General features: G+C 42.9%; 1 protein-coding gene across 1 annotated transcript; it reads left to right on the forward strand.

Annotated features, from left to right (window-relative positions):
- The first annotated feature begins 28,663 nt into the window (after positions 1 to 28,663).
- IPMK (inositol polyphosphate multikinase) lies at positions 28,664 to 57,778 on the forward strand. Its single transcript, XM_072131428.1, has 6 exons — positions 28,664 to 29,014; positions 35,916 to 36,001; positions 36,997 to 37,093; positions 40,194 to 40,366; positions 48,947 to 49,028; positions 50,539 to 57,778. The coding sequence occupies exons 1-6, from the start codon at positions 28,888 to 28,890 to the stop codon at positions 51,168 to 51,170; spliced, it is 1,197 nt and encodes a 398-aa protein (XP_071987529.1). The 5' UTR covers positions 28,664 to 28,887; the 3' UTR covers positions 51,171 to 57,778.
- Positions 57,779 to 63,263: the final 5,485 nt, after the last annotated feature.

Here is a 63,263-nt window from a genome sequence, read left to right on the forward strand (position 1 = left end):
ACAGAGACATCGGGCAGTGGCACGGAGACATCGGGCAGCGACACGGAGCGGCACGGAGACATCGGGGCACGGAGACATCCGGGCACGGAGACATCGGGGCACGGAGACATAGGGGCACAGAGACATAGGGGCACGGAGACATAGGGGCACGGAGACATCGGGGCACGGAGACATCGGGGCACGGAGACATCGGGGCACGGAGACATAGGGGCACGGAGACATAGGGGCACGGAGACATCGGGGCACGGAGACATCGAGGCACGGAGACATCGGGCAGCGGCACGGAGACATCAGGCAGCGGCACGGAGACATCGGGGCACGGAGACATAGGGGCACGGAGACATCGGGGCACGGAGACATAGGGGCACGGAGACATCGGGGCACGGAGACATCGGGGCACGGAGACATCGGGGCACGGAGACATCGGGGCACGGAGACATAGGGGCACGGAGACATAGGGGCACGGAGACATCGGGGCACGGTGACATCGGGGCACGGTGACATTGGGCAGCGGCACGGAGACATCGGGCAGCGGCACGGAGACATCGGGGAGACTTCAGTGGAAGAAGAGCAGCGGATCCCGGGACAGCGTATCTCCCGACAAGTAAGCAGATGTGCTGAACATCTGCAATCTATTCTTCACTGTGTTTTTCACTTAAATGATCTTGTGTTCACTGTTTTTATTCTATTCTTCACTGTTCTTCACATCTGCTAACTTGTCGGGAGATAATATACGCGCGGAACAGTGAAGAATAGATTGCAGATGTTTGCATACATCTGCTAACTTATCAGAAGACATTCTTTTTCAATTAATTAACACATTTTATTCCCGAACCATGGTCCCTTTGAAAAATGCTCGGGTCTCCCATTGACTTCAATGGGGCTCGTTATTCGAGACGAGCACTCGAGCATCAGGAAAAGTTCGTCTCGAATAACGAGCACCCGAGCATTTTAGTGCTCGCTCATCTCTAGTAAATATGTTTTCAAGGATGGGATAAGGAAAAATTGCCTCTTAGCCTTACCTTGTAAGGCAGCCCCCTTAGCATCAAGTATTACTTTCAAGGAGTCTAATAACATGATGTGGTATTAAAGACAAACCAGTATATCTATTCCAGAAGGAACAGACTCCCAACTGTAGACAGAACTGTTCTGATGTCTTTGCATCTCATCAGTACAGTGTAGGGAACTGGTTTGGCTGAGTGAGAAGCTTTTGACTAGGGTCAAGAAGTAAGAGCTTTCCTTACAAAGACTTTGCCAATTAAGTCCACCTTGCAGGTGTGTGGAGAGTTACAGCCGTTCACGCACCACTAGAGGATTCACATCTGCAAGGCTTTAATTGGCAAAGTCTCCATTAGGAGAGCTGTTCCTTCCAACCCTCATCTTTACCAAAATATACTGAAGATAGTGTTATAGCCCCAGAATAGGAAGAGATTATTGTCTAGTAGAAAATTGTTATATAAAATTGTAGAGTTTCATTAAACTTTAGCCTTTGGAACTTTACCACAGTTAGATATATGGATGGAAAATAGGTTCAGCAAATGGGAATTCAATGTGCTCCTTCATGCTGGACCCTCCCATTCCATTCTGGAAAACCTGGTTGGTCAGAGGATTTGATTTGCTGAATAAATTGGGGCTTATTTTCTAAGGGTCGCGGAACGCATTTTCGTCGGACTGTTCAGCGGTTTCAGGATTTGCACAGCTTTGAGAGGTATTAAACGGGTTTGCGCTGGGATTGTGCCGCATGCAATTGGATTTTGGCGCAGCTGCACAAGCTGAGACATAAATCGGGGGGCGGGCCATTGGATGATCCGACTGATTCGGACAGAGCGCGGGATTTAAGATTCAAATTGTGTCGCACAAGACAATGCACTTACCTACACCGGGAAGAAGAAGGTGAACTCCAGTGGACCTGAGCGGGGAAGCGACACATGCAGGATATCGGGCGCACAATCTCAGTGAATCGCGGCACAGTGCTTGATCTCCGCACAATGCACTTTCTGTGAACTCCACGGAACGGGTAAGTAAATTTGCCCCATTGTCTTTCCGGTTTCGATTTCGCATCAGTATTTATGAGTGGAGCAAAGTTAGCAGCTCATGACATAACCAAGATCTGCCTGCATAAGCAATGAGAAGAGCAAAACAAATAGCAAGTGACAAAGGAGATGTGTAGAATAATAATTCCCAACACATAACTACTTATAGGGGTTATACCAAGTGTGATTGTTATCCCCTATCAACAGTATAGAAGATAACAATCTGATATATGGGGGTGCAACTTAAAAAGAAAGGACTATGACCAATCACGAGAATGGACCCCCAACGATCAAGACAAAGGGGGGTCCATATTACTACATCAAAGTTTTCCGGTATGGGTGGTACCAATTTACATTTTTATGTCCAATCTATAGGATCTATTCTCCCCTAAATGATTTAAAGGTCAAGCATCCGTTCTGTGTTATGGGAGCAGCTTTATCTGATACTCTCATAGAGGATCATATACAGGCGGTCCCCTACTTAAGGACACTCGACTTACAGACGACCCCTAGTTACAGACAGACCTCTCTGACCTCTGGTGAAGCTCTCTGAATGCTTTACTAGAGTCCCAGGCTGCAATGATCAGCTGTAAGGTGTCTGTAATGAAGCTTTATTGATAATCCTCGGGTCTATTGCAGCAAAAACTTTTGAAACTCCAATTGTCACTGGGGAAAAAAAAAAATTGCCTCGAACTACAGTTATAAAATATACAGTATCGACTTACATACAAATTCAACTTAAAAACAAACTTATGGAATCTGTCTTGCACGTAACCCGGGTACCACCTGTAATCGGCATGTAAGTCTGATTACCTAAAACCTACCTAGGCCAGCGGTAATTTCCTTTACATACCTGTTTGTGTTCTGAACGCTCATCAGGCAATGCCACCGCTGTTCTAAAATAGTTATTCCTTTATTTTCTCACCACATCTCCTCTGTATACAGCTGCCTGCAGGACCTTCTATGACAAGGTTACATGGCTACGGAGAAAATGGTCTGCAGCCCAGCATCTTCCAAGACCGGAATGGGGAATATCTAGGGAATGGTAGAAAAATTTGATATCTGATGTTGCATGTCTAGGGCAAGACACCCAAAACGTGTTAAATTGGTATACATTAAATTTTAGTGTAAGTTTTTTATGCAAATAAACTAATAAAAGTTCTTAATACAGGCAGTTCCCCGGGTTACGTACAAGATAGGTTTCGGAGGTTTGTTCTAAAGTTGAATTTGTATGTAAGTCGAATTTTTTATAATTGTAGATCCAGACCAATTTTTTTTTTCAAATATTTTGCTGTATTGGGACCAAGGATTATCAATAAATCTTCATTACAGACTCCTTACAGCTGATCATTGCAGTCTGGGACTATAATAAAGCATCCAGAGAGCTTCACCAGAGGTCATAGTGGGCAGAGGGGTCTGTCTGTAACTATGGGTCGTCTGTAAGTCGGGTGTCCTTAAGTAGGGGACCACCTGTATTTGGGCTATGATCTTTTTGTATTCTTCTTGGTTTTATATAGGGAAGAAAGGAAGGAAAGAAAAATAGGTATCCAGGGAATGTGATGTCACAAAAATCCCTGTAAATTAAGTCCTAGTGTAAAAAAGACCTATGGAGTAACTAAATCAAAAAAGAATAAGCAGATAATATTAGTAGCAATTGTAAAATACTGCATTAAAGGGGTATACCCATTTCAACAAGTACCTGATATTGTTTGGAAAGTTAATGGAAAGTTATACAAATTTCCAATATACTTTATGGGGCACATTTTCTTACCCATCCTGAAGTGTTCCCCGAAATTGTGTTGTCCGACCAGAATGCACTCTGCCGCGATTCACTAAGATCGTGCACCGATATCCTGCATGTGTCGCTTCGATGGAGTTCACCATCTTCTTCCCGGTGCATGTAAGTGCTTGTTATTGCGATACAATTTGAAAGTGAAATCCCGCGCTCAGTCCGAATCACGCCCCACCCCCAATTTCTGTAGCATGAAAGCCAGCGCAGCTGCACCACAATCCGATTGCGTGCAATACAATCCCCAGTTAAATACCTGTGACAGCGGTGCAGATTACGAAAACATCGAAAACTCTGATGTTGCGGACCCTTAGTAAATAAGCCCCTATGCATCAATTCTTGACGGGTTTCTAGATCTCTGCTTGCGGTCATTCTATAGAAAGCTTCATTGTTTATTTCTAGTGGAGAGAGCCGTGGTCACACAGATGCACAGCTTGTTGTAACACACAGCTCTGATTACTCCCTATGATATTTAAGAGCTGTGCACCTGTGTGACATCACATGACCAAGGACAGATTTCTGGCCATTGGAAGTAAACATAGCAGCTTTCTATAGAATGACAGCAAGCAGAGATCTAGAAAATGTTGATGAATTAATACAAAAACTATATTGAAAAATTGTATTATTTTTCATCACATGAACAATAACATTCATTTGCCAAAGCGGGAATACCCCTTTAAGGAAAAGCAGCTTATCTGAGCCTTGTTTCTACTTCTTTCTCCTGTAGTGAGCACAGTGTATCCCAAAGCCTAAGGCCAGAGGCTAATGATTAACTTTTTCCATAACCAGAAAATATTTCACTTGGTGATTCAGCTCTGTAAGTAGCTAAGACTATTCTGGGACTGCCTGTAAAGAGTTAAGTCTTTGGACACTTTGGATCAGTGGATACAGGACAGAAAGCTGTAATGGAAAAAAAGAAAGATATATTAAAAACTTTACTATTATCATCTGAACTTTTGATTTATAACATTTTGTTAAAAGTTTAGTTATACGTTCATTAAAAACATTGGGGCACAATAACTTACCCGTCCTGTGCGATCTCTGATCCGGAATGTCCGACTGCAATACACATCTGCTGCGATTCAAGAAGATTGTGCGCCTGATATCCTGCATGTGTCACTTCTCCGATCAGGTCCGTCGGAGTTCACCTTCTTCTTCCTGGTGTATGTGAGTGCTTGGCTTGCGACACAAATTTAAATGTTAAATCTCGTGCTTAGTCCGAATCTGTCGAATCTGCCTTCCCCCCCCCCCCCCCGAATTCTGTCACATGAAAGCCACTGCCGCTGCGTCAAAATCTGCACGCGTGCAACACAATCCCCGGTGCGATCCGCGAAAAGTCAGAAAACCTGACGAAAATGCTGCCGCGGGACCCTTAGTAAATAAGCCACACTGTGTTGCTACAATATGTTTCTGGAGTAGTAACTAAACAGTTGCTATAATATATCAGTTTTGATAAGATAACAGACATAAGTGAGAGACATGAGCTTCAAATAGCAAAAGCTTGGAAGAGTGATGAACTTTTCCAGGAGCAGTTATCCTGCCAAAATCTCTCAAGGACCAGACCATCCAGCAGGTCACAAAACATCCCAGAACACACAGTCAGCTTCCCTCAGGTTTATTATACATGACTCCACAACAATCAGAAATCTAAATGGTTTACAAGTGTGTATCCAGAGTCCCTCTAATGTTTAAAGGTCCAAGGAAAATGAAGACGACAAATAATTTACATAAAAACCTCACAATTTAAATTGGCGTTTATGAAATAGTGAGGCTTTGGTTTATTAGAGATGTTTGGAGATGAAAGGAACATGAAACTCTGAGTCATTAATATTAGTCCGTGTTTGGACATGTTATGGCGACAATCCAGTGATAACGTTTTTTACAGCACATAATCGTTATTTCACTCTTGAATGAGCAAAAATTAAAGGGGTTATAGAAACTTTGGAAGTTGTCCCCTAAGCAGAGAATACAGGATAACAAGCTGATCATTGAGGGTCCAACTCCTGGGATTCCCACTAGGGATAAGTGCACCACTTAAAGGGAACCTGCCACCAGGGACCTCATTTTTCACTAAAAACAGATTGTAAAAGCCCATGACACCTGCAATGCAAATCTGCCTCCCTGCCTTTTCTAAGCATTTGTATTACAATATAATTGTGTGTTGTAACTTGCTCTTGCACCCTGACAAAATACTGGGGTAGTCACAGGGGTTGGGCTTTGGTTTGGATGCATTTCAAAAAACAACATGTGACTTGTCTGAGCTGCAGGCTGCCTCCATGTTGTGCTCCTGTACAGCTTGTCCCTCTCCCACTGATGTCAGACTGACCAGGCTGTGACCTCTGAGAAGAAGCAGGAGGAGGAGCTGTACAGGAGCACAAAGCTGGGGGCCAAGTTCTGAGGAGTAACAGAGACAAGTCACATGTTGTTTTTTGAAATGCATCCAAATCAAAGTCCAGCCCCTGTGACTACCCCAGGATTTTGTCTGGGTGCAGGAGTAAGTTATAACACACAATTATATTGTAATGCAAATGCTTAGAAAAGGCAGAGAGCAGATTTGCACTGCAGGTGTGAACGGCTTCTGCAACCTGTCTTGAGGTCCCTGGTGACAGGTTCTCTTTAAGTTTGAACTAAAAAATCCATTTTGGCCCTGAGTGCCCAAACCGAACCTGGACTCAGACCAGGACAATCAAGTAACATCCGCAATGGGTGCTGGAAGCATTTAAATTGATGTTGTATGTGAATGCTGCTACTAATGTGCCAGTGCTGATCACTGCCATTTTGGGGAGGATCAGGGCTCCCCATGACCAATCCTCACCAAAATGGTGATAGGCAGCATGCATGTGCCAGATCAAGATGGCAATTTTGTCGTCAGCATTTAAACAGTTGACGCCCATGATTACTGCCAGCACCCATCACGGGCATTACCAATTAGGTGATGGTTGAAACCTGGACCCAGAATTCTCGGCTAAGGTTTGGGGGACCTGAACTGGCAAAGTTTGGCACTAACTGGAACTTTGTCGTTTGGGTGTGCTCATCCCTAATCCCCACCAATCTTGAGAACGAGACCTCCAGTAATTCAGAGTACAGGAGTCCCATTCTCACTAATAGGTGGATACTACCATACTGTCAGATGGAGCGACAGAACAAATGCACATTTGGACATTGCACCCATTTATCTGGATTGCTGGGGGTCCCATTCTGGTGACATGGTAGGGGTCTCAGCAGTCAGACTCTTACTCATCAATTTGTTACTGTGGATAGAGGATAACTTGCCAAATTGCCAAAGTCCCACGAATAGCGCTCAGCGCAGTACAGCTACTGCGCAGAGACGATGCCGGTTCAGCGCTGCATAGCAGCCGAACCGGCATCGTTAGCCGCGGGGTTTCAACGGTAATCTACCGTTGACATCCCCGGCTAACACCCGCGGTCGGAGTGGACTCGGGGTGCGGGGGGGGGGGGGGGGGGCGGTGTGGGGCTGATCGCTGCTATGGCACCTCTGGGGTCCGATCGGGACCCCAGAGAAGCCCGAAGGCAGTGCCTTTAAGATGGCGTCTGTGACGTCATCTTATAGGCAAAGTGTCAGCCTATGCATCTGCATAGGCTGGCACTGCTAATACCTTGCAATACATCAGTATTGCAGAGTATTATCATGAACAAGCAATCAAATGATTGCTTGTTCATATCCCATGGTGGATCAAGTAAAAAATGTAAAAAAAAAATGTTTTTCAATAAAAAATCACTTTATAAATCACTAAAAATGCCCATAAGCCCCAAAACATATAAAGAGACATATAACGTTCAAAAAAGTCTAAATCATAACACAAACCCCACATATATAGTATCACCGCGTCCGCAACAATCCATAGAATAAAACTAAATAACTATTGAACCCATATGATGAACGCCGTAAAAAAAAACGTTAAAAACCCGCCAAAAATTATGATTTTTACCTATTATATCCCACTAAAAATGCAATAAAAAGTGATCAACAAAACATATGTACTCCAGAATGATATTGTTGCAAAGAACAACATGTCCCGCAAAAAAACCCCATCAGCCAGCTCTGTAACCAAAAACGTAACAATGTTCTGCCACTTGGAAGACGGCGATGCAAAAATGATAGATTTTTCCCCACATTAGGGTTTTATTTGGCAAATTTAGTAAAACATAAGAAAAAATATTCATGTCTGGTATCCCCGTAATCGTATCGACCCATAGAATAAAGATAACAGGATTATTAGTCTATATGGTGAACACGGAAAAAAAAAAGTAAAAAATCCAGTACAGAATTGATGCTTTTCTACTCATGACCTCAAAAAAAGTTCCTAAATTTTCAAAAATAGGTGATACCAACCCCAAAATGGTAACACTGGAAAAAGCATCTCATCCCGCAAAAAAAATGCCGTCACATGGCCCAAATAATGGAAAAGCAAAAATTTTATAGCCTTCAAAAGGGGGCAACGAGAAAACTAAAATCCGGGCAGCTGCAGGGTGCTCCTTCCCTTCTGCGCCTCGCTGTGCCCCCATAACAAAAGTAATGTCCACATGTGGGGGGTCGCTGCACTCAGGAGAAATTGTAGAACAAATTTTATGGTGAGTTTTCTCTTTTTATCTTTTGGAAATGTGTAAATTTTAGGGCTAAATGAGCGTATAACCGACAAAATTTGACCATTCTAAATTTCACCGCCATTTTGATTCAATTACTATGAAGATCTCAAGGGGTTAACAATCTTTGTAAATGCTGTTTCTGATAGTTTGAGGGGTGCAGATTTGAAAATGGGTTGGTTATATAGGGGGTCTTTGATGCTAAATATGTAAAATTTAATTTCAAACAGTATTTATCCCCAAAATAGTAAATTCTGAAAATACGGAAAATCGCTATTCTATTTGTAAGCCGCGTGACGTCAAAATAAATTATCCAAACATTTCAAAAATTATGAAAATGTAAAGTAGACAAATGGTAAATGTTATTCGGCAAGTTATTTAGGTGGTAAATCGATCTGCCTGAAAACGCTGTGATTTTGAATTTCGAAAATGGCAAATTTTTCTAAAAATTCATCATTTTTTTCCTTTTTTTGTGAAAGCCAACATTCACCACTAAAATGAAGTACAACATGTGGGGAAAAAACAATCTCAGAATCGCTTTGATAAGTAAAAGTGTTCAAAAGTTATAACCATATAAAGAGGCGCAAGTCAGAATCCAAAAAATGGGACTGAGCCTTAAGCTGTAAAATGGCTGCGTCCTTAAGGGGTTAAAGGGTTTTCCATTGTTTACTATATATCTGTAGAGTATATCATGTTTGATCCTTTAGGCTTGACTGCTAGGACACTTACCTGTCATGCACTTGCCCTTGTCACCAGAGATTGCGCAAAATTGTTCAAGGAAAGTAAAAATGCTCCTATTAGTATTTTTGAGGAGTACTTTAGCTGAGGATGAGTATGAAAGTTTCAGTAATAAAAATACTCCATGCCGTAGGCCCCCCTAGACCAGGCATGGGCAGTGTGACAGCCCGATCCTGCACATGCAGTGCCAAACAGACAGGTCCTCCCTGTAGCACCTGCAGTAACAGGTGACCGAAGCGAAAAGGTCATGTGACTGGAGCTCTGTAATTCAGTCAGGGCCACTGATGCTCCATCACATGACCTCTAGCACGGCGATTGCTAATGGAAGGACTTGTCTTTTTGGCACTGTTGGATCCTGCACACTGTGCCATCTGCAGGATCGCCCAATTTTGTACTGTCCCACAGTGATGGAGGAGATTTATCTGCTCAGGGCTTTTCTGGAGTAGTAAAATTGCCTCTATGATACTTGTAAAGGCGTTAATGCAACCTCTGCTTGTCTCATATCAATTATGATATTGAATATGTTTACAAAGTTTGATCTATAAGGCCTAAAATTTAGAAACCTGTCACAAAGCATATACTGGGGGATATTTATCAGGACCTCTGCGCACCGCCAGTGGCGCAGAGGCCCTGAAATAATCGCAAATGCTAGCTTATTGCTAGCTTTTGCGATTATTTTCCCCAATCCGCCACCTTCATGCCAGTGGGGCGTCAAGGGGCGTGAAGGGGGGGCGCGGCCGGACGGGAGTGGGCCGGCGCGGGGCGTTACTGTCCCCGCGCCTGCGCACTCGCTGCTGCCGGCGACTTTTCATTCGTGCCTGGCGTAGGAAAAACGCTGCGCAACTGGCAGCCCGATACATGAAGAGGCAGAAGCCTCTTCATGTATCGGGCTGCGAATTTGTAGCGGCAGGGCGATCATACGCTGGCGCTCGTATGTGTCTATGACTGTGTCTATGTCTGTCCATGCATGATCTCTTGTTGTCTACTATGTAACAGTACTGCATGTGCACCCTAGACTAGGCTTGAGTACTGTGCAGCATTATTGACACTACCTAGACATGTATATACCTCTTCTGCCCTCTATAGTTACACACAGTGCACCCATAAGATCCAACCAGAAATAAAACTATTCGCACATTAATGCGCAGAAAAACGAAAAATCAGATTCTAAGTTTGGTGAATAGGTGGCAGAAACTGTCCACACAGGGGTCAATCCTATAAGCTTCTTAGCGGGAAAACATGGTTCCTATTAAAACTATACGGCCTCAGTGCCAATGAATAGTTAATGCGAGATGCCTTCTGAAATGAATCCTTCCTCTTTCCCTTAAACAAGATGTATTGGAAAGAAATGCAGCCTGTTCCAGATGTGTATATAAAATCCAAACACTTCATCATTCCGCTTGTATATGAATGTGTTACGTTGCATTCATCAAGAATATCAACAATTTGGACTTCAAGTAACTTCTTAATAAATGTTTGTGTATCTAAAAATTTCAGTATAAAATGTCCATTACTCACGTTGAAGAATGGGAAGTTTCTCCCAAATATGTCCCTGCAGCAGTTGTTGGGGCGGTAGAGGGGGATCAGGAAGTCTTATTCTCAGGTAGTTGTCCACATACATGAACACAGTGGACCCTGGTGCATCTGGGCAAATATTGGGGGTGGGGGAATTTTTCATAAGCACATAGTGCATTTCATGATTGCATGATGCCTCTGCTGGGCGTGGAAGGGATGAAGGCAGAAATAGTCGCATATCCTGCCCATGGAATTTGGAATTATGACTATTTTAGATCCCTGAAAAATCTGGCCCATTAGCTTTATACATCCTGCACCATCTCTGCCCCAATAAATAATTTTGGAGGAAAGAAGCACGTGATGTTTAAAAATGACAAATCATCTTATTCTGAACATCTTCCCCTTCTGGTGACCTGAGATTGCCTGCACATTCTGTATCTACAGGGAACAGCTTTAGGGTGCACAAAAGGTGGGTACATAATTATTTAATGTGTATGAGCACCTTAAAAACCAAATGTTCTGTCGTCATCTAGAGATGAAATCTTCTTTTCTTAGTCACAGTCAGTCATTTCGGTGTGGCTTTACCATTTCTAACCTTGATCAATGGGGCACATTTACTAAGGGTCTGTCGGACGCATTTTCGCCGGGTTTCCAGACTTTTTAATGTTTTGCCCTGAATTGCCACAGGTTTTTGGCGCACCCCAGCGGATTGTGGCGCATCGGCGCCGGCTTTCATGTGACACAAATCAGGTGGTGTGGACGTCGGACAACCTGACTGATTCGGACAAACTGCGGAATTTAAAAACAGAATTGTGTCAAAAGATCAGCACTCACAGGCACCGGGAAGATGATGGTGAACTCCGGCGGACCTCAGCGGGGAAGTGACACATGCAGGAAATTGGACGCACGATCTTAGTGAATCCCGCAGCTCCGAATCTGATCGGACAACGCACCTCGGGGATCGCGACAGGACGGGTAAGTAAATGTGCCCCATTATCTAAGGGTATTCCACAGCAAATCTCATACCTACATGAGGGAGCATAGAGTGGGCACCAGGGTACTTTAATCAATGCATTCCAGCTTAGCAAGTAATGGCCTCCTTCAAATTTGAGTCCTGTCATTCACTTTCTGTCTAAAGTGTCCTCCAGAATTTGAAAATCATGGCTGCTTCCCTCCCAAAATGGCAGCACACCTGACTATGGCCTGTGCTGGTACTGCAGCCGAGCTATATAGAGATGAACAGAGCTAACTGCAATACTAAGCCCTACCCATGGACAGGCGTCCCCCTAGGGCGCATGCGCGCCGGTGTTCAGAGATTTAAAGTTGGATTTCTATTTTTCTTTATAGGAAGATAAAAACAGAAATCCTGATCTGATAAATGATAAAAAAAAACAAGGGTCTCCCTATTGACTTTATGACAGAAGCTTCTTAATTATCAGTTCTGAACTGTAAGGACTAGAAAAGCTATAGGAGTGAAGGGATTTATTCCCAATTGTGGGGCTACATGGTTCTATCCAGACAAGAATGAAGTTAGCTTTGTTCACTCATTTCAGTGGGACCAGCACAATGGGGCAGATTTACTTACCTGGTCCATTCGCAATCCAGCGGCACGTTCTCTGCGGTGGATTCGGGTCTTCCGGCGATTCACTAAGGCAGTTCCTCCGACGTCCACCAGGTGTCGCTGCTGCGCTGAAGTTCCCCGAGGTCTGCCGGAGTGCACGATCCTATACTTGGTGAAGGTAAGCGCGTGTCCAGCGGCACTTTTTTTTTTTTTTAAATGCAGCGGTTTTTCCGAATCAGTCGGGTTTTCGTTCGGCCACGCCCCCCCGAATTTCCATTGCGTGCATGCCGGCGCCGATGCGGCACAATCCGATCGCGTGCGCCAAAATCCCGGGGCAATACAGGGAAAATCGCCACAAAATGGAAAAATTTGCCTAACCCGCCGATAAAACGCGATTCGGGCCCTTAGTAAATGACCCCCAATATCTTAGCCAAATGGTGTGTGCTGGTCCTCTGGTCTCAAACAACAGTGTTCTGGACTGACCTGATGAGTTCTGCTCATGTACCAATGACAGTAGAAAAAGACTGTGGCTCAGGCATATGGCTCATGCACTTGGACACAAAGGGGCACATTTACTTACCCGTCCTGTTGCTGCCACCGATCCGGAATGTCCAACGAGGATTCGGGTCTGCCGCCATTCACTAAGATCGTGCGTCCAATTTCCTGCATGTGTCGAGTCCCCGCTGAGGTCCACCGGAGTTCACCTTCTTCTTCCCGGTGCCTGTGAGTGCTGATCTTAAGACAAACTTGGGTTTTTAAATTCCGCTATTTGTCCGATTCAGTCGGGTTGTCCGGCGTCCACGCCCCCCGATTTGTGTCCCATGCAGCTGGCGCCGATGCGCCACAATCCGATCGCGTGCGCCAAAAACCTGGGGCAATTAAGGGCAAATCGTAAAAATTTGAGAAACCCGATGGAAATGCATCCGACAGACCCTTAGTAAATGTGCCCCAAAGACTTGGACATTGAGAGTTGGTGGAGATAGTTAGAGATTTCAGCCAAACAGGGTTGGATTAAGACAATCATGGGCCCTGGGCTGTATGAATATTATAACCCCTACAAGTCTGGACTCACTTCCTACATATGTACTAGTATGAACCTTTTTGGGGGAATGGAGAATCCTTCTGTCTGCTTTCAAACTGCAGTTTCAGGAACTTTAGAGGCCCTTCAAAGGTCCTGAAATGGCTCTTGTCTACTTTTGTATTGAAAGCAGGAACAGATGTATGAGGAATCGGTGAAGGACCTTCTCGGTATGAAATTTGGTGGGTGGTTTGGGTGGCCATAGGCCCCCCTAGAAGGCTTGAGTCCTGGGCTACCGCCCAAACCGCCTACATTATAATCCAATATAGCAGCCAACAACGAACATGCATGTGGCCAGTTGGAGATTGGCTCTTCAAAGACACAAGAAAAACTTCTGTAACCTCCTTCCTTGCTAAGTCATATTCACCAAGGATTCTGTGATTTATAGAGCCATGGGGGATATTTATCAGGGTTTCTGCGCCCTATAACTAGCACTTGCGATTATTTTCTCCTATCCGGGTGGGCATAGAGGGGTGTGAAGAGCAGCATGGCCAGCCAGGTGGGGAGGGGGGCATTTCCGGTGAGGATTGGACAGGGGCATTCCTGTCCCCGCGCCTGTACACTCGCTGCAGCCTGGCATAGAGATAAACATAGAGATTTTCTTACTATGACCTTAAAAGGACTTTTTATGATTCATTAACCATATAGAACTATATAAACTAGAGTACTGTAACACTGATCACCTCTGGGGACATGCCATAAGTGTCCAAGGTGATAAGTTACCTTTAATAGTGTTATTTTGGTCACTGATTATTACTTCCAAATTAAGCGAAATGATAAATTTACTATATGGAATAAAAAAAACCTTCCTTTATATTATGGGTTTTTCTAAAATTAGAAAAGTGTGTTTGTAGTGGCTGCACACATGGTCCAGTGTATTCAGAGCTACTGATAATATCCATGGTGAGGGTTAATGTTATTATGGCCTCTGTACAATGTCCCTGGGTCTAGTTAATTGAGATTTCCTTGTGCCCGTCACGTAGAAAAAAAGAACAGCATTGTTTTAATTGATTTTGCTAAATGATTTACCTAATGATTGATTATATTTCGGCTTCTTAACCCAAGATAATATTGGATAATTGTATTCAATTCATATAGTGGAGTACGTCCTGTTTTCTAGTGATAATGTATACACAAAAACTAATGATAACGATATGGTAACATGTAAAATAATGTTGAGTTTTAAAGGAAATCTACCATCAAAATCCATCATCATAAACCAGGGACACTGACTCATAGGGGAACATTTACTGAGGATCCCTACACCGCATTTCCGTTGGGTTTCCCGACTATTTCCGATTTGCGACGCATTTAACAAGGGTTTTTGGCGCACGCGATCGGATTTTGGCGCAATCGCCAAAATCATGCGACACATGCAACTTTCATGCGACACAAATTGGGGGGCATGGCCATTGGACAACCCGACTGATTTGGACTAAGGGCGGGATTTAAAATTCAAATTGTGTTGCAAGACAATGCACTTGTTATATTTGTTATCAATGGCCTCCTTCATTTTATAATCAACTTTTAAAATTATGCATATGAGCTACAAGGGCTTTGAGGGGTGTTAGCAGAGCCCCTGCATGCTGCTGCTGCTACACAAGCTGTTACACTGTGCAGGAGTATGTTTTACCATCCCCCTGCTCTCTCAGAACTTCCCCCTCTCTCTGGCTGATGTAATCTCACACAGTGGGTGGGGGAAGTGCACAGAGAAACAGCCTGTAAAGCCAGAACACAGACGGACTGCTACTAAGAAAGGGTATTTACATGTGATGAAGCATTTTGCCCAATGCATTTAAAAACACAAGGCAAAAACCTTGTGTGAACACAGCCTGAGACAGTCTTTGAATATAATGCTACCAGTGGATCATTGGAGAGACTCAAATATAGCAAAATACCCGTAGGTGAAAGTCCAGCTCGACCTTAATTGATAGCAGTTCCAAGCCGAACAAAAGTTCCAAGCAGAACAAAAGTGTACGGTACTCGGCACTCACAAGAAGCCACCAGGATGGCAAAAAAACAGTCTTCTTTATTTTGGCATCTCAGGAACAATACAACTTATGTGTGATCGATGTGATTGCAGATACTCCTCCTGGCAGGGCACACCTACCATGAGACAAATGATATCTTTGCCTCGGGCGGCGCCCCCTGCTAGATAAAGAGGGGCTAGATCTTGGGCGTAGATATTAAATGCAGCGAGGAGGTGTCGCTCTAAAAGCTGCTGATCGCAACATGACCCGGCTGCCTGGGACTGCAGGAGGACCGTTCCATGTGGAGGAGTCGGCGGCACAGTTACAGACACATTCCTCGTGTACAATGCGCCATCTCATCTCCTGATTCAACGTGCTGAAACTCCTGCTGGCAGCAGAGCACAGTCACAGCAACACGGTACATGTAGGCATGTGTCCAGGGCAGGAAAATGGAAGAAGCCAGCACTCAGATAATAAAAATAGTTTACTAAGTGTCTGGCACCATTGAGTTGCCCTGGAATAACTTTTCACTTTCCGTCAGCAGCAGAGCAGAGGAGCAGTGATTCAGCAGATGGCAACCTGTTACACAGGAGGGTATCGGAGCGGGACACTGCATAGACCAGGTTCACCCCTGCCTCCTGGGTCCAGCGCTGCTCTCTTCTTGCAACGTGCTGGGCTTTATGGGCAGAGGTGTTAGTTTGATGCCTCCGATAGGCGGCAAAATTTCCCTACAGCATCAACACTAAATATGGCCCTGCTTGTGACCTCTACCTTTGTCCTTTACCTTTTGTACTCACACTACACCTACTGCACTGCAAACTTTGCTCTTCTGTCCGTAGAGGCCAAAGTTCATGTAACTTCTAAGGGGACCCGCGCTTACCTCATATGTCCCCTCTGTGAATACTACTCCCATGGTACTGGACAGGGCTGTGATATGGAAGTGGTGTTGAAGGAGCCGGCATGCATTTAGTGAAGTTCAAATCACCCCCTTTTCCCAAGATTGGAAATAAAAAAGAAATATAAATATATCAAAATATAAAAAACATTATTACTGCTGGTACAGTCATCAAATGGTAGCAATGAGAATGTCAACGAAGCACCTAATTTTAACACAAAAAACTGGGAAAACCTATTGACTCAATTATAAGCCTAGGGGGGAAATGCATTGCTCACAACCTCCCCAGTATATAGCCAGCAAGCACGTGCCCCGCAGTATATAGCCAGCGAGCACATTCCCCGCAGTATATAGCCAGCAGCCCCCCAGTATATAGCCGCCTCCATCTTTGGCTCCCGGACACAACCACTTGCTGACATCATAGTGTGTGCACCGCCATCGGCACGCACTATGATATCAGCAAGTGAATGATGTCATGGTGTGTGCGACAGGACCGTGTGTGGAGCCAAAGGCGGAGCTGAAGACAGAAGAGGACCTGCGGGGGGCGTTACAAAGGTGACTACAGAGGTTTTTTTTCATAGACTCGAGTATAGGGTCTTTCAACACGTTTTTTGGGCTGAAATACTCGGCTTATACTCGAGTATATACAGTATATAAATGTGGAATCTCTTTGATTGTACCAAAGAATGAATTGGAGGTGTCATTTGGAGCACACAGTGACAGCCGTAAAGTCTGGGGCCACGTGAAAATGTTGCAAACATATTTTTTATCAATTTTCCGGTATTTGGAATTTTTATCCGGAATGGAATATTAAATATCATCACTTGGAAGTACATTTTACACAGAAAACAAGCTCTCGTGCAGCTCTGTATTTGGAAAAATAAAAAATGATGTATTTTTAAAAGAGGGGAGCAAAAAATGGAAATGCAAAAACGCAAAAAATCATCGGCCAAAAATGGTTAATTGTCTCTAACCTTTTCACATACTTTGTACAAATCAGCAGACTATAAGAGTATAAGAAATTTTCTTGTATAAATTATTAGAGAAAATGGTCCTTTCCTCCTCCCCATCCCCTAGCTGATTCTCATTCTGAAATCTCTGCTGAATCCGTCTTAGTCTCCCAAGACAGACTGAAGCTCACTGATGCATTGATTTACAGCTCAGCTTTTTACACTGGAAGTCTAGGATAGAAGTAAGGATAGACAAGTAAGTAAGGAGCAGAGGTAAGTGAACAGATGTCGTGGAGACTTAAAAGTCTTAGGCATTGGAATGATGATGAATAAAAAATATTTCAGGACACAATGTGCTGAAGATAGACTAATATTGTTTTGGCTCTAATTGTGTTTATCCTCCTTCCGCGTTGTGGGGAATCTTGGCTACTATTTTAGACCCCACATGGGTATTACAAAATATAGATAACAAAGTCAAAGGACCTTTTATGTTTCTCTACATTGTAATTATATAAATTTGGATCAGGTCCATATCAAGGAGAAGGGATAAATGTAATCAGTGCCATGTAATCCCCTTTCAGATCTGAAGAAGGGAACAACTTGTTCTGGAAACACATTGTCCGAAATAAAAATGGATTTCATTGGAATTTTATCCGTCAGCGTTGGCCTCACAATACTGTCTATGTTTCCTCTCTGGCCTAGGTGAGAGCATGCACATAACATGTGATGGTGCTGGAAGGACTGTGCCATGGGACAATGTGTGCACACATCTCACAGAAACACTTTCCATATGTTGGAGACTTCTATACAGAGGGAGCAATTGTCTTATAACGAGAACTTTCTGTCCTTGCGGATTGGAACTGTAGTAGAAAACTGAAGAGCAGCCCCAAGAACACGCACAGGATATCTGCCTCCTATAGGGATCATCCATCTCCTACATATTTTCTGGCTGACGATTCTGAGCCCCTAATGGGAGAATAAGAGTAACCTTCACCCTAAATATGTTCAGTATTTGGAGGGGTTGGGCTGTTGAAACAACATCCAATCTGTAATATTTGTATATATTTTAAATTATTTTTTATGGACATTTAACGCCATTCCCCTTTCCGTTTTTGCATTTCCGTTTTTCATTCTGCACCCTCTTGAAGCCATGGCGTTTGAATTTTTCTGTTTAAAGGGAACCTACCACCACGAATAAACGTAGATCGGGTGGTAGGTGGATCAATAGGACGTGAGGATAGCCCTTTTAAGGGCTAATCCTCACGTCTCTGCACTTTTTGGATAACTTTAATACTGGTAATATGTAAATTTTGTTAAGAGGCTACTGGGGCGTGGAGTAGCCGGACTCCACGCCACAGTAGCCTCTTTGTTCCTCCTACCCGAAATCTTCGTCCACGCAGCTACGAGGAGCCGGAGCGGAGGTTACACAGCGTGGCTACTCCACGCCCCAGTAGCCTCTTTGTTCCTCCTACCCGAAATCTTCGGCACGCAGCTCCTTGTAGCTGCGCCCCCTAGTCCAACGAACCTGCTGTCTGCACATTCGCAAAACAGCAGGTTCACGTCTGTGCAGCTCCGGCTTCGGAGCAGTGACCGCGCAAGCGCAGGCCTGCTGTTCTGTGTATGCGCAGACGGCAGGTTGGTCGGACGAGGGCGCGCAGCTACGAGGACCTGCGTGCCGAAGATTTCGGGTAGGAGGAACAAAGAGGCTACTGGGGCGTGTAGTAGCCGCGCCGTGTAACCTCAGCTCCGGTTACTCCACGCCCCAGTAGCCTCTTAACAAAATTTACATATTACCAGTATTGAAGTTTTAAAAAAAAGTGCAGGGACGTGCAGATTAGACCTTAAAAGGACTATCCTCACGTCCTATTGATCCACCTACCACCTGATCTACCTTTATAGGTAGATTTGTGGTGGTAGGTTCCCTTTAAAGAGCTGTATCAGGGCTTTTTAGTTGCAGGACAAATTGTACTTCCTAGTGAGAGTATTTAATATTTCATGCAATGTACTAAAAAGCGGTAAAAAAAAGTGGTACACCTGACAAAAAAACACTTGCACCATTTTCTTATGGGCTTTTTATTTAATTTAGCCTTTTGTTTTCCAAATGACACCTCCCCTGTATTTTCTGGATCAGTGTGTTTTTATATAGTTTTTAGGCCCTGTTGATGGCACCCTCTGCCCCCCTCAAGTTACGCCTATAACCCCCTCGGTTGGTATTGAAGTGACAGCTGGTATTAGGAGATGTGTAGTGGACATATCTTTGTATATCATTCATATTTTAAGGTGTAAGACTGTTAGATTGACGTGATAGGACCTGCTGCCATTATCTTACAGTATCATAATAGTGTGTAATGCAGATGCACGCATAATGGGGCACATTTACTAAGGGTCCGCGGACCGCATTTCCGTCGGGTTTCCCGACTATTTCCGACTTGCGCCGCATTTAACAGGGGTTTTTGGCGCATTCGACCGGATTTTGGCGCCGATTTTCATGCGACACAAATCGGGGGGCGTGGCCTTCAGACAATCCGACTCATTCGGACTAAGCACGGGATTTAACATTCAAATTGTGTCTCAAGACATGCACTTACATGCACTGGGAAGAAGATGGTGAACTCCGGGGACCTGAGCGGGGAAGTGACACATGCAGGATATCGGGCGCACGATCTTTGTGTCAGACAACGCATCTCAAAGATCGAGACAGGACCGGGTAAGTAAATGTGCCCCAATACATCAATTACATGATGTGAGCCTATACCAGGTCCCCAGGTTTATGTTGTGTGCAAAAACCTTTTTCAAAAGAACAAACACATTGGAGTGGGTTTGACTTGTTAGAAAACCCTATCACTGTGGAAGGGTACGTTCCCCATATCACAGGCCAATAGCATACTGTAGACTACAATACACTACTTTTACAGTAAAGATTCCCCCTTAGTTCTCTATTACACACACTACAAACAAAATAGACAGTATCATTGGGGAGATTCATCAGAAATGAGGTAAAACTGTTCTTGCCCATGGAAACCAATCAGAGCTCAGCTTACCTTTTATAAACAGCTGTGGGAAAATGAAACCTGAGCTCTGATTGGTTGCCCTTGGCAACTAGAACTATTTTGCTCTCAGACACTTCTGATAAATCTCCCCGATGTTCCTAATTGTTCTGGGTTCTGTATTACATCTAATGATTTTACATGGTTACTTTTATATTCCATTTCTATGTTCTTAATTCTTATATTAATTTCTCATTTTTAACTATTATTCCTTTTTAATTACTCAAGGTCTCCAAACATATAAAATAAGCATTGTGTGACCTAATACATATAAGAGAAGCATTACAGATGGTCCCCTACTTAAGGACAACCGACTTACAATTGACCCCTAGTTAAAGGGCCCACTGTGACCTCTGGTGAAGCTCTCTGAATGCTTTACTATAGCCCCAGGCTGCAATGATCAGCTGTCAGGTGTCTGTAATGAAGCTTTATTGATAATCCTTGTTCCCATTACAGCAAAAAAATGTAGAAAATCCAATTGTCACTGGGACAAAAAAGTTTTTTGTCTGGAGTTACAATTATAAAATATACAATTCTGACCTACTTATGTTATGGTAAACCTAGCTAAAAGATCAAATCCTATAATTTCTACTTGTCTTATTTTCCTAAAAGTACTGTAACAGAGAATACATTTTAAGATGGCGATGGCATCGTGGACCGCACCTAAAACTTGGAGGTTGAGGAATTTCAGGAATGCCCTGTGATGATGCAAGGAAAACGCTCCAATCAAGAGACTACACGATCTGGGAAGCCTGATATGTTATGTTTTGTATGCTCTTCCTTTTCTGCTTTTCTATATAGACTTGTGAAACCAAATAAACTTGCGCAGTGCTGAATTACCCGGCGCGGGTAGCATGAGTGAGACTTGAATCAACAGTTGTCTGAATCCTTCCTTGCGACGTCCACACATGCTTTATTGATTTGAAATACACAACTAACGAACACTAAAAGAGGATATCATAAATCCTCCCCCAACATTTACAAATTTAACTTAAGTACAAACCCAAGGAACCTATCATGTATGTAACCCGGGGACTCCCTGTACATGAACGAATGGCTCTGGAGTGTGCTAATAAGCAAGTGCCTGTTCCCCGAGCAATCCTCTTATACAGGCAGTCCCCGGGTTACGTACAAGATAGGGTCCAGAGGTTTGTTCTTAAGTTGAATTTGTATTTAAGTCGAAACTGTATATTTTATAATTGTCGATCCAGACAAAAAAATTTTTTGGCCCCAGTGACAATTGGAGTTTAAACATTTTTTGCTGTAATGGGAGCAAGGATTATCAATAAAGCTTCATTACAGACACCTTACAGCTGATCATTGCAGTCTGGGACTATAGTAAAGCATTCAGAAAGCTTCACCAGAGGTCAGAGGGGTCTGTCTGTAACTATGGGTTGTCTGTAAGTCGGGTGTCCTTAAGTAGGGGACCGCCTTTATTATTAAAGAGCTTACTCTAACTTTGTAAATGGAGCTGCTTCTACTACCGTACTGCACACCCAATTCCCACGGCAAGGTTGTCCATTCACTTTGACAAAATCACAACCGATAAGACCCATGTAAGGGTCATTCTGTGTATAGAATTTGTTATTATAAAAACTTGTTATCTGACCTTAACCAGTTCAAGCCCATGAGACAAACCAGTTAAACGTGTTTAAGAAGGGATCCAATTGAACACCGTTTAACTGGAAAGAAAGGTATTTTGTTGACTATAAAGAGTAAAAATAACAAGAATATCCACGCTATGATAAAGGTGGTAGTAAGTCTGGTTTTATAGCCTACACATGAAGCTCATAAATGTACAACTCCTAATTCATGACCAGTTTTTGATAAATAACATTAGTAATAATATTAAATGAACCTTTAAAGGGGAATTCCCGTTTTTAGAAACTAATAACCACTCATTAGATGATAAATTTGCTGTGACCACCTGTGGATCACCTGCCTGAAGTGGTCTCTCTACAAGCAAGATATCACTACGGACACTTATGTACTTATGATAAAAACATTGAGGGTCCGCAGGTTCCCCCAATTTCTCCATATGAATGACATGCTAGTTCTTCTATGGGACTTTTGTGAGAGCTACAGGGCTGAGTCTAGAAGTCCTAAAAAAGGAAATTGACTGCCAGTCAAGCATGATCACTACTGCATCATGTACATGGAGCACTTGCAGGACGTCTTGCGACCCAGTAGTGAGCCCCCCAGCAACTAGACACATAACCAGAATCCCATTGATGTCAATGGGAGAGTCTTTTGCCAAATCTGTCAAATCTGTCATGTGAACAAGACCTTATTTTACAGCAATGTTATTATGAACATGAAAACCATCACAATAATAAGATAACAAGAACGAGGGGTGCGCTGGGGTTCCAGGTACCCCAGTTGGACCCCTCGTCACTGCCGGAGATTAATGGAGCATCACTAAGGCCCCCACCGATCAGCAAGTTAGGGCTTACTTTGGTTTGTGGGAAAATCCCTCTAAAGGACATCTACCACCAGGATGAAGGATTGTAAACCAAGCACTTCTGTCCCTTAGGCTCCTACATGATTATTGTAGACTATGGGACATTTAGCGTTGTGTCTTGTGCACTAGACTTTAGGTTGTGGTACGATTCGTCCCCATAGGGCCTACTTTGGTTTGTGGGAAAGGTCCTACTTTGGTTTGTGGGAAAATCCCTCTAAAGGACATCTACCACCAGGATGAAGGATTGTAAACCAAGCACACTGACATACTGGTGTGTGTCCCCTCTGACCGGATCCACTCTACTTTTAGCTTCTTATGCCCTGGTTTGTACACACAAAAAAAAAAGACTTTTAAAATTATGCAAATGAGCCACAGGGGCTCCGAGTTCCATAGATGTTAATGGAGCCTGGAGATCCCCAGGCTCATATGTATAACTTTTAAGCATTTTTTTTATTAAAAACAATGGCATGAGGAGCATAAAGAAGAGTGGACCCTGCCAGAGGAGGGCACACACCATTATGTCAGTGTGCTTGGTTTACAATGCTTGATCCTGGTGGTAGATGTCCTTTAAGGCCCAGTAGTACAGGCATGTAGTGGGTTTCCTTAGCCTAGTAATGACTGTCTATCAGGTGCCCCAGTTGGGCTGGTGGTGGTAGCCATCGAAGCCACTGGAGCTGGAGTGGCATTGCTGACTCATAAAGTAGGGAGCAGAGCCAGATACACAATTATTATATGTGACCACAATATCACGTAATGATATCACGCCAGTTCTACATTACAACATTAGATCTCTTAGGTTATATATTTGTATAGCCTTTTGATATAAGGAAACCTATGATGTATATCCAGTGGCCTTTTACAGTGAAAAACAAAGCTGGAGCAGTGCGGCTTCTACTAGCGGTGAGCAGACAGGAGAAGAAATCCATTGAATGCTGTGCAGCGGATGACAGATGGAGATGTGAGGCTCCCTGACAGCTCCTGAGCCTGTGGCAGTGTGTGGGTGTTAAGCTCTTGTGAATTCTGAAAAAAAGGAACATATAAAAAATAGCAACTGGGCTGATGAGAAGACAAAATTAACAAACCTTTTCAGAAACATTCACTTGATGATCTTCCGTACCAGGAGCAAAGCTGGAGCAAGCATCACTGTAGACTTCAGCAGCTGCTCTGTGTCTATGAAATGTTTATAAGGGAGATGTGCAGATATTATCACATTTCTGCTTCACTCCTATAGATGAAGGGATAGATGACTATACCAAGACAAACTCTGGGTATTCTAGAACTTGGAAATTCTATATTTGGTTCCTGAAGCTCTACAAATTCATCTACAATGCACAGTGTATGAAATACATATTCAACTCTGGTGTAAAGCCAGAAGAAGGTGAAGGGAAGATGAAGATTGGATGGAAGCTCTGGTTTGGTGCGCTCTATAAACAATACCTATACAATGGCACACAGATCTATATTTCTGCCCCCGATATCACCTCTCTTCTAGCCAGAGTCACACAATGGGGCACATTTACTTACCTGTCTGATGAGTTCACCCGAAGTGCATTGTTCCGACACTAATGCACATCTGCCGCGATTCAATAAGATCGTGCGCCCGATATCCTGCAGGTGTCACTTCCCCGCTCAGGTCCGCCGGAGTTCACCTTCTTCTTCCTGGTTCATGTAAGTGCACGTTTTCCGACACAATTTTAAAGATAAATCCCGCGCTCAGTCCGGATCTGTCGGATCGTCAGACAGCCATGCCCCCCGATTTCTGTCGCATGAAAGCCTGCGTAATTGCAAAATCCGATCGCATGCGACACAATCCCCTTCTAAATACCTGTCCCAGCCGTGCAAGTCCGAAATGCGATCCGAGGACCCTTAGTAATTAAGCCCCAATGTCTGTCATATGCTCGATCTTCTCTTCTCTCCGTCATAATCATTCCTCCACCTCTCACCAGATGTCCCCTTCCTTGGAGTAACCTTTGCCTTATCCTTAACGCTACTACACCTTCACTACAATCTGCCACATCACTCGCATCTGATACTTCCTCAAACAGGGGTCTACAAAGTTGCTGGTCCATGTCCTCACCCTCTGCACTTCAACTTCTGCTAATTCTCCTTCTCTGTGGTCTCCCAGCTGACATCTTTAACTTTGATGCCCACCTAATCCATATCGGACCTCGCTTCTCCTCTGCCTCTCCTGTCTGACAGTCTCTCCTCTGGTTTCCCATTGCACAACAAATTCAATGGGAATGGGAAAATACTAACTATGACGTACAAAGCTGTCCACAACCTGCCCCTCCAAATATCTCCAGGTCACAGGACCTTCTGTGTCACTCTGTTACCATCCCCCACCTTCCAAAGCTTCAAATGTAACCGGAAAACCCTTTCTTTATAAGATTGGCTACAACACACAATGACCCCACCACTACGCCCCCTCACCAGGTGTCTCCTACCCTCCAATACAGATTCTGACTCCTCATGGGCAGGGTCCACCTTCCACTTTTTCTAGTTCAATGTAGTTTTGTATTTTTTTGTACTTCAATTTGTTTTTGTGTGAATGTAACATGAGTGAACCCCTTATTGAATGTACAGCACCATGGGATTAATACTGCTCCGTAAATACAGTAATAGTAATATGACAATCATCTGTTTTATTATTGTGATCATTGTGTTAGTGAGGTATCATCCAGATGCGTGCGAGCACAGGCATGACCATACGTCTAATCACCTGAACTAACAGCATCATAGGGACCTATTAGTTCCGGTCATAAGACCTGTGGTCAAGAAGAAGACACAATGATATAACTTCAGGTAATTATATACTTGGTTGCTTTAGGATTTCCAGACATAATATGGACACTAAAATGCGATCACCCAGGGGCCAACTGAATGAGACTTTCATCAGTGTTCACCAGTGGCCAATACCTTATCCTTTGCTCTAGTCTAGACGAGTTGGGGACGAATCGCACCACAACCTAAAGTCAAGTGCACAAGGCACAACGCCCATAGTCTATATGAGCCTAAGGGACAGAAGTGGCCGCAAACATTGTAATTTATTTCCATGTCCCTCTTGATGTCTGATGGTAAGAAGATCCTGGCCATGAATAGGGGGATTATTCACAATGTGTATTTGTATTAGTCTTCTAAAACAATCCCGGAAAATGGTAATAAGATCAAATATTGACAGACAGGGAGTACCGGAGATAAGAAGTCTGTGTCACAATGGAATGGGCTTACAGAATGCAGTCGGAGCTCCATTATTAGGGCGGTGCATGGAAACCAGAGCAAACATTCTACTAGAATATAGAATAAAGGACATGATTCTAGAGAATGGGACAAGACAATGGAACCAGTCACATGTGACAAAGACAAGGAGCTTATATTTTTATAAACAGGTTATTACCTACTAATGGGATAAGGTAATAAGAAGACAATCTCATGGGTCTAACATAACAGGCTTCTTATCTCTATGTACAAAATGACAATAGATTGGGCCTAGAGGCTGGAACCAGAGGCTGTCATCAACTAATGTGATTAGGGAAGAAAGGGTCAATGAACTAATTGTGGCTAATGAGTGTACATCAGAAGCTAATACCAGATTATTTTTTAATAATAAATTAAAAAGGTACATATAAAAACTGTATTTAAAACAGGGAAATACAGGGGTCATTGCTGACTCATAGTCATTATTGGAATATTTTGGAAACAAACTAGTGTCTTTTGATGGATTTTCTCATTTCTAAATTTAAAAGGTGCATCTAAAGACCTGAACATGGTGTCAAAAACTTAATTTCCTATGCAGTTCAAAAAAAGGTATGATGATGCCTGTTTACCTGATCTTGAATGGAGGCCGGTTGCCCACGTGGGAGTTTGGTCAAAGAAAAGTCACTGCGTGGACTTCCCGGACCGGACCTTATATTACTGAACTAAACTAACATGCTGAGGTCAGTCCAGTGATGTGAGGATTGGTCTGGGAAACCTCTTCAGTGCACACATTGGGGCTCATTTACTAAGGGTCGCGCTGCTCACTTTCATCGGATTTTCTGCCTTTGCACGGCTTGGACAGGAATTTAACAAGTGTCTGCGCTGGGATTTTGGTGCATGCGATTTTGGCACAGCTGCGCTGGCTTCCATGCGACACAATTTAGGGGACGTGCTATCGACAATCCGAATGATTCGAACTGAGCGCGGGATTTAACTTTCAAATTGTGTCACAAGCCCAAGCACTTACATGCACCGGGAAGAAGAAGGTGAACTCTGTCAGACCTGAGCGGGGAAGCGACACATGCGGGATATCGGGCGCACAATATAGTGAATCGCGGCACAGTGCATTATCGGACAATGCACTTTGGGTGAACTACATGGACCAGGTGAGTAAATGTGTCCCAGTGTTTTCTCGTGCTTAATTCAATTGTGGGCAACTGGCTAAAAGGAAACTTGTTTGGCTTCCCTGGGGGGAATATGGTGTGCTATGGATGCATTTGTCGTACTCTCCATATGTTATGTTCAAGTGCACTTACTACTATGCCTAAGACCTAAAAGAGACGACTGTGCGAACCCTGTGCTGGGAATGGGACTCCATGCATCATATATGATACAAGTTTCTGTCAAAAACTCTGGACAATAGCACCAAATTGCAATTAAGCTTATAGTTTGGCGCTGTTGTTCCGCTGGCAAGCAGTGACTCCTTGTATCATGTATGAGACTCAGTGGGGTAATTTACTAAGGGTCTGAATGCCCCACTTTCGTTGGGTTTCCCGAATATTTCCGATTTGCGCCGAATTGCCCTGGGATTTTAGCGCACGAGATCGGTTTGTGGTGCATTGGCGCCGGCTTTCACGCGACAGAAAACGGGGGGGCGTGGCCGTCGGACAACCCGACGGATTCGGAAAAACGATTTGTGTCGCAAGATCAAGCACTCACATACACCAGGAAGAAGCAGGTAAACTCCGGTGGACCTCGGCGCAGCAGCAACACTTGCAGGATATTGGGCGCACGACCTTAGTGAATCGCCCCGGACCCGAATCCTCGTCGGACAACGCACCGCAGGATCGCGACTGGACCGGGTAAGTAAATCTGCCCCAATATGTGAAATCACCCGGCCAACGCGCTATCCAGGATTCATGGACCAAGTACGTTTGTATGTATTATACCAAAGCCACATCAGCCACAAATATGTACAGAACCTTCATAACATCATAACTTTCTTTTTGTTTGCATATATAGTAAATCTGGCTATGGGGGTCCTCATTTATCAAAACTGTCTTATATTAAGACTCTCTTTGTTTCCCATAGCAACAAATCAAAACAAAGGAATAAATTGGATTTGCTAAACCCCCATGCAAAATCTGCACCAGGCCCCTTATGTATAATTTCTAGCAATGGTAAAGAGGTGCCTCAGTAGGAGCGACCATATTTCTGCACCCCTAAAGTTACAGATTTCATCTTCTAGTTTCCCAATGACTAGAGATAAGGGAAACCTTTCATGGATTCGGTTCTAATTTGGATATTTGGATTCTGACTTTCTATATATGATAAGAATGGAAGTCTAAATGAGCCAATAATTGGACTTCAAAGGATTTTTGATGGTTTTGGTTATTGTCTGTTTGCACCACATTTTTTGTTATTTTAGTGAAAACCCGAAATTAAAAAAAAACATGTAAAAATTAAACATTTTTATTTGAAAATAATCTGCGTTTTATAGGACTAGAGGGGGTTATCTAGTAATTTCCAGGATAATTAAAGCAACATTGGTTCAGACCCAATAGATTTGGACTAGAATCTGACGACAAACGTGTTGAAGCTTCAGTGAATAATTGGAGGTTGCTATTTGTGACACTCCTGCTGCTCCTCGCCATGACCTTTGCACTGTGGTTGTATATTAATAATCCGCTGATAAGGCGCAGCACTGCCCTGATTGACCTATGGAATCAGGAAACGGAGGGGTTAACAGCGCCAAACCCACAGCCGTGATTTGCATGAGTCACACCCCACGGTGACGTTTAGAAGCAACCACGCCCCCTTCCAACCCCCCGGCCGTGTACAGGCAAAACGCGACGTGTGAGCGTCCGTGACGTCAGCAGAGGAGAAGTGGGCGGGTCCGAAGCTGCCAGAAAAGTAACGCGGTGACGCAGGAGGCACAGAGCCCTGCCGCGGCGGTTGTCGCACGGAGAAGCCGCAGCGTGTGTACCTCGGCATGCTGGAGCTAAGGGACATGCAGAGCGGCCGGTGAGCTGCCACCTCATCTCTACCCCATGATGGCCAACCATGACCATTCCCCCGGGGAGACCGAGCTGCTGCGGAAAGAGCACAAGTTACTCAATGGCTGCGTCCCGCTCTCGCATCAGGTGGCTGGACACACGTATGGCAAATATAAAGTTGGTGCGTATCGCTGTCCTCTGTCCATTCATACTCTGCGGCTGTGTTCACACCTGCACGTTTTTCCGATGCAGTTTTTGGGACCAGATTTAGGTGTCTATACCTCTGTACTTTCATGCTGTGGGTGTATCATGGGGTTAAGTTGTCATGTTGCGGTTTTTCACAGTGAAATGACAGCAGGGGGCGGTAGTGGTCATGTTGTTCTTGCTGCTACTATGTAAATTGTCCTAAATAATTTTGTGTTGCAGCAGAAAACCCCCTCATTTTGTGGAATGTTCGGATTCTTGGGTGTTTTTAAAGGGCTATTCCAGTACATGTGATATTAGTCAGGGTCTCACTGATCTGAATGCTGGTAGTGTACACCCAAGGCTATAGGAGCCCCTCAGTTTTATCGGCCCCCAAGGATTAGATACTTATCCCCCTATCCTTTCTATAGGTAACCTGTGACATGCCACCACCCCTTTAAGCCTGCAGTTGGCACCTCCACTAGCTGGAGTCGGGGGATTGTGTAATCACCGCCAGGGCTCAGCCCCGTGTGTTGTGACAACATGATCACATTTAGCTGATGGAAAGAACTGCTACATCGCACAGATTATAATCTGGGAAAAGTTGCATCCGTAGCGCATTTTCTTGTGAAATTTCTGTGCTTTGTTTGTGCTGATAAATCAGGACCTGGGGGTTACAAATACTGACTGTACATATGAGCCAGACTACATTTCGGGATAGGGATGATTGGGGCTGGTAATCCTCATCAGTGATAGATAATCCTGGGATGAGTGCGCTGGATTATCGGACTCCATACTGGTGCGCCGCTGTCCATGGTGTTGGAGTCCTCATCGGTTTGAGCATATTTGGCAAAAAGAAGTTCAACTCATTCCAAAACTTTTTAGTTCTTAGTTCAGTAACGGCTTTCTCAAAAGGAGGCACCCTGCACTATACGGTTACTGGTGTACTCCCTACTACTCGCTGAGACTATTTGGTGGTCATGCCGTTCTGTAGCTCACAGAACCTTAAGTGTTCGGAAAGATAATATTCTTAACCCCAGCAGCATGTTTCTAGATACACAAGACAGAGGTGCTTGCCCTGTAGCCTCTGAACTTGACTCGTCTCAGCTCATTTTCATATGACTTTGGTGGGAATTCTAGAAAAGGATAATTCATACCTTACGTGAGGGGGCAAGTTGGAAACCTATCATCAGCAGTAGATCTGATGAAGATTCTTCCTTCCAGACTTCACCCTAATATTTAATGTATTAATCCTGGCATCTAATCTAAGGGCTTAAAAAGTGATAGGTAAAATACCTGCAGATACCTTGGCAGTGGCGCCTCCTTGCTTGTACTTGCTGATCCAGCTCTCACATGCGCCCAAGCTGCATCCGGCTCGCTGGTGTCTTTGGAGCACTGGTTTACAATCCGTCATCCTGGTGGTAGAGTTCCTTTAATTGGGTGCCTACTCTATTATGAATTCTACATTGTACCTTGCATTGGGGCCCAGAAGCGGCAGGTTACCCCACTGACCCTGCTCTATCACCGGATAAGGGAGCAGGGCATTGTTATCCATGCAATTTCCTAACAGCAGGTAGTGCTACATTGTATCGTGTGTTGATACATGATGACCGCTGTGTTGTGCTTTCAGCCATGAGTTTATCTGCAGTTGCTATAATGTTTGCATTACAGACTGTAGGATGTCCGTCAGCCGGAGGGGGGTCATTTGCTACCGCACCTTCTTTGTGACACTTTATTTGGTGGGTTGAGCTCTGCCTGTGAATCCTGCTATAGGCTGGTGGTAGTAGAGCTCCTTCCACCTCACCGAGGCTCCTCTTACTAGTAGAGAAAGTGCTGACGCACTAACGTTACATTAACTTCCTTTCAAGTACTCGGTACACGTTTACTTCTGCTTCACGTTACTGTATGCTTTATGTTTAAGGACATCGAGTTAATATATAATTTTTTTTACATATATAATAACTTAATGATTGGGCATTCCTTTCCTTAAAGGGATTGTCTCATGTATAATTCTTAAAACAATGGCAACAGTTTGGGACCTCATTCATTTCACATGAGTGGCTACTGTTCTAGCATACATAAGGGTTAACGTTTGGCTTTCCATCTTATCTAGAAGGCTACTAAAAAAATAGGGGGTCTCCTGACCTCAGGGCATAGATGACATCACCCTGACCACGTGACTTTTAGTGCCCAATGCTATAACTGGGTTTTCTCACTATGTTCCATACAGCAGCATTTTCTGTAGCAGTGAGACTTGTCAATCAGAAACAAGGAGGCAGGGCAGTGCAGTAACGCATTGAATATGCAGGGCCTCATTGGGCTCTCATCAGGTGAGTCGCATATAAGTCTACAAACTAATTTGTTTTATTTTATTTTTTTACATTGCAGCCAGAGAAAGGAACCATTTAGGGATAAGTGCAATACTTTGTACAACAGGAATCTAAAAATACAGCTAGTAGATACAATCATTTTTAGCTAAAAGAAGGTTATCAGAGACAAAACAGTTCCTGGATCCCCATAAATCATCTTTTTAACCTTGCTTTGCATACAGCCAAATTTAGAGGGTGTCATGAGGGTGTGGCCTCCTCGGGCTGACGTCGACTCAGGTCCTTTAGCCTCCTAACGCTAGCCTACCCCATCTATATATCTGATCTCATGAAGTCACAGCAGCCTGGATGGAGAGGAGTAGAAGTTCATGCAGGCTGCTGTGACTTCATGTGATCAGATACATAAATGGGGTATAGTTTGCTAATGTTAGGGGGCTAAAGGACCTGAGATGATGTCACCCTAGTCACAGGACATTTTTTCAGAATGCTGAGAAGAATCTGCTGGATTCAGCCCGAGGAGGCCACGCCCCTTAAACACCCTTTAGATTTGGCTGTATGCCAGGCAAGGTTATAAAGAGGATTTATGGGTTTTGAGGTGCCCTTCTTTTAGCTAAAAATGTTTGTCAGTTAGTCGAACCTGCCACAACCTTTAACTTCTGCTTCAGATTACTTGATGTAAACTTTGTAATTCCCTTTAAAGAGAACCCGTCATGCAAAATAACCCCCTAATCTAAATATATTGTCATATTCTGCCATTAGAGAGCATTGCCTCTATCCCTTCAGTGTCCCTCTACATGCCTGTAAACCTAAGCAATGAGGTCCTAAAGCTGTATGCAAATGACCTGTGAAATGTCCAATGAAGCATTAGCATATTCAAGCTGTCAAGCTTATTCATGAGTGGGAGGCACAGCCACACCCCCAGTGCTTGACTGACAGCCTGTATAATGATGTGAGGCTGTATAATGATGTGCTTCCTGGTGCTGGCGCCCCCTGCAGCCTGTGTGTGTATAGGAGAGATACAACAGCGTCAGGCAGCCATGTTATAGCAGAACATGTCAGGTACTTGTGTAGCTGATGTCTGTGTCTCACACATGTGTATTAGGAGGATGCAGCATGTCAGCAGGTAAAGCACACACACTAGCAATGCTTTACTATACATTACACACAGACATGAGCAGGGGGAGGAGAGGAGAGGGGAGGGGTAACAGGGGTGACATCACTGCCTCTGACCATGTGACCAGCCTCATTTACATAATAAAGAAAAGATGATTTTACAATGAATAATGTATGAAATAACTAGATAAAGGCTGGGATGGGATACTTGTGAGCTGCTCCAACAGGTAGAGGTGACAGGACTAGTGACACAGACCTGATGACAGGTGTCCTTTAAGTGTAGCATCCAATGCATTGTTGCTTTGTGCTTGCAGCGAACACCTGGTGCAAGTGGGATTGTTATATTTCTAGACAGAAACTCCATAAATAATGATATTTACAAATAGGAACATATGCTAAAATATTGTAAGGGATGTAACACTTTGATATGAGTTATTGTAAGCTGTTTGGTAAAACCATAACAATGCAAACCCTTTGTCAGTGATTTATTGTTCTTTAGAAAAGGTTTGGAAAGCTGAATAACCTGAGAGGGGGATTTGTTCTGTCCTGTGTGTCATGTGAGTGGAACTAAAGATGCCATTGAACTGGCCGGGGTATAGAAGCCCCATCTACAAGCTGTACATGCTTTATAACATGATTCTATGGTCATAACTGGTTACAACTCTTCCCATCATTAGTAAGTGTAAAGCTGGACAACAGATCCATCTTAATGAAATGGGTCAAAGCGGTCAGTTTTCCAAAACTGGACTTCCACATGGACTGGTGGTATAGTGTCCCAAATCACCTTGTATAATCACTGCTCTCAGCACCCGCTAGATCAGTGGTGGCGAACCTATGGCACGGGTGCCAGAGGCGGCACTCTGAGCCCTTTCTGTTGGCACTTGGGCCATCATCCCACCACATCAAACAGGACTCAAAGAATATTTCTGCAGTTCCAAGCAACTTAAAAGATGCTGCTTTCAGTCATATTTTGATACTTACTTAGTTACTAGGGACCTTAAGAGGGAGAATGAATAGACAGGGCTGAATTATCATTGGAGGACCTCCTGCTGGCCCCATGATTCTCTGTGCACAGTGGGACACTGAAAAGAAGCTAAACTGATGCAAATTTTCCATCTTTCTACTATGCTGCTGTCCTCAGGAGGCCAATCTGATTGAAAGTTGTTGAAGAATAGGGAGCAATAACTTACTGCTTTAATTTTTGGTTGGCGCCTCGCAATAAATAAGGGGGGTTTGAGTCACAGTTTGGGCACTCAATCGCTAAAAGGTTCGCCATCACTGCGCTAGATGGTCCAGTGAAGCCATAGTAATACACCCTAGCTCCACTGCTTATATGCCAGACCTGACACAAGTTCTCCATTGATGGGTGCAATTTTTAAAATGGGATCACGTAACATTTCTGGTACAAAGGGCCCTAAAAGACACTTTAAAGGGCATCTACCACCAGGATGAAGGACTATATGCAAATAAGCCTGAGGGGCTCCAGGCTCATTTGCATACAGTCTTTCATCCTGGTGGTAGCTGCCCTTTAAAGGTAAAAAAAAAAACTTCTAAACCAAAACATTGCGTAACATCATAACATTCTAAGGACATCGTGTGATCGGGACAGAGGTAATTATGCAGCAAGGTGGAGGCACTAACCAAAATCACTACTTTTTTGTATTGGGCAAAAAACACATGGCCGCGCTCACATGAAAAGATGAAAAGTGTTAACATTGAATGATAGTTACAGTTGTTTTCCAATGCATTATGGGATCTCCTGCAACATAGCCTTCACTTTGGTGGTCTTGGTTTGTAAGTTTGAATCCAAAATTCGGTGTGGGTCATATAGGCCAGGTTTGCACCACTTCTATTGGTCAGAGGGCTGCATTGTCATTCTGCTTAACTTGAAGGGGCCGCACTAGCACCCAGCACCCTAGATGCAGCCACAGTCTCAGTACAGCACAAATGCCACCCTAGCAGGCGGCTAGTCACTGCTCCCTAGTCCACTTAACCTCTGAAAGACATTTTGCTCCGGGTCCTGACTTTGGTTTATACAACCTGCACCAGGAGCCGGAGCAGCAGGGATGGACCTGTACTCACTGCTACCCAGCCCACCCATAAGTGATGGAAGCACTTCTATGTCCAGCCAAGTGCAGACCGTGGGTTCTGCACCCCTGATATGTCTTCTATTTTACTACATCCTTTCTTAAGAAATTACATCAACAAAACCTGAAAGCATTACCTGTTAGTATTAATCTGTAGATTAATTGCAGAACTCTCTGTAACCTTATGTTCCATACATAAAAAGGCATAGTGGGGATGCCCATGGGATTCTCTGGATGTATAAGAAGGTTCCTCAAACAAATAAGCTTATGTGAATGTGCTGTTTCTTAGAGGGGGTTTTCAGGATGCATATTTTAATAACCTATCCTTAGAAAAGGCGAAGAGGGAGTGACCAAAAGCGCTCATAGAGAAGTAGATTGTAATAATGGTGAGAAGTGGTGGAATGATAAGAGTAAGGCTGCATTCACACTGCCGCAAGGGGGGCTTATATACGGCCGATATACCTCCCCCATAGACGGCAATGGGCACACGGCGCCCCACGGGAGCAGCACCGCATTACGGTGCCGTGTTACGGTGCCGTGCGCCATACATCCCTATGGAGAGGGGTGGGGGTGAGCGGCGCTGCCGTTGCCCGCCATGCTACGGTACGGCGGGCAACGGCAGTGTGAATGTAGCCTAAGGCTCACCAGATGTAGTTGTGCACGTACCAGGCACAACACTAGTGGAAAGCGTAGGGAGGTACCATAAGGTGCTGCCAGTTTACTGGATCTTCAGAACTCAGAAGCCACACCGGTCTGGATCAACTAAAGTCGATGAAGGAGTTGTTGTCGAAGTGGCGCACTCAGGAAGAGAACGGAAGCGGTTGGAATCTTCATGCAAAACAATTTTTATTTTTGGAATCTCAATAATACACAACGCGTTTCGGAATCGCAAAGGATTCCTTTTTCAAGTGGAATGAGACTGTGAGCTCGGGTCTTTCAGACTTACCGGAGCTAAGCTTCCTGAAAGACCTGAGCTCACAGTCTCATTCCACTTGAAAAAGGAATCCTTTGCGATTCCGAAACGCGTTGTGTATTATTGAGATTCCAAAAATAAAAATAGTTTCGCATGAAGATTCCAACCGCTTCCGTTCTCTTCCTGCGTGCGCCACTTCAACAACAACTCCTTCATCCAATAACCTATCTTTAGCATTGCTTTTGAGTATCAGATTGGTGGGGTACGAATACTTAGCACCACCAACAATCTGTAGAGAAACAACTGGGTAATTGCATCTCCCACTTCCATTCAAATGTATGGGGTCTGATCTGCAGTAACCTGGACTGGCCACTAGGCCGGGGGGGGGGGGGGGGGGGGGCGTAATACATCTACATTGATGAGAAAAGTGAAACACTTAAAACGTTGTGTTCTTTATAGGCATACTACAACACCCTGATGGGTCTGTCTTAAAGCAATTACAGCCACCACCACGTGGACCAAGAGAACTGGACTTTTATAACACGGTACGTTGGAATTATACGTGTGAGTTATTTCGCTCCCTATATTAGTGATGAAAAGATTTGTCACCTTATTCTTGCTGATTTGTTTCTGAAGGATGGGAATTTGATTCTAAGATCTGACTACATAAGGTTTGTTTGTAGTCTGTTGCCATAGAGACGCATAGGACTTCATTGACTCCAAGCTATTTTTCTTATAAAAATGTTTCATTTTTTTTTTTCTTCATTGTAGACTCATATTTACTAAATAAGCCCCGACGTATGTGATATGATTGCACTCTTGTAGTGACATAACCGGAAGCATCTACAGGCGGTCCCCTACTTAAGAACACTCGACTTACATACAACCCATAGTTACAAACGGACCTCTGAATGTTGGTAATTTATTGTACTTTAGTCCTAGGCTACAATAATCAGCTATAACAGTTATCAAAGGTGTCTGTAATGAAGCTTTAGTGTTAATATTGATTCTTATGACAACCCAACATTTTTAAAATCCAATTGTCACAGAGACCAAAAAAGTTCTGGCTGGGATTACAATGATAAAATATACTGTTCCGACTTACATACAAATTCAACTTAAGAACAAACCTACAGACCCTATCTTGTATGTAACCCGGGGACTGCCTGTACTTTTCTTCCTAGTTTTGTTTTTGTTATATTTTTTAGGCAGATTTAGGATGAGGATGTTTCTTTTGATTTGAGGAACTCTCCTAAGCTTCGTTCTCTTGCTGCGATATTTCATTTTGTCCAGGAGCGGACTATTGGCAGCGTAGTCTTGATATTTGAACCAGTGAACATCACGTTCGCTCAATTACAGAGTCATTAGGCCGAATGTTGACTTTGCGGCTTCTGTATGTTTGATGTTTTCTATTCCCTGGGGGAGAAAGTTGAAGATCTGTCACTTTAGCGTTTCACAGATGATCCTTTTATGGGGATCACTGCCAGAAGTTATTGCAAAACCGCCAAACAATGTTTCTAAATTTCTTATTATTTTGCAGGTTTTCTCAAGTGACTGCACGGATCCGAAACTGCAGGAATTACAGATATATTTGCCGAAATATTTTGGCACATGGTCACCCCCTGGATCTACAAATGGTATATAAATGTCAAGTATTCTTTATACAGAGGATGGCATTTTTTACTTGCAGAGCAGGAGAAGCTCAGCAGATTGTGTACAGTGACCTATCTGGAGGCAGCATGTTATAGAGCAGGAGGAGCTGAGCAGCTTGTATACAGTGAGCTATCTGCAGGCAGCATGTTATAGAGCAGGAGGAGCTGAGCAGTTTGTATACAGTGAGCTATCTGCAGGCAGCATGTTATAGAGCAGGAGGAGCTGAGCAGTTTGTATACAGTGAGCTATCTGCAGGCAGCATGTTATAGAGCAGGAGGAGCTGAGCAGTTTGTATACAGTGAGCTATCTGCAGGCAGCATGTTATAGAGCAGGAGGAGCTGAGCAGTTTGTATACAGTGAGCTATCTGCAGGCAGCATGTTATAGAGCAGGAGGAGCTGAGCAGTTTGTATACAGTGAGCTATCTGCAGGCAGCATGTTATAGAGCAGGAGGAGCTCAGCAGCTTGTATATAGTGACCTAACTACAGGCAGTATGTTATAGAGCAGGATGAGCTCAGCAGCTTGTATATAGTGACCTAACTACAGGCAGTATGTTATAGAGCAGGATGAGCTCAGCAGCTTGTATATAGTGACCTAACTGCAGGCAGCATGTTATAGAGCAGGAGGAGCTGAGCAGGTTGTATATAGTGACCTAACTGCAGGCAGCATGTTATAGAGCAGGAGGAGCTGAGCAGGTTGTATATAGTGACCTAACTGCAGGCAGCATGTTATAGAGCAGGAGGAGCTGAGCAGGTTGTACATTATGCCATAACCACTGACAGCATGTTAGAACAAGAAGCTAAGCAGATAGTATAGTGTTTTATCTGCAGGAAGCATGTTATAGAGCAGGAGGAGCTGGGAAATATGAAATGTTTTCTGGAAAAGATTTGGTATGATTTGTCACACATTTATTTTAAGCTTGGCTCGCTCTAGGCTTTGGAGTCTAGTGGGTGGATGGGACCTTGAATGATGAGTACTGTGTGAGCTACGTATATTTTATTGTATTAACCCTTTCAGCCTCTGCATTTTACATGTGCGATTTAGAGGGTGGCTGCATGGCCTTGGGAGTTGAGTTGGCACCCTGGGACAGGGGGTATCAAACAAAAACCACAGCTTACACCAGGCTGGGGCACCTGCTATTTTTGAGGTCTCTCGCTGCTGGTGTTAAGCGCCTTAGATGCTGGAGTAAGGAGCAGAATATTTGTTATTGCAGGGACCCATAGAATAGGAATTATGTTATTTATGATGAGTAGACCTAAAGGTTAAAGGGAATCAGTTAACATTAAGCATGACAAACCAGGGACACTTGCTCATGTATCCAGGCGCTGTGACAATGGTACACATATATTTGTTATCCATGGACTCCTTCCTTCTAAAATCAACTTTTACAATTATGCAAATGAGACCAAGCGGCTCTTGGGGGCGTTGTCTGAGCTCCTTCGTTGTGCAGCTTCAAAGGCTGTTAAACTGTCTCCTGATTTCTCAATGCTCCTTTCTCCTCCGTCTGCGTGTTTGTAATCTCGTGTTCCTTACACAGTGTAACAGCCTCTGAGGGTGCAGTCTCTGGTAACATTTACCGGAGCCCTTTTTGGTCACTTACATCATTAAAAAAGTTGATTTTAGAAGGAAGGAGGCCGTGGATAACACATATAAGAAGATTATTGCAGTCACGGTGCCTGAATCTATGAGGATGTGTGCCAGGTTTATCATACTTGATGTTGATTATAGATTTCCTTCAGTAAGGAAAGTGTTCAAGCTATTGGTCTCCCAAAAGGGTCTCTTAAGTTTCAGGGTGCAATCTTTATTTATTTTATCCAAAAAAAGAAGGAGGAAAAGAAATAGAGAAGCACTTGAAAGAAGCTTCTTTATTGTATAGATAAAGATATTGTATTGAATATTTCCAAAAAATGTTTGAAGTTGGAGGGAGTGCAGGGTCTCCGGCTAAGAGGCAATGGCTGTTTTGCACACTGAGCCATTCTTTGGCCCATATACAGCCAATGTGATCTCTCCTCTGCATATCCTCTATGACCTGCTGAATGCCATGTTTGTGTTTGGAGGCTTCATTAGGAGTCTCCATTGCAGTTTTGCTTTAAAGGGAACCTGTCAGAAGGATTTCACATTGCGTTACATACCAGTATATGACAAAGATTTCTGCTGGTTCGATTCACATCACATCTAGAAAAATTGCAAATCTCAATTCAATTTCTAGACCCCGAGTCATGTGGGTTTGTTTTCAGTGGTCACTCCATGACTCGAGCTGCTGTAAGACACCCACATGACTCGGCCTTCAGATGTTGCATAAAGATGGATGTTCTAAATGTGATTTCTATAAAAACCAGCAAATAGATGTTTGTGATCTGTATAGTGGAACCTGCAGCAGCTGCCATTCACCTGATCTGTGCAATTCTGCTGACGGGTTCCCTCCTTTAAAATTAAGAATGGTGCAGTATGCTGCACTGTTGTGTCCAGTAATATGGAAAAATCCACAATACCTGCATTATAGGCCGTGTGATGCCTCATTCTATGTCTGTGCCTGTCACATGAAGGATCGGGCACTGCCATCAGTTGTATTGTTCCATTATTTTATAACTGATCCGAACAATGGGCAGATGTAAGCGCGGCCTGACAATGTGGTATTGTAAGAACCCACAAGATCCATTGTACGTCACTGTACGCAGCCACACAACCAACTATATAAAGCGGTTGAACAGGATTTTTTTTTTTTTATTTAACAAAACCACTTTAGGAAATTGCTTAATTTACCGTATTTTTCTGACTATAAGGCGAACAAAAAATCTGTAGATTTTTCTCAGAAATCAACAGTGCGCCTTATGGTCCAGTGCGCCTTATATATGAACTGTACTTACAGACAACAGCTGCCTTGTACTGTGCACAGGTCTGCCACCTGCTGGTCCTTCATCCTCATAATCATGTGCGCCTTATAATCCGGTGCGCCTTATATATGAACCCAGACGTTTTAGCAGGCATTTATTGATGGTGCGCCTTATAATCCGTTGTGCCTTATAGTCCGAAAAATACGGTAACACAAATGAAACATATTAATAAGTAACACTTCTGCTTTTAGATCTCTATTTAAAACTGGAAGATGTTACACGAAAGTTCAACAAGCCGTGTATCATGGATGTGAAAATTGGCCAAAAGAGTTATGACCCCCACGCGTCCGCCGAGAAGATCCAGCAGCAGATCAGCAAGTACCCTCTGATGGAAGAGATCGGCTTCCTGGTCCTAGGCATGAGGGTGAGAATGCTTCTTAAGGTTTTAGTGTCCGGATTGTGTCATGTGGGTGGTGAAAAGCTGCAAAAAAAATGTTTGTTGTGTAATAAAACGTTCCTGGATTATTTCTGCGGCGTCGCCCACCCGTTACTCGCATTCCAGAGACATTCCTGGGGGCCTGGACTGTTCACATTTACCTTCTAGTTATCCGGCTCTCCACTACGTTGGCTCATGTCCCATCACAGATGGTCTCTTATATACAGAAATCAGCTGTGTTCACTACAGTTCATTGAACCCTCTGATTATGGGGGCTGCATGTCCTGTTGTGGTGTACAGGCAATCTAATATATAAAGCTGAGTGTATGTATATATGTCCGCTAAAGGAATCTGTACCTTCGCGTTTACAATCGCCTGGGTTTTGAGACAAAATTTTCACCCATCGCTTTCCGAAATCCACTTATTAGCTACCGCGTACAGGAGCCATTGTCTGCTGCTGCGGCAGTTGGAAGCTGAACCGTGATTGGTTGCTGTTCTGCCACAGGTCATTAATATGAGCTCTGAGCTTTGACAGGTTACTATAGGCAATGAGTATAATACAGCTTAGTTGTGAGGGAAGATGCGAAGTAATATGATAACCACCATATACAGGAGCCATTGTCTGCTGTGGCAATCAATCACAACTCAACTTCTATTCTGCCACAGGTCATTGATATGAGCTCTGAGTTGTTATTGGTTACTATAGACAAAGGGGCACATTTACTTACCTGTCCAACGATAATGCACTCTGCCGCGATTAACTAAGATTGTGTGCCCGATATCCTGCATGTGTCGCTTCCCCGCTCAGGTCCGACGTAGTTCTTCTTGGTGCATGTAAGCCCTTGATCTTGCGACACAATTTGAATGTTAATTCCCACGCTCAATCCGAATCAGTCGGATTGTCCGACTGCACCCCCCCCCCCCCCCCCATTTCTGTTGCATGAAAGCCAGCGCAGCTGTGCCAAAATCTGAGCGCGTGCGACACAATCCCCTGTTTAATACCTGTCACAGCCGTGCAATCCCCGAAAACGCCAGAAAATCCAATGGAAGTGCGGCCACGGACCCTTAGGAAATAAGCCCCAATGAGTATAATACAGCTTATGTGTGAGGTAATATGAGGTATTATGGTAACTGCTGCTGTGGCAGTTGGAAGCTGAGCCATGACTGACAGGAACTGACTGACAGACGGACAGGACGGTCCGCGACAGGAACTGACGGATGGCCCGCGACGAGGACGGGCGGGCCAAGAGAGGGCCTGACTGACTGACAGAGACAAAATATTTTTATTTCTATTTTGTTATAGCGAAGAGCATTTCTTTACTATCCCAGGTAAAATTGGGAGCTACAGCTAGTAAACTATATATTCAGGTTCAGCTAGTGCATGGCCCAGGTTCAGGTGTAGACTATGTAAGGCCGTGAGGCTCGGGCTAGGCTGTGTGAGTATCAGAGACTGCCCTTGACTTACTGGGGGGAGATTTATCAAAAGTTTTTGAGGTAAAACTGTTCCAGTTGCCCATGGAAACCAATCAGAACTCAGCTTAAATGTTATAAACAGTTGTGGGAAAATGAAAGCTGAGCTCTGATTGGTTGCCATGAGCAACTAGAACCGTTCTGCTCTCAGACACTGATGATAAATCTCCCCCACTGTTTTTTGCTGATTTTTGTAATTCTGTTTTCTGGATGTGATTACTCGGGCCTACGTGGCCGAGTTGTATTTAACATCATTTGGAGACCTGCTTTACTGCCGCAACATTGCCTATAGCAGCAATAGTATGGAGACCGTGAGATCTGTCGCGTCTATTACCTGTTGTGATTGGCGGTTCCTAAAATAGAAGCGTTATCTCCTACTGTAATGATAAGATGACAAATGAACTGAACGGTGTACAAAATGGGAAGTGTAAGACTATTTTTAGGCTTTGTGGTCAGTGTGAAAGCCGCAAGATTTTTCTGAAAAATTCTTGTATAAATTCAACGAGGCAAAATTAAAAAAAATATTCAAATCCAGGCAGTCCCCGGGTTACATACAAGATAGGGTCTGTAGGTTTGTTCTTAAGTTGAGTTTGTATGTAAGTCAGAACTGTATATTTTATTATTGTAATCCCAGCCAGAACTTTTTTGGTCTCTGTGACAATTGGATTTTAAAAATGTTGGGTTGTCATAAGAATCAGGATTAACACTAGAAGCTTCATTACAGACACCTGTGATAACTGTTATAGCTGATTATTGTAGCCTAGGACTAAAGTACAATAAATTACCAATATCCAGTGGTCCGTTTGTAACTATGGGTCGTATGTAAGTCGAGTGTTCTTAAGTAGGGGACCGCCTGTACATGTTTAAGACGATAATCATATTACAGTTCTTGCAGCATGGAGCAACACTCAACGGTGGCCATAATGGCCTATGTGGAATGGATGCAGTTTTATTGCATCCATGTCTGGCCTCCACTGAGTGTACAATCTGGAAACGTTCCAAGTGATGCAAATGTACACTTAAAGGGGTTGTCCACTTTCAGAAAATAATTAATATGGTTTGTGTAAGGAAAAGTTATCCAACTTTCCTATATACTTTCCATATAAATCTCCATTTTCTAGATCTCTGCTTGCTGTCCTATAGGAAGCTTCTGTGTTTTACTTCTAGTGGAAAGAAATCTGTCCATGGTCATGTGATGTCACACAGTTGAACGGCTCGTTATGTCACAGAGGGTAATCGGAGGTGTGAGATATTAATGGCTCGTGCACCTGCGTGTCCATCACAAGACCATGGACAGATTTCTATCCACTGGAGTAAACATAAAAAAGGGGGAGATTTATCATAAGAGTCTTTGAGCAGAACTGTTCTAGTTGCCCATTGCAATCAGAGCTCAGCTTTCATTTTCCCACACCTGTCTATATAGATCATATAGGTTTCTATGGGCAGCTAGAACCGTTTTACCTCAGAAACTTGTGATAAATCTCCCCCAAAATCTTTCTGTAGGAGGACAGCAAGCACAATGTAGAAAAGTTGAGGAACTGATATGTAAAGTATATTGGAAAATTGTGTAACTGTTCATTACACAATATCAATTATTTGCTGATAGTGGACAATCCCTTTAAAGGGAACCTGTCACCAGGGCCCTCATTTTCACTAGAAAATGCCTCTCTGCTTTTTCTAAGCATCTGTATAACAATATAATTGTGTGTTATAACTTACTCTTGTATCCTGACAAAATCCTGGGGTAGTCACAGGGGTTGGGCTCTGGTTTGGATGCATTTCAAAAAACAACATGTGACTTGTCTGAGCTGCAGGCTGCTTCCATCTGTGTGCTCCTGTACAGCTTGTCCCTCCCCACTGATATCGGCTCACCAGGCTGTGACCTCTGAGAAAGAGCAGGAGGTGGAGCTGTACAGGAACACAAAGGTGGGGGCTAAGCTCTAAGGACTGTGTTACACAGACAAGTCACATGTTGTTTTTTGAAATTCATCCAAACCAAAGCCCAACCCCTGGGACTACACAGATGATTCTGTCAGGGTGCAAGGTAAGTTATAACACACAATTATATTGTAATGCAAATGCTATGAAAAGGCAGAGGGGCAGATTTGCACTGCAGCTGTAATAAGCTTCTGCAACCTGTCTTTAATGAAAATGAGGTCCCTGGCGACAGGTTCCCTTTAACATAACCTGACCCATTTACTTTGATGGGAGTGTATAGATTAGAATCTCTTTTTCATATACCCTACAAGGAAATCTTGAATACAGTAGCACTATTCTACATTTAGTGACCAGGTCAGAGTCCGCTGTTAGGATTTTTGAGTTGCCCTAGATTGTGCTCGGAAGCCTCCCATTGATGTCAATGAGAGTGTGTGTTTGTTTTTTTTTTTATTTTTTTTTTATATTTTACAATTAATATTTGTTGGGGAAAACATTGTGCAAACGTTTCTTGAGGGCATCTGATAATCTGTATGCGAATCCATATAAAATACATGTGAATTTCTGTTTAGTAGAGCGTTTTCCATGCGGATTACATGAAGTTTTTCCATACGAAATATGCAATGTGCGCAGATACTCTCTTGTCCAGAATGGAGACGTTACAAAGCATGTGTCTAGCTCTGGAGATCCTCTGATGTCCTGCATTACACATATGATCTTTTACTCTGAATATTGTAATTCCCAATTCCTCCTGCGGGGGTGCTACAGGGAAATGAAACGCTCCCTGAAAAGGTCTCTCCTGTACATTACAGCTGATTGATGGGTTGAAGCAGCTGCCACTTCTCTGTTCTCCGCTCCTTTAAATACTTTAAAAAAACTGCATAAGGAAAATATATGAAGTGATACATTGCGTTTTGCATTTGTTTTCCCCTAAACTATCGAGACCATAAAATCCATAAGACATGTCAGGTTTCTGGCTCGTCCAGCAGTGATCTGGGTTAAACACCACTAATGGAGCTTATCAACAATTATCCCTCGCACAAAGCTTTTACACCTACTGTTCTAAATCCCGATTTAAAAATTGGAAGCGAGTCAAACCTAATAAGCCTGCGGGGAACTAATTTTCTTTGGAGAAAATTTCACCGGTTGCTCTCGGATGAGTCACATGTTGTCCGGGCAGGGTTTATCTACTGAAGCGGACTTTAAATCCCCGATGTGTAAAAATGAGGTCTGTCAGCCAAATGGGAATTTGTCTTGGTGTAGATTACGCTTGATGTTTTTTTGGCAGGAGCTTGGATCAGTCCTGGGTTGTGTAATTGGATGTAGAGCTCCAGGCCAGGTGGGCTAAAGTCTGATACGGCTTGGAAATGAAAGCCCCCGTCATCCAGACGTAGAGGTTTTATTGATCCACGTGATCACACGTCGAGGTAACGTTGACCCGATGGAAACGCAATGGGGCACATTTACTTACCCGTCCTGTCGCGATCCCCGAGGTCCGTTGTCCCAGGAGGATTCGGTGCTACCGCGATTCACTAAGATCATGTGTCCACTTTCCTGCATGTATCGCTTCCCCCGCTCAGGTCCCCCGGAGTTCACCTTCTTCCCGGTGCATGTAAGTGCATGGCTTGCGACACAATTTTGAATGTTAAATCCCGCGGTTAGTCGGATTGTCCAACAGCCACGCCCCCAATTTGTGTCGCATTAAAAGTCGGCAAGATTGCGCCAAAATCATATCGCGTGCGCCAAAAACCCCAGTTAAATGCGGAAACCCGGCGAAAATCCGTGGACCCTTAGTAAATGTGTCCCAATGTTACCTTCACATGTGATCACAGGGGAAGCCCTTGGATTGCGTCTCAAGATGCAACGTGTGAACGCGGCCTTCCTTTGTTGGGATGACTGTGATAATGTGAATGTTTTAAAGGGGTTGTACCATGTTATAATATTACCAATACGGACAATAGGAATGCAGCTCACCTCACTAACCTCCAATCTCCCTCCCATATGTGAATGGTGTCCACGGATGTTGTGATGGACGATTTTCCATTTTTAGTTATGTTATCCTCTATCCACAGACTAGTGGATAACTATATGATCAATGGGGATCCAACAGTTGGGATTGCAATCGCAGAAGATTGTGCTGGACAACTTTTTGGACTCCTATATACTGTGAATATAGCATTAGGATGCATACTCCACCTGCAGGGCCACCGCCTTATTATTGGCTGGAGGTTGGACCACTGGGAACCCATCAATCTCCTGTCTTATGTTGTACTGAAGCTCATCTCCATGGAAGTGAATAAGGGGAATAAATTAGTCATGATCCTCCCTCGCCAGTACACAATCGTGTATCCAAAATACTAGAGTATATACTGTATACTCTTGAGTATATCCAATGCATGATTGTGCGTCCTTAGAAAACTATGCCAAGTTCAGCCTGTCGTAGAAAACTGCTATAGCAGATTCATATAGAACTCCAGATTCATGGGGAAACCTATAGCAAATGCGCCATTCTGTACACGCCTCTGTCCTGCCCATTTGGGGTGAGGATGGTGTCGGGCTGAAAAGCCGATGTGTAATATTACAGCTCAGACTCAATGGGGCAAGTATCATGTCTTGTACACAACAAAAATGGCCTAGAAGCCATGACAGTGACAATGGGGGAGATATATCAAGTGTCTGAGAGCAGAAATGCTCTTGTTTCCCATGGCAACCAATCATAGATCAACTTTCATTTTCCCACAGCAGTTGCTAAAATAAAAGCCGCGCTCTGATGGGTGACCATGGGCAGCTAGAAGTTTTACCTCGGACACTTATGATAGATTTCCACCAATGAGTCTGAGCTGTGATATCGCACGCCAGCCGTGGACAGGGTGGCACTAATTTTAGATGAAAGCAGATTTGTTTAAAGGGTTTTTTTTGGCACCTTTACTACTAATGATCAGCCGATGGTACGAGTTATTGACCTCTGACCCTGCTGTTCCAGGAAATGCGGCTGTCACAAGACTGTTGACTGAACAAAACGGGCCCCTAGAGTGTCCAAAATCTTGACTGTGCAGCCTTTAAAATTTCTGCCAGACATGTAGGAAAATCTTCTTCATTGTTACCTAGCGTTGTTCTCTTCAGTGCACCATTGGGATTTGTGAGCAAGACCTCAGCTATGTGTCTGGGTGTGTCCTCGTGCAGATATCCAGCCTTTCCCCTTATGTAAGCACTGACACTCGGAATAATAAGAGGATTATATATGAGCCGTTTCATCGTTCTCCCACGTCGTGCACAATTTCCACCCTTGGCTTTCATGTGTCTTGTTGCTGGGGATTGCACCAAGAAGATGTAGCCTGCGGCTATGCATGTAGGGTTAGACCCGGCAGCACACTAAGCAGATTCTCTCCGAATCTCAAGTGTTCGATGGTCTGTAGGGAAGGCAGAAGATTCGGGAGATGCACAATCTTGGATAAATTTAATGGCTCTGCCTTTTCATAATGTACAATCCATACAAAGTATATTCAGAGCTTGGGAGCAAGAAGGAGATGCTCCGAAAAACAAGAAAATGTTTTGCAATTTGGGTTGTGTTAAGTATAAACCCCCCCCCCCATCCATATGAAAAGGCAGTGTCCCAGGTAGCACAAAGTAACACGTCCTTCTCTGCTGGGGACTATAGGAGGAACGGAAAGGTGTGGACAGAGATGAATTATCATTGGAGCTCCTGATCTGTACCAAATTCTTGGTGGACCAAGGGGTAATGCTAAGATAATAATACAAATTTAATCTCTATTTTTCAACTGTATTAGTGTCCTCTAAACACTGATACAATTTATGATAAATATGTGGGTTTTTGTTTTACTTTAAGCACTTTTTTTTGCTTTTGTGTTTTTGTAGATGACATGTGAGACTTTTTTTTTATTATTCTAAAGCTTTGTTGAACATTCACATAACATAAGCACATAAAGACAATGTAAAGGTCAATATAAAACAATTGTAAGACATGTGCAACGTTTAACTTGAATGAATAAAACTATCCTTCTTCTTTTATAGAATGTGGGGGTTTTCCCATTACTTTTTTTTTCATAAGTAGTAAAATTAGAATAATCCTTTTATCAAAATATGTCAATCTGTCACCCAGGTTCAGCTACAAATGCCGAGTGTGCATGTACTTGTGAAAACTGTTAGCTCTGCCTCTCTGCAGCTTCTTCTACATTCTACCTTCAGCTGAATGGCTGGGCAGGTCACATTTTAAATGTGGCACTGTGCTCTTTAAATTGGTACCAGGACTATTAATTCACATTACCCGGCTCCCTGCCAGCAGTGTACGGTGAGTCTCGGAAGGGCAGATGCAGCCGGTGTCTCCTCATGCATTCTTCCTCTACTCTTTAGCCATCCCCATCCCTCCCCTGCCTGCTCAGTACACATGACATGAAGTGGGGAGGAGGGAGGGAGCTGCATGAGTTTAGAGGAGAGTAAACGGCTGCCCCTCCCCAGGGACTCCCCACATGCTGCTCCCGCCAGGTAATTTGGAATAAACGTAAAGTATTGAAAGTTCTTTAGAATGCTGACATTTTTTAAAATCTGCCTAGCATAGGCTACTGGAACCTGTCATAAGGTAAAAATGATGCTGCTGATGACAGGTTCGCTTTAAAAGCATTGTTCATTTTAGGAAGGTTATTTGGGAAATTTGCATACATTTTCATTATGTAATATACTTTCTGTATCCGTTTCTCAGTTTTCTAGATCTCTGCTTGCGGAGAAAGCTTCATTGTTTTATATAAACTACTCTAATGGATCAGAATGCTTACAAAGACATTTTAACATCGGTCTAGCATAGGCTACTGGAACAGTATGCAATTTGCAACCACATTTGTTTCATACTTTTATGGGGTTAAGAAAAATAACAATAATGAGCCTGCAAGGACGGAGTCTCCGTTTTTATAGTGGGTTACTGGGCATAAGGAATGTAGAATCTGTTGTATACATTTCAGCTGTAGGTGGCGCTGTTGCTCCAGATACACAGGATCCCAACTTTTCAGTTTTTTTTTTGCGTACTTTAAAATTTTTTTTTAGTATAAGGTTTTTATATACAAAATCAAAATGCAGCCCGATTGAATGCAAACGTCCTAACTTGCAGCCCGATTGAATGCTAATGTATATATAAATTTTTTTTTATACTAGGTCTATCACACGGACTCTGACAGCTTTGAGATTCACAACCAGCACTATGGACGGAGTCTGACGAAAGACACAATAAAACACGGTAAGTAACGCGCAGATTGTATGTTTAGAGTGAAAGGCGTTGAATGTACTCGCAAGCCGAACATAGTGCAGACTATTTCCATCCATTAGAGGTCTGCGAGAGGCACTTATCGTTACTCCTCTATAGTCCTTTGTATACGGCGAAGAACCATTCAGTTCTGTTCTGCATGGCTTCTATTCCCAGGCTACAATCCCGATTGCTTATTCAGAGCCGCCATTAACCACTTAAGGACCGGGACAGTTTTGGGCAAAACTTTATTAAATGTGGGGGAATCGACAAAAAATAGTGCAGTTGCGCTAGTTGATCTACCTGAACTAACTGCTATGTTACGTAGGGCTCAAACATGGCACCCATACCTTTTGTTTAGCTGCTCTTTTTGTGCCAAAAGTTAATTAAGAAATATGCAAATTAAATGCCAACTTAAGTGCATTGGGTGGGCGTTAACTGAGCACCTCAAGGTTCTGGCTCCACAACAATAATAATGCCCTCTGCTACACTGCCACCGCCCAGCGCCTTCCCTCGTCCTCCCTCTTCAGCCGTCACTCCAGCAAGATGTACAGCCAGAGCCCTGAGATGCCCTGCCAAAGCACTTCAGCCTCATTTACATATTGCAAGTGTGATGTTCTGGAATGAAAGGAGCAGGTGCACGATTGTATCAAAGGCATGGGTGACATCTGTGGGCATAGCCAGAGTCTACCCCCCAGTATATGGCCAGTGCCTACCCCCCCCCCCCCCAGTATATGGCCAACAGCCCCCTACACAACACATAAAAAAACACCTCTGCACTCACCTTTCCGACGCCCCGCGCAGGTCTGCTTCTGTCTTCTAATATATTATTTTATCATTATATGCTGCCCTTACCCATCAGCTTGAGTGCATTTTATGTAGAGGTCACTGCTTATAAATTCTGAAACCTATGATAGGCATTGATTGAAAAATCCCATAAGATCACAATTTGTACACATAGACCGACAGAGTTCTGGTATTCCTTAAAGGGCTTCACAGTACTTGTGCCCAGTACCTCCTTGGAGTCTTTCCATCTGTTTTGGTTCATGTGTTACAGTGTGCAAGTTAGAGGGAGGATGACAGCCTGTGAATATGCAGCACAAAGTCTTTAGAAATATCCCCAGGAGCTCCTGGGGCTCATTAGCATAATTTTAAAAGATTAATTTTAGGAGGAAGTGGGCAATGGATAACAAATCTTTCCACCGTCACGGTGCCTGGATTTACTGCCCCTGGTTTATTGTAATGGAATTTTTTTTTCCTTTTAAGCCAAATATGTATTTGGATAGCTGCCACGTTACTATTTGATTGCACGCAGGATATTTTGCACGGCAAGCCATATTGACCCGGGGTGCTTAGAGTGGGCGCTGGTGGAATAGCTGTTGGGGATGCATTTTTAAAAGACCTTGTTTCTATTGGGATTGACTGAATATCCTCTTTTAAAAATTTTGGGTTTCTTTTTAGACTTGTTTTTATTTATTTATTTTTTTTTACATTTTTTTTTCAGGTCTCTCAAAATTTTTCAACAACAGTGGTTATGTGAGAAAGGATGTTGTATCCGCTTGCCTCCAGAAAGTGCAGGAGATTCTGCAGTGGTTCGAGAATCAGGACACCCTTCACTTTTATGCGAGCTCCTTGCTCTTTGTTTACGATGGTTCAAGCCCACAACCGGCCATAACGGTTGACCGAAAACTCCACGAGAAGAAAGTTGCTTCCACTGAGCTGCCTACAGATGACGAGGTGACGGAGTGCAATAATAACATCCGCTTGTCGAGCACCATGGAGAATGGGAAAAATGATGAACCGGTGGAGAAGAAACGGTCTCGGATCTATGCAGTGACCAAGAAGACGTGTCCGAAGAGACTGCACAGCGAAGCCTTTCTGGAAGGAGAGATTTTAGATGAAGACAAAACCCGGAAGAATCAAAATAACGTTCCGCAGGAGCATCTGAACGGAAACCTTCTGATTAAACTGGAAAATGTGCTTTGCCAGGTTTCTGCGGACCTGGGGGATAGCGCGCAGGTTGACGTGAGGATGATTGATTTTGCTCACGTCTTTCCAAGTGAAGGAAAAGACCTCGGTTATATCTACGGATTAAAGAACTTGGTTTCCGTCTTGCAGAGTATTTTAGATGAATAACTTGTATGTAATTCAGATTTGGGAGCCAATGACCAGATAATCAAGAACTTACCTTTTAAGAAGATTTGCACTTGTAATTGTGGTAACCTTTTATTGTGATTCTCCATTCTAAATTGATCCGTCTTGGTGGAAGGGGTTAACCTTTTTTATAATATTACTCAGGAAACTTGAAGTGATGTGTAGGAATTCGGGGAAACTTGTGGAGGGCAGGCGTACTCTGGATGATTTTTGAGATTTGTGGAGGTGATGGTGCTACGGGGAGACCGCTGCCTTTTTAGACATTGATTCTGCTCAATTTTTACCTTTTTGGGACCATCCTTCCAAGACCTTTTAGAAGATATTTTGGTATTGTCCATGTGAAAGAATATGTGCCTTCACTCAAAGGTCACTAGGATGTTCTTCTGGTCTCGGAGAAAAATCTCATGCCTGAAATGGAAGGTTTTTTCTGACTAAAATGTATCTATTTTGATATTGAGCCATTGAACCGTTCAAGTCGTTCCCCCTATTTAATTGTTTACAAAGATTTTAAACTGGAAATCCTTATAGTATATAGAGAGATATATATGTAAATAAACTAAATTATTAGATGCCTACAGGAAGTAACCACCATTGAGTCAACGTTGGATTATAAACTCGTCTTGATTTAATCACTTTACGAATTTTGGCTTTAGTCTTAATGGAGAGTTTTTTTTTTTTTTTTTTTTTTTTTATGGTTGGCCAAGCTAAAGATGAAATCCCTATTGGCCACCTGCTTATTAAGATCGACTATTTTGTCATCCTTATACCCACTATGGCAATTCTTAACTTGGATAAACGTGGCTATCACCTGCAAAACTTTACACTTGGTGACTTGGGCATTTTGAGACTCTCCTATTGAGAACTGGAGAAGCGAGACAATGGCCTTTCCATATACTACTTTAAAGGGAGCCTACCACCTCCCCAAGTGTTGTCTATCTTGCAGCATGGTCTAGAGAAATACACTGATTTCAAAAATATGTTTATGAGCAATTCCCATTTTAATCCATATGCTAATTAGGTAGTTGGTTGCACCCAGGTTTTTACCATTTGCTGAGAAATACCCATCGATATTCCTTGCTTTGACAATACCCTCTCTATGAGCAGGAGATTTGTCTTGTGAGAAGCATGGGGTAATACATGAATAAGCGTAGTGATTTAGGGAAACTTAACAGTGCTCCAGGTGCTGAGGACATAAACTGTGTGCACCAACTGCCTAATTAGCATATAGAGTAAACTGGGAATTTCTTGGATGCTGGTGGTAAACTCACTTTAGCTTTTTTTTTTTTTTTTTTTAACTACAAAGGCTACTCAATAAGGGCCTAAATTTACCAGTGTAAACCGTGTCATTACTATTACTAGACCTATCATGTGCTGCTTGGTTATAGGAGAAGATGTTTACCTCTCAAAGGAAGGGACATTGTATTGATGCAGCAAGAAATGTGTTTCCTTAGTAGTTCAGATTATATATATTTTTTTGTTATTGAATAAGGTATTGACATTTCCTGTTAGAGGAAATCTACCAGCATGATGGATCAGGGACACTTACTCATCGATCCAGGCACCATGAAGCTTCTAATACTTGTTATCCGTGCCCTCCTTCCACCTACTGGTAAGTGTCCCTGGTTTATCATGGTAGATTTCCTTCAAGTTGCGTTGTAGACAACAAGTTGACGTAGGGCCGACGTATTGGGTTATCATCTCTTTGTTCATGTATGTCCCAATATTTTCGTTTGAAATTGAAAAAAAAACTTGCTTTAACAAAATTTAGCTGCTGCTTTTACTAATCACTTACTAATATTAGTAAAATAGTTGGTCTGACAACCTTCATTTAACGTGTTGATGCTGGCATTACAATCAAATGGCAATGAACTACACCCAACCGCTTATAGGTGTCCTCAGAAGAAGGTCTTTGGTCATATTTCTGACTGAATTTAGAATTCGAGTGAGGGGTCATATTTTGCATTGCCATAATCTGGTTATATGGATTATATTTGAAAGGGGTTGTTCAGTAAAATAAAAAATGTGTGTGTAAAGGGGCTCTAAAATAATTGCCACCCCAAATTCCTGAACCTGTATGGTAACCTTTTGCTGGATTTGGTGTTCACACCAGGTACGTGGGTTTTTTTTTTTTTTCCGGTTTCTCGATAAATGTCTGAATAGGGACTTGCCATTAGCTAATGTATGGCTGAACCTCCCGGACTCTCTCCGGAGGTTTTTTCCGGATCTACCCGATCCGTTTGTTCTCTGGGAGATCTGGGGGGATCTGAGGTGTCTGGAAGTGGCATCTCCTCACGCATGGAGCTGTCAGAGGAACAAGCTATATAATGCATACCACCAGCCATAAATCCTGACTGTCAAACTCTTCTCCGAATTGGAGGTGGTCTCCAATACAGTGGCTGATGGCCTTTGCTGAAAAGAAGAAACCAAAGGGTTAGTGGTCTGGGCACGGCACTCTCGATCTAGCTGCTTTCTAGAGAGTAAAGTAGGATATGGTCACTATTTTATTGCTTTGATTCTTAGTGGAAGCCATAATGGTTCCATATCAGCCATAAAATAATTCTCAGCAGCCACTCTTGATGTTTGCAGGGGCATTTTAGGGTGTTGTCATTTTGACAGCAAGTAAGGAAAACTGAACGCTCTTGGAGTTGATTCTGAGAGCGCTACCGACAGCCCCAGAGAGGGCAATAGGATTGTCCTTGTTGTTGAACCTTCTAGACCAGTGGTGGCACTCTGACCTGGAGCGATGGTCTGAGTGCCCACAGAAATGGCTCAGAGTTCACCAAATAGGACCAAATCCACCTGTAGTCTCAGACAACTTAAGAAATACTGCTCTCAGCGCTGTTTTTAAAGCAACATTTCATTGGCTTTTTGGAACTGCGGGAAAAGTGAGAAGGTGTTGACAGAAGTGCAATATCTTTGGAGGTCCTCCTGCTGGACCCACTATTCTCTACAGAGAGATCCTGGAGAGAAGCTACAATGAGAGTCTGTAGTTGCCTTCCTTCTTTCAACTGTATTGGTGACCTCAGTGGGTCAATACGATTGAAAGATGAGGAAGAACAGGCAGCAATAAGTTACTGCTTAAAATGTTGTGCTGGCACTTGGTGGTAAATGAGTGGATTTTGGTTGTAGTTTGGACACTCGGTCTCTAGAAGGTTCGCCATCACTGCTCTAGACCATAATACAGTCAATTTTAGACTGTAGTCTATTGGACCTCCCCAGGCTTTATCTCTCATGATATAGATCCATTATTTGGAAGCAATAAAGTTGATAAAGCCATGGTAGATTTATTTTTAATAGATGAATCTCATTCAAAACTGGAATTACTTTATAGTTCTCGAAAGTAACGATAGTTTACAATGTTGAGACGTTCTAAAGGTACGGGCAATTTTATGGCGGTGGCTTTTCTTGTTGTAGAGAAAGGTGAAGTATAGGAGTCTAGTGCAGAAACCTGTTCACCACGTAGAGGCAGTAGACGAGAATTTCTTAATGACTGGAAATGGATTGGTGACCCATTGGTGTTGAGTTTGCTGTCGTTGACTACATTGGACCTCCTAATACTTCTATTGAGGTTTCTTGTTGCTACAATGGAGTGTGGATTCAGTGGTACCTTCTTTATCTAAATGAAGCGCACAAGATGGAAGGATTTAGACTAGAACCTTTCTAATCCGTAACATGTTCTCCTTAATCATAGGGCCTCATGAGGGTAAAATAACTGGAGCAGGTAGACGGACCCCTTTTATGACCCCCATATAGACGTACCCCAGTTTGCCTCCTGTTCCATACTCTTTGGTAGAATGTTTGCCGTATATTATTATAATATGTCACACTATGAATCTGTAATAATTTACAGCTAATAAAAACTGTGATCCAGTTGATTTCAGTAGGCATCTCCTCCACTTTTGTGTCTCTATATAAGTAATGCATAGATTCTTTAACCATTTCTTTGTGCCTTTTTAAATTGTACCAAAATTGTTATGCCCATAATGAATATGTACACGACCCACAAAGTGGTTCTAAAACGGGTGCGTTACTTTAAATCGGATGTTCTAGTCTTACTAGAAGATATCCCTCCATAAAAATAACTCCTCCAACCATCGGAAAAAAAAACTCTTGTATTTGAGTTACGGTTATGAGATTTTTTTTTTTATCCAAATTTTCTTCAAATTGGTGAAAAATTTTCTTCTTCTCTTGCTTGCTTTGGTTTAAGCAAATCTCTCCTTGTGAATTAAGAGTGTGATAGATCACCGCTAATACACGTAAGAAGAAATTAACTTAACGTCTACTAATTGTTGATCATTTCTGGACCAATTCTCAATTCGTTTTGAATGTGAAGTAATTTTTTTTATTTTTTTGCTTAGACCAGTGAATTCTGTAACTTGTATCACTAGGGTTACGGATACGTTGATGGTCTTGATGGAGGACTAGATAGATGCTTAGCAGTAGATGACAGGGTATTTTTTTTTTAAACTAGAAGCAGGAAGATACTTGGGAGGAGGGTTCCTGTGGGGCTTAGAATGTAAAACCCAATTTTCAAGTTGACCCATGATCGTGGTGCCCTGTGTCCAAAATGGAAAGTTTCTGTACTAAGGGGATGTATCAATCTGTCTTCCCCAGAATACTGGGGTAATTTTTTCACCTGGAATGGCATGCAGCACATTTGCTGAAGGTTTTTGAACCCTTTCTAGACTGGTTTCAGACTCTTCTGAAAAAGGGGCGTATCTTCTGTAAGTAGGGGGCGGGACCGGACCGAAAATGGCCCCTGCACCAGAAAAGTTTTGTAGTGCAGCAAGACCAACTAATAGGAGGTGCAGTGTATGACTTGCCGGTCTTCTACTGCATTAGACTTAATCTGGTGCAGCTGGGGATTAATCTGGTGCAGCAGAGTCTAGTTCTTCCCTGCCTGGTCTAAAGACTGCATCTCCCCCATCGTGTCCTCTACATATGTAGTGTAATTGGATGACAAAAGTTGCTTGCCAATGACATGAAACGAATAAATGTAACTCTCCATTGAAGCAAATATTGCTAGGCCTTGGTTCTACTCTGCAGGTAATATGTACATCTCATAGGCAAGCGATCATTGCCTTTATTTGACCCATGTCCTTAAAGGGAGCCTGCCATCAAGAACCGGCACTAAAAACCTTACTGAACCCCCCCCCCCCTTCTCCCACTGTGCCTTTGTTGAAGTCCCAGCTTAAGTCTGCCTTCTCTCACCAGTAAATTTGTTCCCCAAACTCTTTTGCCCATCATGGTGGCAAGATGTGGATTAGTGTTTTTTACACGGTGCTCACTGCTAAATACACCATGCAGTGATAAGGACGGGGAGAGGACTTCATGTCTGATCAGGCTGAGATATGAGGAGACACTGAGCTGAAGGAGGCTGTTCAATGGCATCCTGGAAAACATGACTCTTCCATTCAGAATTTGACTCTGTCTACTCATTTGCATATCAGAAATATGGCCGTCATCAGGAGCCCTTTTCTCTATAGGGACATGGGGGGAGCCAGAAAAAGTGTGGACATAGCTAATGTGTTTTCGCTACAGAGAAAGGTGTGTCCCATGGGAGTGGCTAGTGAGAAGCGGTTCCCTCCCACCCTCTGGAAACTGCCCCGTCATGCCTTTAGTTCCATTAGGAGGGAAATGGGCTTTTTTTTTTTTTTTTTTTTAAATTTGAAATGGCCTCATGGCATTTTCCTGAGGGTAAGGGAACCGTTCTTCACTGGCTACTCCATGGGACACTTCCTTTCTCTCTGCAGAGCAAACTTTCATCCAGCTTTTTATCGGGAAAGACCAATTTTATTATGTGTGCAGGGGTTTTGTATGTGTAGCTTTAAAAAAAAAAAAACAAGAAAATCTTCAAGTGGTTTTCCTGTTTCACCAAAAAATTCCCTGGTGTATCGTGGTCACAAAAATTGTGTATTCACCATTTTGGTGGCACAACCCCTTGGCCTTAATGGTCAAAGGAGAAAGATTGTTGACCCCTGCCCTGGCTTCCGAAGGGTTATTGGGTCAAACGGTAACACCCGATTCAATAATATGGAACACAAGGAACGCTAAGAATTGTATACCAATGTATTGGTTTTGGGGGGGGGGGGGGGGGGTTGCATAAGTCCTGTGGAGTTGACAATTTTTTAGCACTACATATACTATATATTCCAAAGTCCTATTTTGTCCAAATGGTTGCAATGTGAATACAACCTGGCTGCAGTCTTCTGAAAACAGCTCCTCTCCTGACCATTGGTAGTGTGTGGTACTGCAACTAAGCTCCAGTTATCTCTATACAGCTGAGCTGCAATACCGCTACCAACCATGGTCAGGTGCGGCAATGTTTTTGGTGAAGCAGCCATGTTTTTCAATTGCAGAACAACCCATTTAAGCTGCTTTTTGCCCTCCTCCACCCCCCCCCCCCCCCATCCCAATAAAATCTCAATAAAGCTGACAGTTTCTCCTTGACGTTGCGGTAAGGCTTTGTATGTAATAATGACGTTGTATGCACGCCGACACTTTAATTCTCTGGGATCTGTACTGCAACTTGTATGAAAGATCTGGGAACTGGAAAGTTTTTTTTTTTTTTTTTTTTTTTTTCCTTTAAACTATTCAGAAAACGTCAGTACTAAAATCTATTGTACTGTATAAAGGAATGTATGTCACGTGGTAGAAGCGTTCTATTTTGATGTAGTAATAACTTGGTAATCTCAGTCACTACATGTAGATATATACGATTTACCTGTCATCTTGGTGAACATTTTATTTTTCCAAACTGTCTAATAAACTTTTTTTTGTAATGTAAGTGATATTTGGCTGAATATAATAACTGTATATTTGACATACCGGAATTGCTATTAAAATCTGTTCTCCAATAACCTTGCTGGTGCCATGGTTTTTTTTTTTTTTTTTTTTCCCTCCCCAGTCTGTGCGTGTTTGCCACGGAAGCCAAAAGGTCTTTGTTTCACAGTCAAACATTACAAAATGTTTGTTTTTTAAGTTCCACTATGACCACTGGTGAAGCCCTCTGGATGCTGGTAATTTTACTGAACTTTAACCCAAGGCTTTAATAGTCAAGATATGAGTTATCAAAGATGTCTGTAATGAAACTTTGTTAAAAGACATCTACCACCAGGATGAAAGACAGTATGCAAATAAGCATGAGGGGCTCCAGGCTCTATTAACACCTACAGAGCCTGGAGCCCCTTAGGATAATTTGCATACAGTCCTTCATCCTGGTGGTAACCTACCATGAGGAATGTACCATCAGAAATAGATGTGATGGTAGATTCCGCCTGCCTGCTTCTGCCCTAATCTGTCCTTTTAATAGTCCTGGAACCTAACTTGTTAAAAAGCTTTATTTTAGTAATATGTAAATGAACTGCAGAGGCTACTGGGGCGTGTATTAGCTTCAGCTCCCACTGCCCGGCCAGGCTAGTACACGCCCCAGTAGCCTCTGCGGTTAATTTACATATTACCAAAATAAAGTTTTTTTTTAACAAGTTAGGTTCCAGGATTATTAAAATGACAGATTAGGGCAGAAGCAGGCAGGCGGAATCTACCATCAGATCTGATTGTGGATATCTCATGGTAGGTTTCCTTTTTAATCCTTTTTACAAATTTTTTACGATCCAAAAATTATTTTCCTAGAATTCCATTTACTAAATATACCTGTTCCGACGTGCACACAAATTCAACTTCTGTAGATCCTATCCTGTATGTAACCCCCGGAACTACCTATAAAACGTAAGGATCGGATTCTTTGAGGTGGAGGTTTAAAGAAACCTGTTGCACAATAAAAGTTTTCTGACCTGCACATAGCTTGTTATAGAGCAGGAGCAGCTGAGCAGTTAGGACGTAAGGTCCTATCTGCAAGTATAACTGGTCATCGAGATAAGAATATCACAGCTATTCTATAGGCGAATTGGAGTTACATTCATTTCTCGCACACAGTCCCTACAATTATTAAATTGAAAAAAAGGTTCTTATGAATTTTTCCTAATATTAAAGGACATCTACCACCAGGATATAAGATTGTATGAAAATGAACCTAAGGGGCTTCAGGCTCCATAGGTGTTAATGGAGCACGGAGCCCCTCAGGCTCATTTGCATACAGTTTTATATCGTGGTGGTTGATGTCCTTTAAGGCAGAGTTTGAAAGGGGTAGGTGTTGAGGATAATTTTGGGTTCAGAGTTTAACAGAGCAGAAGGTAAACCAAATTTATCAAGTGCTTCACACTGGGGGAGATTTATCAGGCTGTATGTGCAATAATTGTGGAGTAAGTTAAATCTAAACATTTTTTTAGACACTTTTTGGACTCGTACCGTGGAAAAGGGGATGTGGCTTTGCAGCAAGAAGATCACGCTCCAAAATTAGGCGCACTGAAATTAAGAAAAGGTTTTAATTTTTTAAAATCTAATAAATTCTATAAAATTATAATATATTAAAAAAACTATACATATTTGGTATGACAATGATTGTACCAACCCAAAGTTTAAAGGGAAGTGTCATTTGTAGCGCATAGTCAAAACTGTAAAAACATGGCCCACAAGAAAATGAGTTTGTAATTTGTTTGCAGCTTCGCAGTTCTTCGCAGACAAACTTGCCTTTGTCAGCATTCTGAATAATTTTAGTACTTTATAAAACTTTATTTTACATTACCTGGCTCCCTGCCAGCAGTGTGCGGTGAGTCCTGTTGGAGGGAGGGGGCAGCTGGAGCAGCTTGTGTGTGCCTGTTTGTCTCCTCATGCATTATTCCTTCTCTCCATACCGCTCCCTCCCCCTTCTGCTCAATGCACTTAACAGGAAGTAAGGAGGGGGAGGTAGTCAGGTGAGTGTGGAGGCACCGGCTGCTGCAGCTGACCCCAAGGGACTCTCTACGTGCTGCTAGGTTAGGTGAATGAAGTTTTCTAAAGTACTGAGTTGATTCAGAATCCTGACCTAGGCATTTATAAAATCGGCACAGCATAGGAAATTGGAACCTGTCACCAGCTGAAAATCACATTCCTGCTGACAGGTCACTTTAAAGAGGACCTTTCACCACCCCAGACTTCCCAAACTGAACATACCATAAAGCAGGCTCTGGCATCCTGATTCTGGGACACTTGGAATTTTCCTTCTAGCCCCCTCTGTTCCAGAGATATGACCCCAGGGATCTGACGATTCCGAGGTCTGTATGGTCAGAAAGGAGGAGCTGCAGCACGGGTGGGGGGTGTGTGAGTATGCTAAAATCTTCTGACACCATCCAATCAGCGTCGGATGGTGTCAGATAAGAGCTGAGCGTGTGCCGAGCAGCGACTGCTCGCTCCCAGCATCATGTGTCTGTAGTGCCGAGTGCGCGCAGCTGCTTGTCCCTGGCAGCACACGGAACACAGCGTGATCACGCTGTGTTCCAAACTAAAGCGCACCCGGCACTGTAGACACATGATGCCGGGAGCACGCAGCCGCTGCTCCAGAAGTGCCCCAAAATCAGGATGCTAGAGCTTGCTTTATGGTATGTTCAGTTTGGGAATCCTGGGGTGGTGAAAGGTCCTCTTTAACCCCTTCCCGACATTTGACATAATAGTACTGCATCGCGGGAGGTGCGTTCCCGCAAAATGCAGTACTATTACGTCAAACTGTGGATGTCGGCTATATATTATAGCTGACACCCGCCTCTAACACCCGCTATCGGATAGGGGCATTTCACAAGAATCTGATCCCCCCGTGGCGCTTACCGGTGAGGTCCATGGTTCCGATTGCAGCCCCGGGACTGCCAGTGCCCGGGGCTGCGCGATCTTCTTCCTGGAACCGGGTCTTGCCTTCTGGCTGTAACACACTGAGCATGCTGTATTACACTGTGTAAAGTGAAGAAGAGCTTGAGCAAGCGATCAGTGGATCGCTTCTTCAAGCTAACCTGTAAAAGTTAATAAAAACAGTTAAAAACATTACATAAAAACATTTTTTAATAAAAAGAATTAATTAAAGTTAAAGTCCCCTAAACACAAACATTCCCTATACACATGTAATAAAGTAAAAAACCCCACAAAATCGCCAAAAAAACCACACATATTTGGTATTGCCGCGTCCGTAACAATCCGTACAATAACTCAGAAACATTATTGGACCCGCTCAGTGAACGCCGTAAAAACAAAACACGAAAAACTTGCCAAAAATGTAAATTTTTCATAAAATCTCTTCACAAAAATGTTTTAAAAAGTGAACAAAAAAAGTTATGTGCGCCAAAATGGTACCACTGAAAAGAACAACTCAACACGTAAAAAATAAGCCCTAAACTAGCTCTGTCAACCAAAAAATATTAATATTACGTCCCTGAAAAGATGGCGATGCAAAAACAAATGAGATTTCCTCTATATTAGGTTTTTTTTTCCAGTAAAATTGTAAACATAAATGAAAAACTATATAAAATGTGGTATCACTGTAATCGTAGTGATCTGTAGAATGAAGATAATATAATATTTTTAGTGTACGGTGTACGACCCCCAAAAAATACAAAAAAGAAGGAGTCCGAAATTGACAATTTTCTTTTTCATACATTCAAGAGTTAATAAAATCTCATCAATAAGCTAATGACCCACTAAAAAGAAATATTTGTAAAGTGCATCTTATGGCGCAAAAAATAAGCCCTTATATGTCCAAATTGCCAAAAAAATAAAGATTGTATAGCCAATAAAAAGTGACAATGCATAATCTGCTCTGAATGGCGCAGCTCCCTTCGATGCCCTGGCGTGTGCCCATACAGCAGGTTACCACCACATATGGGGTATTATTATACACGGGAGGGATTAGGTATCACATTTTGTGGAGCGTTTTGTTATTTTATCCACTGAGAATTTGTACATTTTTTGAAAAATACATTAATTTAGCAAAAAAAAAAAAAGTACTTTCAAAATTGCATCCGATTTTGTTTTAACCCCTGTAAAATAATTAAAGGGTTAATAAACTTCATAAAAGTTGTTTTACGTACGTTGAGGGGTGTAGTTTCTATAATGGGGTAATTTATGGGGTTTTACTTTTATTTAGGTCTCTCAAAGTGACTTCAAACCTGAGCAGGTCCCTCAATAGCAGGATTTTGCGTTTTTAATGAAAATGTGAAAAATCGCACCTAACGTTCAAAGGCCCATAACATCCTACAAAAATAAGAGTATGCATAAAAAATCATGTCCACATAAAGTAGACATTTAGTGAATGTTAGTTATTACGTTTTTTTGCGGTTATGACTATGTATGGAAAAAGTAGAACATTTTGAAGTTCGAAAATCGAGAATTTTTCCAAATTTTCACCAAATATCAGATTTTCTCATAAATAAATGCAAAACAAAATGCCAAAATTTTTCAACTAACGTGAAGTACAATGTGTCACGAGAAAACTTTTTTAAAATCACTTGGATATGTTAAAGCGTTCCAAAGTTATAACCAATTATAGTGACACAGGGCAGATTTGAAAAAAATGGGCCATGTCAGGAAGGTGAAAAGTGGCTCTGGCGTTAAAGGGTTAAATACTGTCAGGAAGTTCAATTTGTTCTGCAGGATATCAGCCCTAATACAGCTCTGCACAAGTTTTAAAAGGAGGGGAGCAAGAAATGGACTAGCAAAACCCAAAAAGAGATGAAATACTGACACTAGGAAGTACAAGTCCTCACACAGCTCTGTACATGCGGAAATAATAAGTTATGCATTTTTTTAAGGTGGGGTTGAACTACAGCAGATTTATCCTCCAGCATCACAATCACAGATTTACCATTTGGTAAATAGAGAATCTATAGGTCACATTAAAACTAGAGATGAGCGAGTATACTGCTGGGTCGAGTATTAGCATACTCGGACCGGCTCGTTACTCGGACGAGTATCTCGCCGGCTCGAGATCGAGCAGTAAATTAATAAAATAAATTGAATAAAAGTATTTTTATTGTAAAAAAAAAAATATTACACATGTTTGCAGATGTTTTACTTGTAAGAACACATTGAAATAACACTATTCTTCACTTTGCAGGTGTTCGCGCGTGTCTCCCGCTAATTTAGGAGATGTTCGGAACATCTGGAATGTGAAGAATAGTGTTCTTTCAATGTGTTCTGCACTTAAATGCTCCTGTG

The sequence above is a fragment of the Engystomops pustulosus genome, chromosome 11 (genome assembly GCF_040894005.1).
Source record: "Engystomops pustulosus chromosome 11, aEngPut4.maternal, whole genome shotgun sequence".
NCBI classification, from domain to species: Eukaryota; Metazoa; Chordata; class Amphibia; order Anura; family Leptodactylidae; genus Engystomops; species Engystomops pustulosus.

Coding starts and splice junctions, on each gene's coding strand:
- IPMK (XM_072131428.1), top strand. CDS start 28,888: ATGATGGCCAACCATGACCATTCCCCCGGGGAGACCGAGCTGCTGCGG. Junction 29,015..35,915: donor GTATGGCAAATATAAAGTTG/GTGCGTATCGCT, acceptor TGTTCTTTATAG/GCATACTACAACACCCTGAT. Junction 40,367..48,946: donor TCCTGGTCCTAGGCATGAGG/GTGAGAATGCTT, acceptor TTTTTATACTAG/GTCTATCACACGGACTCTGA.